The sequence below is a fragment of the Nicotiana attenuata genome, chromosome 3 (genome assembly GCF_001879085.1).
Source record: "Nicotiana attenuata strain UT chromosome 3, NIATTr2, whole genome shotgun sequence".
Lineage (NCBI taxonomy): Eukaryota > Viridiplantae > Streptophyta > Magnoliopsida > Solanales > Solanaceae > Nicotiana > Nicotiana attenuata.
In genome coordinates, this window is record NC_031991.1 from 34,501,649 (window position 1) to 34,569,594 (window position 67,946).

General features: G+C 36.5%; 2 protein-coding genes across 5 annotated transcripts; one reads left to right on the top strand and one right to left on the bottom strand.

The window, feature by feature from the left end:
* Positions 34,176 to 39,746, top strand: LOC109223516 (pentatricopeptide repeat-containing protein At5g61990, mitochondrial-like). Of its 2 annotated transcripts, XM_019387863.1 has the most exons (4): positions 34,176 to 37,263; positions 38,242 to 38,350; positions 39,101 to 39,155; positions 39,346 to 39,746. In XM_019387863.1, the coding sequence occupies exon 1, from the start codon at positions 34,385 to 34,387 to the stop codon at positions 37,148 to 37,150; it is 2,766 nt and encodes a 921-aa protein (XP_019243408.1). In that variant the 5' UTR covers positions 34,176 to 34,384; the 3' UTR covers positions 37,151 to 37,263; positions 38,242 to 38,350; positions 39,101 to 39,155; positions 39,346 to 39,746. The 2 variants fall into 2 exon arrangements, with proteins under 2 accessions (XP_019243408.1, XP_019243407.1); XM_019387862.1 differs by having other exon boundaries at positions 39,101 to 39,746.
* On the bottom strand, positions 40,273 to 57,392 carry LOC109223517 (ADP-ribosylation factor GTPase-activating protein AGD3-like). Of its 3 annotated transcripts, none has more exons than XM_019387866.1 (20): positions 57,012 to 57,391; positions 56,016 to 56,092; positions 54,957 to 55,057; positions 52,523 to 52,593; positions 51,851 to 51,913; positions 50,115 to 50,159; positions 49,120 to 49,185; positions 48,951 to 48,998; positions 48,767 to 48,862; positions 48,613 to 48,654; positions 47,588 to 47,794; positions 47,314 to 47,445; positions 47,004 to 47,231; positions 46,789 to 46,875; positions 46,395 to 46,709; positions 43,851 to 43,996; positions 43,682 to 43,772; positions 42,347 to 42,512; positions 42,044 to 42,281; positions 40,273 to 41,041 (listed from the first exon to the last, which is right to left on the bottom strand). In XM_019387866.1, exons 1-20 carry the CDS (start codon positions 57,069 to 57,071, stop codon positions 40,927 to 40,929), a joined length of 2,394 nt encoding a protein of 797 aa, XP_019243411.1. In that variant the 5' UTR covers positions 57,072 to 57,391; the 3' UTR covers positions 40,273 to 40,926. The 3 variants fall into 3 exon arrangements, with proteins under 3 accessions (XP_019243411.1, XP_019243410.1, XP_019243412.1); XM_019387865.1 differs by having other exon boundaries at positions 47,004 to 47,237; positions 57,012 to 57,390; XM_019387867.1 differs by lacking the exon at positions 40,273 to 41,041 and having other exon boundaries at positions 42,095 to 42,277; positions 47,004 to 47,237; positions 57,012 to 57,392.

Genomic DNA, 67,946 nt, shown 5'->3' on the forward strand with positions numbered 1-67,946 from the left:
TTCAACTTCGGACTTGTAAATCGGATTATATTTACAACGACCGCTTAGTCCTTTTTGTAAGGCATAGTTGGGCGTAATCATATTCTGGCGTCGTTGCCGGGGAACTAACGGTGTAGTTGTAGGTGTACATATTGCTAGGTTTCAAGTTTGAGCTTTTATTTTTATTTTTTGTATTTGATTTTTTTATTTTTGTTTTATTTGTTGATTTTAAAAACATGGCATCTTGGAATTATGAGAGTTTTGATGTTGGTAATTCTACTTTTAAACCTCCTCATGCATATTGTGAAGGAAACCACCCATTGCAAAATTGTAAACATATTTCCAAGAGCGAGTTGTGTGCACCAACTCAATCTTATGTGTGGAATAGTGTGATATGTGTGGCGATCAAGATGGTCACTTTCTTGGTTGTGCTTATAATTCTTATCTTCCCCCAACCCCTTACTGTGATGGTTCTATTTTTTCTTGTGAGGATAACAGGAACAAAGAACCTAGGGAAGCTAACCTAAATGAGATCAAAGATATATTAAAGTGCCACGTGGAACAATATGATGAGAAACCACGACAGATACAAAGTCAAGAGGGAACTATTCACAACTTGGAGGCTCAAGCGAATAAATTAATTGAACCTTGTAAATCACAAAAAGTTGACATTGTGGTTAGTAGCCAATATGAGCATGGATTGGCTACAGAAATTGCCATTATACTGGAGGATTCAAAAAAATACGGGGAGGAGCTAGAGAAGAAGGCCAGAGTAGAACACCAACAATCAATCGAACTAGATTTTGAGGATGCCGATGTCGTAGAAGATATACTAGAGACAACCAAGGATATTGAGGATACATATTTAGTTGACTCTAATGTCATTGATACTGAGGATGTTGAGAATCCCAATGTTCATGTGGTAGAGCGCATTGGTCCACACTCCAAGCATTTTTCCACATTGTTTTTGGATGATGATATGGAAATAGAGTGATCCGAGCCACTTGATTAGTCAAGGGATGAGGAACAAGGTGCTTATATTCTGGGATTCTTCTTGCGAGAATGTTGGGATTACACACCTCTTTTAAAGGCCAAGAAGTGCAGAATACTACATTATTCTATTGGGCCAGTCAGATTCGTTCCACCACCCCAGGAGCATGATCATAGAGCAGAATCAAAACTTGGGGTCCAATTCATATGCTCAAAGTGGAGGGAGAAAGTGATTCGCGTCGTGCCGCGACGTTAAATCAAGCGCTTGTTGGGAGGCAACCCATCTTTAATGTTTTTTTTAAATTATTTTTTAATTATATTATTTTTGTAGTATCGATTTTTTATTTTCTAGGAGCATGGAAAGGAAAGCTATTGGAAGGATGCAACAACAAACCAGATGGTTGGAACTAAGTGTGAGGTACCCGCACGAAGGACCAAGCCTGGGAGAAGTCTGAGTACCCCATGAGCTGCTTGCTTCGGCCTTTAGCCTACCAGGGAGTTTCTTTTACCCTCTTATTAGTATGGTGTGCATTGGGGACAATGCATAATTTTAAGTGTGGGGTGAGGAGATTTTCTGGGTGACTTTCTATGCTATTTTAGTTGTGTTAGTTAATTGAATATTTTTTTTTTATTTTTTAGAAAAACGAAAAAAAAGATTGGACTTTCCCGACGATGGATCTATTAGACAATTTTCTTGAGGGATTTAAGTCGAAAGAAAAAAGACAAAAAGATTTCTTTTGTAGGTAGTGTAGTAATTCCCCCTTGGTTTTTCTTTGTGCTGCTGTTCTATTCCAAGTGTTTTGTTTGAACCAGTTGTAGTTAGTTTCTTTTTTTTAGGAGTAGGAGCTAGTGTGAGATGAACTGAATTGCAGCAACATCTCTTGACTTTGTTATGCCTTGAGAATAGTGAGTACTTTGGTTGTGACGCTTAGGCTCAGTCTTTGACTCTTGTATAAGTACCTTAAATAGTGTGACCTTAACTTTGCTTAACTGCTTTGACTAGAGTGTCTTTATGAGTCCAATCCTGAGTGAGTTATATGCCATGTGTGTGTGTGTGTGAGATTTGTGTGTTATTCTGTGCACTGCATTTGATGCCTAGAACTTGCCCCGTGTGTTTGCAAAGCGAAATAGTAGTTTGTTCAATCTTGGAAGTGATATAGGCGTTTCTTTGTTGAGCCATATATATATTTTACCCGCTTGATATTATGTATCGTAGTTAACTCCTTTGAGCCTGTAATCTTGTTACTTCGGCAATCACATTACAAGCCTTACCCCTTTGTTTGAATTAACCATCTATTTGAACCTTTTAAAACCTCTCATGGGCATTTGAATTGTAATGAACTTTGTAAAAGTTAAAGTGGGGGGGGGGGGTGGTAGATTTGGCTTTTGAGTGGAGCTAATGAAATAAGGAGAAAGGTGCACTGTTTTGACAAAAAAAAAAAAATAAGAGCCACTTGAATTCGAAAAAAAAATAGTTGTATTGTTGTGAAAAAAAAATATTACTTGCTAAGTGGTGACTATTGATATAATTGTGCTTAAAGAAGTATGGAGTTAATATATATTGATGCAAAGGTGGAGTTATGGTTTGACATAAGTTTGGGCTTGAATGTTAAAGTATATATATTAAAGTGCTTAGGGAGGTGTAGTCACTCTTATATCTAAATGTATCCTACCCGTCCCGCAGCCTACATTACAACCAAATAAAGTCCTACTTGATCCTAGACTGAATAAGCTCGATTAGTAGAGTGGTACACCACGGGTAAGCCTATGGTGCATCTTTTGTGGCATATGAATGTTATTTCTGAGAGTGAGTGAATTCTTTCTATCTTGAGTTCCTAATTGTTCTTAACTTTTATTGTGTGTGGAACTACTCTCTTTTGTTATGTGAGGGCACTTGATTCATGAAGGAAATGTAATGTCAGTGACCTCTATGTTAGAGTAAGTGGGTGAATTGTGAATAATGCGTGGTACTTGTAAGTCAAATCTAGAGGTGAAGATGTTATGCTTTTGTGCTTAGTCTATTTTAAGTAATCTTGGTGTGATGAGTTAGGAGAATTGTTTAAAAAGGTCGTGTCTATACAAAGTGTAGTTTGATTGCTCAAGGACGAGCAATTGTTTAAGTGTGGGGTGTTGATGATCGGCTATAATTGCGTATTTTATTCGCTTATTACACTCAAATGTACTGCACTTTAATTGAGTTTGAGCTTTAATCACTAGTGTTTTGCACTAATTGTGTATTTTATGCCTTGTAGGAGTAATTTCGAGCTATGTAGATATTATGGAATGAATTCAAGTGATTTGTTGTTTTGAAGTCTGAGTAAAAGCCCAAGGAACCAAACCGGGATCGTGTTCGGGGATCAATGGATGATAGTTAAGAACAAAACGGAGTATCGAGCGGGCATACGACGCATTGTCTAGTAAAATGCACATAACTTTTTGCTCAGACCTCTGTTTGGGCTCCACAATATATCGTTGGAAAGTTATTTGAAAGGGACACAACTTTCATGTTTTGCATTTTTACGAATTTCCACTACCACGGATCATGGTGCGGCACATAGTGCGCCGCGCCTGGGAAACATTCCTGCAGCATCTCAGAATCAGCTCTCTGAACTTCCCCACAAGCACACCGCGTGGCGCGTAGCCCCATGCGGCACGCCTGTGAAAATTTTACCTATTTCGCGCAGGAAATGGTGTTTCATCTAGGCCCGACCCTATTTGGTATAAATACATGTAAAAATGTTTTTTTGGGGAGAAGAGGACATACTTTTGACATAATTTAGACCTAAGGAGCCGTCGTGGAGACCGGAGATTCGACCTAAGGAGGCAAGCACACACTAGGAGCAAGGCGGAGAATTCTTCTATGAGTTTTTCACTTCCTTCTTCCTATTTTCATTATTGGTTATGAATTCTAGTATTGTAGTTATGCATACTATTATGAATAGCTAATTTGTTATCTAGGGTATTGATGGAACCTTTTGGAGGATGATTTTCCTGTTACATTAATATAGATTTGTAATAGTATTTTCTCTATTTGTTCAACTACGTTATTATTGTGGTTGGTTGAAGAGCTCTCAATTAACTATGCCTATTTAGTGTGTATTACTCGGTAGAGAGTGCATATTTAGGTAGTTGTTGAGCAATATCACTCCTAACGTATATGAGGGATCAATACGGAGGGTTTAAATGTGGGATTAAGGATTACGAAACCTTGGTGCGATCCGAGTGAGCCGTACTTAATGCCATCTAGCGTAATTTGGGAGAATATGTCTAGTAAGTTGTGGTAATTACTCGGGAGAGAGTTACAACAATCAGAGTGCTCATGATCGGTAGAGAAGACTTAGGCAAATTTATAGAAAACGTAGCGGAAAGGATTCCGACAATAGGGGAAATCATAACTCTAGACCTCCTTAATCTTTTCTCCAACCCTTAGCATCCCTAGTTGTTAATCTACTAATTTAATTTTTTAGTTAATTAGATACAAGAATCTTAATATTTATAACATAGGAATTGTTCGAGCTTGTCTTCTTAGCAATATTGAACAGTTGTAGCTAAGCCTTAGTTATTTGTGGAGTTCGACTCCGCACTTGTAAACCAGATTATATTTGCAGCGACCGCTTAGTCCTTTTTATAAGGAATAGTTGGGCGCAATCAGTTTCCTTGAGCTAAGGGTCAATTCAAAACAACATCTCTACCTTCATAAGATAGAGATAAGGTTTGCGAACACACTACCCTCCCTAAACTAGCATTTGCGAGTTACTTGGATATGTTATTATCAACGATGTTGCAAGTGATGGAGGCAGTGGCGGAGCCACATTGAACCAAGGCGTATCAAGCGACACCCCTTCACCAGAAAATTATACTATATTGCTAGATAATTTTTTTTATGTTTATTTATTATACATTGACTCTCCTTAATTTTTTGATGTATCTTATTATTTATATTTTGACACCCCTCGATGAAAATTCTGGCTCCGCCACTGGATGGAGGTCGGAGATTTCAAGGGTACAAAGATTGATTAAATAGAGAGGAAAGCAAATCAGGGCACAAAAGTTGCAAGGTTTAATTAATATTGAGGTTGTATGATCCTGGTGGAATTCGGGAAGAGCGCGGGGCAGGCAGGTTTGGAGTGGCTCACTGGGTTGTTTAATGTTATTTTTAAGACAAAGGGGATGCCCGAAGAATGAAGGTGGAGTATGGTGGTTCCGCTTTACAAGAACAAGGGTGATATCCAAAATTACAATAATTATAGGCGTATCAAGTTGTTGAGTCACACTATGAAAGTTTGGAAGAGGGTGGCGGAGGACAGGGTGAGGAGGTGCGTGTCTATTTTCGAGAATCAGTTTGGATTCATGCCGGGACGTTCGACTACGGAAGCGATTCATCTGGTAAGGAGATTAGTGGAGTAGTACAGGGAGAGGAAGAAGGATTTGCATATGGTGTTTATTGACCTTGAGAAAGCATACGCTAAAGTTCCGAGGGAGGTCCCGTGGAGGTGTTTGGAGGTTAGAGGTGTTTCGGTTGCGTACATTACTGTGATTAAGGATATGTATTGAATTTTTAAGCGTCAACACCACACAAGAGGGGGGGGGGGTGATTTGTGTGGTACTCAATTTTCGCATAGAAGAACCTGGTTCTTCTAGGTGTTCTAACTACTGCTATTTGCAGAATAATAAATACATAAAATAAAGAACACAAAGATTTTACGTGGAAAACACCAGGCCCAAAAGGTGAAAAAACCACGACCTACTACTCAGTAGGATTTTCCCAAACTTCCACTAAAATCATCGAGCCAAAACAGCATTTACAAAACACTTTGTAAACCTAAGGATTAACTCTAATCTCATTGTGGCACACAACCTCAACTGTTGCGACAACTTCAAGTTAACTCTAACTTGAACAGTTTAGGTACCTAGTACAATTGCTTCTATGAAAGCTGAAAGGTACAATATAAAATCACCTACTATAATTGAACTAGAATAAAGGATAGACACTAGGAACTGGTTCTTCTATATCGTTCAAGTAGCTTCAGGATTGCACATTCGAATCACACATAAATTGCTTGCAAAATTCGCCTTGCTTTTTTGCTCTCAATTTAAGTTTAACTTCTGCTTGTGTGCATTACTTGTAAAAGAAAACAACACTAACATTTAATAGGTTAGTGATTAGAGTTTGACTGGGATTCAATTGCTGCTCTTCTATCGTAGAAGAGTTCATGATGATCTCAAACTCTAACACTATCTTTATCCTAGATTGTGTTCTCTATATGTAAGGAGTCTCTCTCTCCTTATCCAATATGCAATCTTTTCGATCAGATCAGGAGATATTGCTGCTCGATCAATTTGACTTATCTCCTTCACGTGCATCTCACATGTTCATATAGATCATGACTGTGCTTCACAAGATGGACCTGGTCCATGTCTGAGTTCTTTTGTCAATCTTCAAAACTTCACCTGTTCTTGGGCCAACAAATTCCCCCTTTTTGATAATGACAAACTCTGTGCTTTTTACTTATTTGGAACCTATAAGAACTCAGCTTAACCATCAATACCAAATTTAGAGAATTCACTTATCATCAAGAACCAGGTTAATTAGGTTATAAATATCACTTATTCAAAATGTGTAAAGTACAATATCTCTTCCCCTTTTTGGCATCATCAAGAAGTTGCATACAATGTGTGAGTCCCAGTTATTAATAAGTACTCATGGCCACTGGGGCAACTGCAAGTGCAATCATGGGTAAATCATCATTAATCCAGCTAACATATTTAACTATCAAGGCAAAATAAACATTGAACAAGAGCAAAAGGCAGTAGATGTCATTGATAGAGATATGTTGCCTCCACAATCCACAAAAAGAAAGAAAAACATTCAAACCATGAGAAAAAAATAGAAAAATCCCTAATCTGGGTCACTGAAAAGACTGGACAGGTTTAGAAGACAAAAGCTGGGATTCCTAAGGCTTGGAAGAGCTAGAGGGTTGACTTTGGGATTGGAGAAGTTGCAGCATATTATGAAGAATTCCATCATTCTTCTCCTTTTCTTTGGTAACCTCAGTTCTGAGAGCATCCCTCTCAGATTCCACCTCTACTACACGGGCCTTGAGCCTAGCTATCTCAGCATCCTTGGCTGCACATTCCTGAACTTGAGTCCTGACTTTGCTATTGATAGGAGTCTTCTGGGATGAACCAGGTTCATTTGGTATGGCATTGACCAAATAGTCACAAGCAATCAGAGTATTAATGCCAAAATGATCCTTGCTTGATGTCATTTCCCACTTCTTCAGAGGCACATTGAACCTATCCAGAACCATGGTCAGAATAAAGCCATAGGGGGTAGCATGTGCTTTGGAGCCCTTGATGACCCTGTCCAGCAGCTTGATGATTAAGGCAGGCCATTAATTTGCCTTCCACTATCCAGACACACCATAAGAGTGTCGATACCCTATTTTTCTCGTGAAATCGGGTTTATGACATTTGGGCGGACAACTCGTTTCCTTTTGGGAATTGGGTTTGGATTGAAGAGTCGCCACCTAATGATTAAGTGCATTAGGGCACTAAGAAGAACTTTTATTTAGAAAACCAGAGATTGGGTAAGGGCTTGAAATTATCCCGAGGGGAAGGTGTTAGGAACCCCTCGGGATCCACTAGTGTGGTTCCCGACCATACTATTGTCGTGACTTTAAGTGCAAACAACAAATAGACAAATAAGAGTTACAAATATGAGGGGGTTTCCACATAATTGTTGTGAATGATTACAGTTAAACGAAGTTGGAGAAGTTGAAATTCGAGGGAAGAAGCAGTTTTAGAGATTTTGAATAAACGAGTAAAAAAGGGGAAATTTTCACATAGTTGTTACAAATTAAAAGTAATTAAAAGCTGAAGTCTGAGAAAAGCGCTTGAAATTCTGAAATAAAGTAAACAAATAAGGGAGGGGTCATAGGTTTATACATAATATGGATCACCCCACACAACACCCGGTAACCATTTATACACGTGGTGTTATCGCGTGGTCATCATATCCATATCTACCCTTTCCCACCCCATTAAGGTATTAAACGCGGAATGGTCTCGTTTTACTTATTGCATGCTATTACCCGTCCCCAAATCCTATCAGCCCCGGAGGCATTTGGGACTACTAGTCCTAAAGGGAAGGGAGATTTGGCTTTTGTGGTTTAAAAGGATAAAATTCTAAGGCGACAATCAAAACACGTAGAGCAGATATGGGGAAACACATAACATTAAAAGGCTCAAACATGCCTCCTCAACTTAAAGACATATTGTTTAGCATGTCTTGCACATACTGGTTATGGTCTTAATTAAACTTAAAGGAAACATGAGGCAGACTGATTTATTACATATTTCAGATATGAAACCCGAATCAGACCTGCCTGCTGGTTGGAATTTGACGAAGTCTGATTCCATTAACTTATTCACCTTATGGCTTGCCTAGGTAAAACCTATAGGCATGATATTTAACAATGCAGGAGTGTACTAATTTTTAAAGAAGAAGACTTGTTGGTTACAAAAGCATAAGTTCTGTGGATATTAAGCAATGCTATTTACTGATTTTAGACTTATAGGCAAAATAGACGATTCAGACTTAGTTGATAGCTCCTATAGGCATGCTTTCTAGATACTAAATAATTTTAAAACGTTTACAGTCGAAATAAAAGTGCAGAAGTCCTATAGGCATGGTGTCTAGTAGGGGTGTTCATGGTTCGGTTTGGATCTGTTTTTCCCTAAAAAGAAACCAAACCAAATAAGTCGGTTTTTCAAATATTAGAACCAAACCAAACCAATTAAGTCGGTTTTTATCGATTCGGTTTATGTCGGTTTTTCGGTTTTTTTGGTTATTTGTCTGTTTTCTCTTTAATATAAGACATACACTTCCAAACACATATTCCGGAGACCACATTTTCAACGCAACACTATCAAATCAATTGCCCTTTGAGAAATCTATTATTTACCAAGATATATTGATGATAATTGAATCAAATAACAATACAACAACAACAATAACAAATAGTGATGAATAATTTAAGGACTCAATTAAAAATATATTATTTTTAACACGAAATGGATTCTTACACTTAACAAAAGAAAGCTACCAATCAAACTAGAATGTAAAGGTAAAGAACTATACTAAAAGTGCAAACTATTAACATTTATTATTAAATTTTTGATACTTTATATAAAAATATACATACATACATATATATATATATATATATATATGTGTGTGTGTGTGTGTGTGTGTGTGTGTGTGTGTAATAACAAATTTGAAATAGCTACTCCTATAGTCGGTTTGGTTCGGATTTTTTCTGATTAAAACCAAAACCAAACCAATTTTGATCGGTTTTAAAAATTCAAACCCAAAACCAAACCAAAAAGTATCGGTTTTTTTTGGTTGGTTTGGTTTGGTTTTCGGATTGGTTCGATTTTTCGGGTTTTTAAGAACACCCCTAGTGTCTAGAATGCTGTTTGTTATTCAAACCTATAAATATGTTTGCCTAGTGATAGATGCATATGCAGAATTCAGGAAGTCCTATAGCCATGTTATCTATGTGATATGCAGAAATGCGAAAACCTACAGACATGGTTTCTATATGAAAGGCAGAAAGCTATAGACATGGTTCTTATAAAATGCAGAAGTGTACAAACTTATAGGCATGGTTTCTATATGAAAATGCAGAACCTATAAACATGATTTCTATATGAAATGCAGAACTGAAAGCAGGACATGATTGTAGAAGTGTATTAAGTTCCTATGAACATGATATCTACCCCTTTTGCATGCATGATGTACCCTCCCCTTTTCACTAAAAGCCCCAATAGTTATTACAAGATTATTACAGCCCAGAATTGAATAGGAAAAAAAAAGTAAAAATTACATCAGAAAAACTAGAAAAATTCCAACCAAGGAGAGTCTGATTCAGTCTTCTATCTAAAACATGAAGTAAACCAACCCCAAAGATCAGATTTCCAAAGCCTTTCTCTTATTTGGAATGTATCAGAGTTCCCTAAGAGTCTCAAGTGGACTCCGAGCAGTGCTTACACCCAAATATATTGCAGAATTAAATTATAGTGCAGTGTGGAAGGGCCAGTCCTCAAATGTCCAAGTTCAGAGGGAACTCAAGGTCCCAAAGCAAGGCTCATAGGAGGGGGGCAGAACTTAGAAGCTAGGAGAGATTGTGAGTGCAATAGAGGGGATTCTGGGGAAAGCCAAGATAGGCTGGTGGTCATACCCAGCAATTGGAGGTGCTGGCATACCCCGACCAGCCTGTTTAGACACATTGTTTGGGAGTTAGGATCCCTTAAAAGATCTAGTTCAGACATGAGCAGCAATTTGGATATTGTCATGTTCTGAACTTTAACTCAAACATATAGAGGGGAATAGGGGTATAGGGATTCACAGCAGAAACAGATGCAAAGAGGACATCATACATATTTAACACTGAGCATAGATAGCAAAGTAGACAGGATGTAGAAGCTGTAAAATAAACACATTGGGATGAGGCTGAAAACTAAATTAGAACATACCAGTTTTAGGGAAACAAGAGAAAGAAAGCAGTAGTCTTGTAAAGCCAAATTGCAAGTAAATAGTCAGGATGCTATGATTAGAAAACTCTGCTACTTGAGTGGTGTAAAGTATTAAATTGAAAAGCTGTGTAATTTAAAGTGTCTGAAAAGTGTCGAATTCAAGGTGTGTGAAAGTATTGAATTGAGAGTTGTTTGATCGTGTTCTCACTCTATTTTATGTGTTAAAGAAGGCCATGTGTTTATAGTGTAGAAAGCAAGCAGAAATAGGTAAGAAAATAGTTTGGAAATCAATTTCACAAGGTTTTCCTTTAATTAAGGGATTCTGATTTCAAACGGGTAAAAATAATTAAGGAAAGTAATTGAATAAACACTTTGTGTATAGCATGCAATTGAGGGCAAATACATAAAGGTTATTTAAGGACAGGGTTTTGACAATACACGGTTTGTGCAAATAAGGCAAGGGAATCAATTAACAACCAGTAAATCACAAAGTCAGAAATTTGGTATGAATGAACCAAGTGAGAAAAGAGGAAGAAGGGTTTTACATGTATAGAGTCACATAGGAAATCAGTGAAAGATGGAAAGAAATCAATTAAGCTATATTCAGAAGAAAATTTACACTAATTGCAAATTTGAAAACCATTTAAAGGAAAATTCATCGTATATAAGGAGCATGTGAGCATGAAAGAAGGTTGTCGTGTAAATCAGTAGAAAAGTCCAGTAACAGAGTTTAGAGGAGTTTATCAAAAAGTCAGAATCATATGAAACTCCGAAATTGACCTAAAAGAGTTGGGGGGTTTTGAAATAAGAAATCTAATTCAGGCAAATCACAAAGAGAGAGCAAGCAATTGGATCAAAACATGCATAGAGGTTTCAGAAAAGAACTGAAGCTTCTACCATGCTTCCTCTAACAATAGAACTCATGAGAAACATGATGGCAAAGCAACATGCAATCACAGTAGAAGGATTCAAAGAACATAATGGCAAATACTGATAAGAACAGAAGAAGCATGCTTAAAAGGATCTTTCAGGAGATCTTTAACAGGGCTCAGTAGCAGGCAAACAAGGAAACTTAAAACTTAGTAGGAAAATGCAGTAAAAGAACACCGGAAAAGTATAGCAGACAAGCATATAGGAAAACACAGTAAGATAAACACATAAGAACATGATAAAAATACAGTAGAGAAGTCTACGATACCATAGTATAGGAAAACACGGTGTGACAAACACATAAAAGATGATACAAGAACACAGTAGAGGCAAACACACGAATAACAAAGAAAAAATCATTAAAACACTTAACGTTTCAGAAAACCCTTAAATCGAAAAGAAGCGGTTTTGAAAGTGATTTTTGAAAGCAAAGCTAGGGAAATCGTTTGAAAACTCAAGTAGAGCATAGATACACAACAGATCTAAAAAGAATCGGAGAAAACCTCGAAGGGTTAGGGTTTCAGAAGAACCCTAGAATGATAAAGGCTTTAAAAGGTCATTGACCTGAGTCGGAGAGGTCGGAATCAGACTCAAACAACTATAGCACGCCGGAGCAAGGCCGGAGATGACCGGAGAACCTTGAATCGACAAAGGTCTAAGTGAAGACCTTCGAGGTCTGGCCTCAAATCTTCAAGTATTGAGCACATAGGATCAATAGGAGGTGAGTACAAGGGCCTCACAACCTGGGAAGCCATTGATTCTTGTGAGTTTCAAGGTGGGAGATGATGAGAGTTCAGGGAAGGTTCGAGAGTGTTTGAGAGACGAAGGGATTCAAAGGCGGCGTCTCAGATGAAATGGCTTAGGGTTGGGGGGTTTGGGAAATTAAACAGGCAAGGGGAAATCGTGACCGTTTATCATTTTGATCAACGGCGTGGATCAAAGGGGAGCCGGGCGGGTAAAAATAAACGGGTCAGGGGGTCGGGTAATTTAGGATGGGCCGGTCCAATTGAGATTAAATTGGGGTTAAATGAGGGGTCCATTTGGGCTAAAATTAAAATGAAATAGGGCTAGATTTTAAATAGCCATTTTTTCCCTTTTTATTTTATAAAAATAGTAAAATGATTTCTGAATATAAATTAAAGGTGTTAAGTTAGTTAATAGTATATAAATACTAGATTAAAAATACTGGAATCAAATTTGTAATTGTAAACGCAATTAATTCTTAAAATAGGCTAATATTGCAATTAAGTGCAATTAGCTTTAAAAATACCAAATCAATTTATAAAAATGTGCAAAAATTACCTTAGCTATATTTTGGTGTAAATATGAGAATACAATAACTGAATCACCAAAAATGATAATTTTGGGAATAATTATTGGTTTTGTACTGTTAAAATATGGCAATAAATTGGTTTAAAAATCTTTTCAAATTTGGATATATATATATATACTGTTTTGAAAGTATTTTGCATATAAAAATATACAGGGAAAAATTGGGTATCAACAAAGAGCTAAATCCATGTAATTAGCAAAGTGCCTTCTCTCCTGTTTGGGCAATAAACACTTATTGACAAATTCAAACAAGACCTTGTGCTCAGGCCTCATTTCACTTTTCTGCACAGTCCTGGCTTCATTCACATCTTCAGAATCACAAAACCTCCTGGTTATTGCAAGAGCATTAGGGAGGGAGTCCAAGCAAGGCCACCTTTGCCTTGTATAATCATCAAACCCTTGAGAGGGTATATCAAGGATTTCACCCAGTTTTTCTGCATCAAAGGACACTTGAACTCCTTTGACCAGGTTGCTAACCTTACCATCCTGAACCTCTGCATTCGCCATAAACTCAATTATTTCGTTTCTGGCTAGCCTACCATCCATTTGAAGGACCATGTCCTTCCATCCCTAAGCATCTAAAGCATCCACCAATCTTATCTTTCCTGGTTCCACCAGCTCTTTCAGTAGTCTACCTTTCAGAATTTTTCTTTTGCCAAACATGGCAAACTTGTCTTGTTCACCAGACTCATCTTCTTCTTCTTCACTCCATTCCTCTTCTTCAGAAATTTTTGCTTGTTTGTTTTTCACCGCAAACCTTGTCCTCTTGGCTAGTGAAGGTTCAGCATCCTCAGACACAGTGGACGACTTCTTGGAAGAAGTCTTGAGCTTTTTGGGCTTGGGGTTCTGAACCTTCACTTGTTGAACTGCCTCCTGATGGACATGTTCCATCTCCTCAACCTCCAGAGATGTACCCCTTACTTGATGGACTAGTTCCATCTCCTCATCTTCAGCAGCCTCTGAGGACTCTACAACCTTCCCTTTTCCTTTATCCATTCTTTTCTTCTTACTTTCAGCTAAAGCCCTTTGTAGATCAGACTCACTCTGTTGCACCCTGCTTCTTGTGGCTCTTCCCTTTGGTAAGGAAGTGGTAGTAATTGTTGGAGAGGCAGCCTTTCTTTTCTTGGTATTCTTTGCAGTACTGGAAATCTTAGGGGTTGGGGTCCTTCTTTTCTTGGGGTCGTAACAAGCACCTACTTTTTTCAGAAGGTCTTCTAATGTTTCCTCAATAGATGAACCAGGTTCATCTACATGTGAACTTAAATTGACCAACTCTTCAGCAGCCTCCCCTGATCCACTCCCCCCTGTATTTTTGCTACTTTCTTTTACAACGTCATCTTCAGCCCCACAAATAGCTGGTCTAACCATCTCAAAGGTGGGTGAAGAATCAGCCACTTCTATCCCTTTTCCCCTCACATCACTGCTTACACCCCCACTCTCCTTTTCTTTTTCACTTTTATTTTTACCTCCTCTCCTTCTCGACTCAGGCATTTCCACATTCATAACAGACCCAACCAGAACAAACCTATTATCCAAATTTTCAACCAAAACGGAGTGTACCTCAGAAGGGGAATTTTGAACCTTCTCAGAATCAGAAGACCCAGTTTCTTCTCCCATACTTGCAAATTTGAAGGAGTCGTCTAATTTTTCAGAGTCTTGGCTTGGCTACCCTTTAATTGTGCATTCAGTTTCTTTGAAAGTGCACCAGAAGCCATTTTGCGAGCAAGCATCTTTACTCGCCTTTTCTTAGGTTGGGGGGTAGTGCTGGGTTGAGGAGGTGTGGATGACTTAGAAGGGGTAGGTTGTGGAGGAGTTCCAGGATTGTCTTGGGGGTTTGACATTATCACTAATTTCCGGGAGAGTAGATGAATTAGATTTTTAGAGAAGAAAAGGGTAAGTGAAAGAGGAATTTTTTATGGTTTAGAATTATGGAGTTGGCAGAGGGAGTGATGTGTATTTAAAGAGAAATACACATTTAATGGGTAACGATAGCTTTTAGCAGTGGTCAATTAGAGGTCTGATCAACCTGAAATTTCAGGTTTGAATGATCGTTTTATCTTCTCTAGATTTTAGGAAAGTTTTCCAGTTTAGAGTTCTAGGCAGACGGAACTGGTTCAAAGCTAATCGGATAGAATTTTCTAGGAATTGAACAATTGTAGGACTTCTGCTCATGATTTAAACATTTATATTTCTAATTGTACAGAGTATAGAAAACATACCTTAGCTTTCAGATGAACCCCTACTGATGAACCAGGTTCTTCATTTAGAATTGTCTTGAACATACCTCAAATTACCATAATAGAGAAGATTTTGTAAGAGATCAGTAAGTCATATTAACACATGTCACAGGAGTATACTAATTAAAGTATGAAGCTGAGTAAGAATTAATCTAGATATTTACACAAGTTCAGATTCCCTAGCCAATTGTTTTTTTCATATTTTTTTTTCATACTGCATTCTGAGCTGGACCTACTAGGTGATATTAATCATCCCTAATTCCAACATGTTCCTTTCAAAGTTTTCTCTACTCAGTGCTTTAGTGAAGATGCCAGCAATTTGTTTATCAGTAGCACAAAATTCTATGGAGATCAGTCCTTTCTCATAGTTATCTCTTAAGAAGTGGTGTCTAACATCTATGTGCTTAGTCCTCTTATGATGAACAGGGTTCTTTGTCATACTTATTGCACTAGTGTTATCACAGAATATAGGAATGCAACCAACTTCAATACCAAAATCTATCAGGTGCTGTTTGATCCACAACAATTGAGCACAACAAGAGGCAGCAGCAATATATTCAGCCTCAACAGTGGATAAGGCCACTGAATTTTGCTTTTTAGTAGCCCATGATACCAGACATGAACCAAGAAAATGAGTCATACCTGAGGTGCTCTTCCTATCCACAAGGAAACCTGCATAATCTACATCAGCATACCCTACTAGATTGAAATTACTACCTTTAGGGTACCAAAGACACAGATCATTAGTGCCTTTCAAATATCTCAGTATCCTCTTGACAGCATTCAAGTGAGACTCTTTTGGATTAGCCTGGAAGCGAGCACAAAGCCCTACACTGAAAACTATGTCAGGTCTGTTGGCAGTAAGATACAAAAGAGAACCAATCATACCCCTATACAACTTTTGATCAACAGATGAATTAGGTTCATCTATGTCTAATTTAGTGGCAGTTGCAATGGGGGTGTCTATTTCCTTTGATTCATCCATATTAAACTTTCTGATCAGCTCCTTTGGATATTTCTGTTGATGGATCATGGTGCCATTTGGGCTTTATTTGATTTGTAAGCCTAAGAAAAAGTTAAGCTCACCCATCATACTCATTTCAAACTCACTCCCCATTAATTTGGCAAAATCCTTACTTAGTTTGTCAGTGGTGGCCCCAAAGATTATGTCATCAACATATATTTGTACCACTAGAAGATCCTTACCTTTTTCCCTCAAGAATAAAGTACTGTCAATTTTACCTCTTTTGTATCCATGTTCAAGCAGGAACTTGAACAATCGTTCATACCATGCTCTGGGAGCCTGCTTGAGTCCATAGAGAGCCTTGTCTAATTTGTACACGTGCTCAGGATATTCCTTGCTTTCAAACCCTGGAGGTTGTTTCACAAACACTTCTTCTTTTAGGTAGCCATTCAGGAAGGCACTTTTGACATCCATCTGATGAAGAGTGAATTCCATGTGTGTTGCAAAGGCTATGAGGAGTCTTATTGCTTCTAGCCTTGCAACTGGAGAAAAAGTCTCATCATAATCTATACCCTCCTCTTGGATGTAACCTTGGACCACCAGTCTTGCCTTGTTTCTTGTAACTGTTCCATCTTCATCAAGTTTGTTTCTGAAGACCCATTTTGTGCCAATGACTGATCTGTCCTTGGGTCTTGGTACTAGATGCAAAACTTGACTTCTCTCGAACTGATTGAGTTCATCTTGCATTGCATTTACCCAATCTGCATCCTGCAAAGCCTCAACAACATTTTTAGGTTCAATAAGAGATAGGAAAGCATCAAAAGCACACAAATTCTTTAATTGTGATCTAGTTTTGACTCTCGAGGTTGGATCAGCAAGTATGTTCTCAATAGGATGAGAACTTTGATACTTGTGAGATTTCACAACCAACTGATTTTTGCTAGATGCTTCTCCCGTGTTCTGTTGCTGAGGAACAGGGTCATGAAAAGGTTCCTTTAAGAGATGGTTTCGGTTCCTATTTGATCATTTCCTCCTGTCAGGATGCCCTAGATGGAAGAACCTGTTTCATCACATGTTCCTTCTTTTGGTGCCACTTTAACTTGTGTTGAGACTTCAGTCAAATCTTTTACCAGCCCAATAGCCTCATCTTCATGTTCCTGTCTCTTAGAAAGAATGTTAGTTTCACCAAACACTACATGAACACTTTCTTCTACACACAAAGTTCTTTTATTAAACACTTTATATGCTTTGCTATGTGAAGAATATCCCAAGATACTCCCTCATCACTTCCGGGGTCAAACTTACCTAGGAATCCATTGTTGTACACAAACACTTGCATCCAGATGCCCTAAGATGGGATATATTTGGCTTTCTCCCTTTAAGTAATTCATCGGGAGTCTTCTCTACAAGAGGTCTAGTCATGCACCTATTAATGATGTAGCATGCAGTGTTTACAGCCTCTGCCCAAAAACTATGAGGCAGTTTACTAGAAAGAAGCATTGTCCTAGCCATATCTTCAAGAGTTCTGTTCTTTCTTTCAACTACTCCATTTTGTTGAGGAGTCCAAGGTGCGGAGAAGTTATGATCTATACCATGCTCATCACAAAATTCAGCAAACTTAGCATTTTCAAATTTAGTTCCATGATCAGACCTAATGGATGCAAGTTGATTACCTAGTTGTTTATGAGTCTTTCTAACAAAAGCAGTAAACATGTCAAATTTTTCATCTTTAGATGTTAAGAATAGTACCTAGGTAAACCTAGAGTAATCATCAACAAGTACCATCACATATTTCTTACCACCTCTGCTCAATGTTCTCATTGGACCACAAAGATCTATATGAACCAGTTCCAACGTCATGGTTGTGCTTACTATTTTCTTGCTTTTAAAAGATGATCTTACCTGCTTCCTCCTTGCACAGGACTCACAAACTTTGTCTTCCTTGAACTTGATGTTAGGTAGCCCTATCACCAAGTCCTTGGAGACTAATTTGTTGAGTTGATTCAGACTTGCATGACCAAGTCTTTTGTGCCACAGGAGGGGATCATTATCCAACACACTTAAGCAAGTGAGTTCATTTTCTGAAAGAGTAGACAAATCTACAATGTAAATATTGTTAACTCTTTTTCCCTGCAAAACAATCCTTTCAGTGGTAAGGTTAATCACAAAGCATTTGGTGGAGGTAAATGCTACAAGGTTACCTCTGTCACACAGTTGTGACACACTGATTAGGCTATTCTTCAAGCCATCTATCAAGTATACATTCTCAATGGAGTGAGAGTCTGTCTTACCTACCTTTCGAACCCCAATAATCTCACCTTTTTCCCATTTCCAAAGGAGACATTACCTCCTTTTAAGTCTTCAAGTGAAAGGAACTGGTTCTTGCTTCCAGTCATATGTTTTGAGCAGCCACTATCCATGTACCATATTTGGCTACTTCCCTTCACTTGGACCTGCAAAAGGAAATCAGGGGTTAGTCTTAGCAACCCAAACTAGTTTGGGTCCCTTTCTATAGGCAAAGGGGTAAATCAAATTCCTTTTAGCCCACCCGGGCAACATATTTTTCTTTTGAACAAAGGCTTTGTTCTTTTGACTGGCCTTTTCTTTTGCATTACATTCATTTTTGTAATGACCAGTCTTGCCACAGTGTGTACAAATTTTGTTTTCAGGAAGAGTAAGGTACTTGCTTTTAGGGTCCGACTTAGATGCTTGAGTCCCATAGCCAAGTCCTCTTTTGTAGCTACTGTAATGTTCTTGTAGCCAGGAAAGTGCATAAGAAGCCTTATTCCATTTGTAAGTTCTGTCCAGTTCATGCTTTACCTTCCCTAGGTCTTCCTTTAAGATTCTTATCTGCTCATCCTTTCTGTACAACTCATCCTTCATTTTTCCTAAGTTTTCTTCTAAGGTAAGATGTGTGTGATCAGCTTTCTTCTTACCTTTTCCTAATTCCAGTTTTAAATTCTCAGACCTAAGCTCTAGGACACTGGTTTCAAGTTCAAGAACCTGGTTCTTCAACTCAGCATTTTTACTGTCACTCTCATTTGGCCTAGATTCTAGATTTTTACACTTGGCTTTTAAGATCACACACTCCTTAGACAGGTCTTCTTTTTCATTGTTAATTATCTCAGACTCATCAATGAAATCTAACAATAGTTCAGACAACCTTTGTTTAGACAGAAATTTAATTTTGTTTTTGAGATGAAGGACATTTACCTCTTGTTTATCATCTGATTCTCTGATGGCCATAAGTGCTTGTTCATCTCCAGCTTCATCTTCTGACTCCTCATATGATGTTTCTCCCCAAGCAGTAACCATAGCCTTTGTTGATCCTTTGTTCCTTTTGGGTTGAACATGTTCCTTCGTTTAGCCCTTTCCTTCTTCTATTCAATTTCCCACTGAGGATAGTTCTTGATCATGTGATCAGTCTTGCCACATTTGTAATAACCCTCATTAGTTTGTTTCTCAGGAGCCCTTGGTTTTTTGAAGGTTTTACCTCTTGAAGAACCCTTTCCTCTCATTAGGTACTTTTTGAAATCCCGGGTAATCATGGCCATTTCATCATCTTCCAGATCTGCACCTTCAGCTATTCTGAGATCCATACTCCTCTACTTCTTTGGTGCATCCATTTTCATGGTTTGCCTTCTCAGTTCATAGGCAGTAAGGTTTCCAATAAGTTCCTCCAACTTGAGAGTAGCAATGTTCTTTGATTCCTGAATAGCAGTGATTTTGCTTTCCCAAGTTACTGGTAAGACCCTTGTCAATATCTTCTCAACCTTGTCTTCTTCAAGGATAATTCTCCCAGGAGATTTAAGTTCATTTGTTAGTGTTGTAAACCTTGTGTACATCTCCTGAATAGTTTCTCCTTCCTTCATAGTAAAGTTCTCATATTGATAATATAGCAGTGTGCCTCTTGATCTCTTTACTTGAGAAGTTCCCTCATGAGCCACTTGTAAAGTGTCCCATATCTCTTTGGCAGTGGTACAACTTTGAATCCTGATGTACTCGTCTGGACCCAGTCCACACACAAGCCATTTCTTGGCCTTGGCATTCTTCTCCCATTTCTTCAAGTCATTAGCAGTGCAGTCTTCTCCAATGATATGATCTCTCATCCTGGTTTTCCACCAAGAATAATACTGACTATTAAAGAGTGGATGCCTAGCAGTGGATTGCCCTTCCCAGTTTCCAGGTGGTGTACTCATCTTGATCTTTTCCAAAGGTGTTAACCTCTTCAAGGATAACCCGCTCTGATACCAATTGAAGTTTTAAGTGCCAACACCACACAAGAGGGGGGTGATTTGTGTGGTACTCAATTTTCGCAATAGAAGAACCTGGTTCTTCTAGGTGTTCCAACTACTGCTGTTTGCGGAATAATAAATACATAAAATAAAGAACACAGAGATTTTTACGTGGAAAACACCTGGCTCAAAAGGTGAAAAAACCACGACCTACTACTCAGTAGGATTTTCCCAAACTTCCACTAAAATCACTGAGCCAAAACAACATTTACAAAAACTCTTTGTAAACCTAAGGATTAGCTCTAATCCCGTTGTGGCACACAGCCTCAACTGTTGCGACAACTTCAAGTTAACTCTAACTTGAACACTTTAGGTACCTAATACAATTGCTTCTATGAAAGCTGAAAGGTACAATGTAAAATCACCTACTACAATTGAACTAGAATAAAGGATAGACACTAGGAACTGGTTCTTCTATCTCGTTCAAGTAGATTCAGGATTGCACATTCGAATCACACATAAATTGCTTGCAAAATCGCCTTGCTCTTTTGCTCTCAATTTAAGTTTAACTTCTGCTTGTGTGCATTACCTGTAAAAAGAAAACAACACTAACATTTAATAGGTTAGTGATCATAGTTTGACTGGGATTCAATTGTTGTTCTTCTATCGTAGAAGAGTTCATGATGATCTCAAACTCTAACACTATCTTTATCCTAGATTGTATTCTCTTTATGTAAGGAGTCTTTATCTCCTTATCCAATATGAAACCTTTTCGATAAGATCAGGAGATATTGCTGCTCGATCAATTTGAATTATCTCCTTTACGTGCATCTCACATGTTCATATAGATCATGACTATGCTTCACAAGATGGACCTGGTCCATGTCTGAGTTCTTTTGTCAATCTTCAAAACTTCACATGTTCTTGGGCCAACATGTATGATGATGCTAAGACTCGGGTGAGGACTGTGGGTGGTGACTCAGAGCATTTTCCTGTGGTGATGGGGTTGCACCAGGGATCGACTCTTAGCCTAATTTTATTTGCCTTGGCGATGGATGTAGTGTCGCGTCACATCCAAGGGGAGGTGCCTTGGTGCATGCTATTTGTCGATGATACAGTGTTGATTGATGAGACGCGTAGCGGAGATAACGCGAGGTTGGAGGTTTGGAGACAGACCTTGGAGTCTAAAGGTTTCAAATTGAGTAGAACCAAGACAGAATACTTGGAGTGCAAGTTCAGTGACGGGACCCATGATGCTGACGTAGAGGTTAAGCTTGATGCTCAAGTTATCCCCAAGAGAGCGAGTTTTAAGTATCTCGGATCTATTATCTAGGGTAACAGGGAGATTGACGAAGATGTCGCGCATCGCATTGGAGCAGGATGGATAAAGTGGAGGCTCGCTTTCGGTGTTTTGTGTGATAGGAATGTGTTGCTAAGACTTAAGGGTAAGTTTTATCGAGTGGTGGTTCGACCGGCTATGCTGTGTGGGGCTGAGTGTTGGCCAATCAAGAACTCCCACGTGCAGAAGATGAGAGTAGCAGAGATGAGGATGTTGAGATGGATTTGTGGGTGTACCAGGAGAGATATAAATAAGAATGAAACTATCCGGGATAGAGTGGGAGTAGCCTCCGTGGATGACAAGATGCGGGAGTCGAGGCTGAGATGGTTCGGACATGTTAAGAGAAGAAGCATTGATGCTCCTGTTAGGAGGTGTGAGAGGTTGGCCATGGAGAGTTTGAGAAGAGGTCGAGGTAGGCCTAAGAAGTATTGAGGAGAGGTGATTAGGCAGGACATGGCGCTGCTTCAGCTCACTGAGGACACGACCCTTGATAGGAGGGTGTGGAGGTCGAGGATTAAGGTAGAAGGTTAGTAGGTAGTTTATAGTTGTTCACCCATAGTCCTAGTAGCATGCATGTCCCTTCATATTCTTAGATTTTTATTACGTTATGTGGTTTTGTTCGCCTCAGGTATTGTATTCCCTGTTGCTATTATTTGGTACCACTTATCCTTTATCTCTCCCTTTTTCTTTTATCTTCCATCTTTCTTCCTTCCTTGCTTTCCTCTTCTTCTTCTTGCCCTTCCTGAGCCGAGGGTCTATTGGAAACAGCCTCTCTACCTGTATTAGGTAAAGGTAAGGTCTGTGTACAGACTACCTTCCCCAGACCCCACCTGCTGGGATCAAACTGGGTTTGTTGTTGTTGTTGTTGTTGTGATCTCACTTCAATTTAGGTTTAAATCAATATATCATCCTATGAATTTGTATGATGTTATCCTTATTATTTTGCACCCACTATATATTACTACCTCCGGTCCACAATAAATGACCATTTTACCTTTTTATTTGGTCCAAAATAAGTGTTCAAGAAGGAATTAATTTTATTTTTTTAAAATTTTGCCCTTATTTACATATTCCACCGTGTCAAGGTAATAATTAATTAATTAATTTAGTGAATGCATCTTTTTTCTCTACAAGTTCGTATTTCCTTAATGAGTGTGCCAAAGATAAAGTGGTTACTTATTGTGGACCGGAGGAAATACAAATCATCTTTTTTAATCAAGTTGTAACTTTCATATTAACTAAAAAACTCATTGGTAAAATTTTTACTCTATAGCACCAATTAAATAAAGTTGTTGCCATTATTGATATTTAGCAACACTATCATTATTGTTGGTAAAAACTTGTTACCAATTCTATATTTTTTTGCGGTGACTTATGCGACAAGAAACATAAGCTTGTGACGCTTTTGATCTTCTATTGTATCAAAGGAAAAAAAAATAGAATTATATATTCCAAATGGTCATTAAAACCAAAAATTAAAAATCGTATTAGAAGGCAAGAAGTGACATGTACAAACGAGTTACTTTCGCATGCAAGAAAAGCCGTCCAATGAAGCATAGACAAACTGAGAATAATAAATAGTAATTCCCAGTTAGTTTACGTGCAATTCTCCTTATTTATATGAACTAGTTAAAGTCATAGTCTTTGACTAAGAGCCAATTTTAAAGTAGTCGCACCTTCTACCATTGCCTAAATTGTTCAACTAAATGGAATACATTTTAATTAATATAAATCCAAAACAGCTAATAGTTCCCATTTCGCTGTGTCAATATGATATTAATTAAAGCACAAATGACAAATTCTTCCTCTGTTGTGGACACAGACATAACAATCTAATATTTTATTAAATTTTTTAATTCTTCATTTTCAAATTGCTTACACAACTAGCTAGTAGTATGATATCATTGGCACACTATTTGATTTCTTTATTTAGAAAAGACAGTCCACCACCAGAAGTCATGTTTAATTTAAAATGTTATCTCTAAATATTCATTAACAAGGGTTTGCAAATTGCATTAAATACTACTAACTAAAGAAAGCATGGATAAGCATCATCCTCATGTATGAAATGGAAAAAAAAGAAAAGATTAAGACAAGAAAGAATTATTCTGCAATTGGAGGGGCTATTACCACGTGTGCTTATCAATTTGAAGATCCCACTAGTTTTTGAATAGAAGCCCATTTTCTTATGGTGGTTGAATTTTTTCACCAGATAGTTTAAAATTCTTTGTTCATTGAGAAAATGGTCTTTTCCCACGTTGATTTCCTTGTAACACAATTCTCACGATTGGTTGTAAATATGGGCGGAGCTAGAGAGACCAAAGAGTGTTTATTCGAACATGTTAGCCAGAAAATTATAATATATATACAAAATTAATTCTTTTTTATTGTATGTAGTAGATGATGAACCCCTGATAAAAATTCCGCCACCGTCATCCATAATCATACTACTCCATACAAAACTTTGTCGAGGTGAACATTTTTATTCTAACATATATCCGAGTTTATCTTCTGTAGTCCTTATCTTCGAGTTTGAGCTTCACATACTTTTTTTCTTTTTCTTTTTTAAAACAAAATTATAAGATAATTTCATTATAAAGGTAAGAAAAATTCCAGTGTCATTGTAGGTAAATGACTTTGTACATACTTGTACTTGTAAAAACACAGCACTCAATCGAAAAATGGATTGGCAATCACATTAATTTGACGACTTAGCAGATTTCAAATGAGATAGTGGAAATTTTAGACGTATATAAAATTGATAGATGTCACTGATATAGTGATATTGCGATTTTGTCCAATTCTTTGAATGACTTTTTGATACCAATATAGCTTGACGGATTATTCATTTCTATTAGTTGGTCGATGACAATGAGACAATTTGGCCAATGGAACCTCTTCACTATTTTAGTCGAGACTCAACTATGATTTCAACCTTTACTACTATATAAATCGTAGTTGAGAGAGTCATCTTCAATATAAGAAGTCATATGATAAATGTATTGTCACTAGTGATCTCAATCTCTCAATAATGGATGCTCATAATTAAAGTAAAACCAGCCACAAGTAATGAGACATGATGAGTTCCATTTACATTGCTCCTTAATTATGCGATAAACAGCTATATATCCTTAAGTCAAATCGAGGATGGCCAACCCATCTTGATGAAATATATTTAACCATGTATAGGAAATGTTTTTTATAATGATTTCTCGTCTGACTAATTTGGGTTCGCACTTAAAAGTCTCAATGTGGATGTAAAGCGGTTTCAACCAAAAACGACATTATACCGGGGCTCAAACTCGAGACCTTTTGTTAAGAATGAAAAAATACTTAGCGTTCCATCACAACCTTTAGCGGTAACTGATATGTATAGAAAACCTTTACCAAGAGGGAATAATAATTTAAATCAGGGTAGATTGGGTGACTTTTTATTCAATTTTTTAAATATAATTGGCCTGTGTAGCCCTTGAATTGTTAGAAATTGAAGATGTCATAGTAAAATAAAATAATTTTTAAAATTATTATTAGTAATCTTAAAAATTCTATATGGCTGTTATGAAGGGATAATTTTACAAAGAGTATTCTGCTATAAATATATAGTTGTTAAGTTGTTATATATATATATATATATATATAAAGGGCAGGCCTGGAGGGAAAAATAAAACGATAGTTCTCAAAGAAAAGTATTTATTTTGCATTCGATATTTATATCAAACCAAATAATTTCATTATAAGAATCACAAATTAAAGTGAAAAAACACATCATGGTTAGGTAAAAAAAAAGGTTAATATGCAAAGTATTTATTTATATAGTGGTAACATAGCATGGCGAACCTGAAATTTCACTGGAAGTGTTCAAGTTTAATATTACGTAGAAAATTTAATATTTAACCTATACATGTAAAAAATTTCCCTCGTGAATGTACAATAAATTTAGGAGGGCAGTTGATAAATGTTACCAATAATCTCAAGACGTTTAACAGTATTAGTTGAGACTTTGTAATCTGAAAAAACGACCAAGACACCAAAGCCATTCAGCAAACATGGGCCAAACTCCACCATAATTTGGGGAAGATAAGCTTTAATATAAAATAAAATCTAAAATATTCCCTTGCACAGACTATTTGGAATGATTTTAATACGAGGGGACCATGTTTATGTGTCGCATTTTTAGTGATTAATCGGCTTCTCTATGGCCAACCATGACTTCGTCATATGGTCATGTTTCACCGACTATCACCAAATATTTATTAGGTAAATTTCGAGGTTAAGCATGGTTTACTAGTATTATTTAATCATATATTAATCTTATAATTTACTTTTGCTTAGTCTTTTGACCATTTAAAAAATAGATAGTATTAAGTCAGCAGATACAAAAAGATACTAGATGAGTTCTTTTTATCTGTCAAAATTTTAATGAAATTCGATAATTGCATGGTAAAAAGTAAAAGGAACTCGATTACTCGATAAATTATCAGAAGTACGTACAAACAAATATGATGTCAGTAAAAACAAAAAGGTACTAGGTGACTTCTTTTTATCTGCCCAAATTTTAATAAAGTTACTCGATAACTACAATGATAAAAAATATAACAGGTACTCAATAAATTACTCAAAGTACGTACAAACAGACATAAACATAATCGTTACTTATTTAATAAAACACAATAAGTACTATAGGTAAAAGGCTTAGATTAGCTACGTTGTTGGGGTCAACAAGGACATGTTATGAACAATGAAACAGGGGGAGGTTTTGTTTTGAATAAAGGGTTTTTATTATTTGAATAGAAAAATGTTAGCCCCACCGTCCTACCTTTATATCCTACATAATGAAGATTTTGGTAGGTATCTATACCATCAATTATCCTCTTAATCATAATTAGCAGTCTAGCTTTGCCCTTTAAATATGAACACTTCAAATATCAACTAGATTTATTCTAGTCAATTTTGCAATTAACCCCCTTAGATTCTCATTACAATTAACAATTGTCTAAAAGGAGATATATAATATAAACAAAAAGGGATTTGTAGAAAAATAGAAAAGTAAAATGTTCAACAAATAGGATAAATCTTATTTTAATACATGCTACATAACCAATAACTAGTGGGACAAATACAAAAGGAAAATTATCCCCATCTAGGTTTTTTTCCTTATTAATTCAAAAGCCATCATTAATTGGTGTTAAAAGTAAAATTATAAAGCTAAAATCCAACTAATTCAGACCTAACAAATAACACTATCAAATGAAATGTTGTTAATGGGGACAAAATGGTGAGTGGACCTCAGTACTATTGGGTCATGTTCCTAACATTTTTGCTTTTATCAAAACTTTTCTTATATTCACAGAATGGATAGTTACATTGCTGAGTATGGGTAGTCCAGGTTTGGCCTAAAATAAGCTAAAGAACAGTTGTGGAATCTTTCATAAGCTCCAAGCAGAAATTATTTGCTATTCATTCCTGTACCTTCATATAATAAAGCTAATCCCAATTTAAGAAATCACAACATGGCTTGTCCATGAGCATGAAATTATAAAAAGTTTAAATCTCCCATGTGTATAAAAAAAGAAAGGATCAATCCAGTGTTTATACCGAATCAATGTATATATAATATGTATTTGCACAGAGACGGACCTAGAATTTAAGGGCGGGTGGCACATGAGCGAATTGCTCAACCAATGACCCCATCAGATTTTTTATCTTAAGAGTTCCAGGTAAAATTTATAACCATTTTCAATATATATACACTTATATATTTAAAAAATTTATCGAAATTAACGAGGTCGATGACCTTTCTTCTCAAAGCATTGGTCCGCCCTGTGTTTGCAGTTGACTTCTTTCATTTAACTATGATTTATTAATATGCATTATGACTTTATTAAATTATTTAACCATAATTTGATGTGGTTTGATGTAAACATCATTATAATCACCACCAAAGGATGTGGTGGAGCGGATGGGGCTGCTCTTCCCTTAGCCAGAGGTTTCGGGTTCGAGCCCTGAGTATGGAAAAAATCCTTCGCAAGGAGAGCTTCCCCCGAATGGGACCTTACGCGGCGCGAATCCGAATATAGTCGGGCTCCAATGCGATACCGGACACTAAATGGAAAACCAAAAAAAAAAAAAAAATAGCTACCTCATCCTCTTAGAAAAAAGGAAAACATTTGGGCTGAAATTGAGAAAATGCAGAGTGCAGAGAGACAACTGGAGCAGTACTTTACTGTATCAAGGAAATTGTACCTTTCCTGCATAATAAAAACAATCAGGTTTCAGGAACCCTGGCCCAATTATTTCAGCTTTGAAATCTTGTACTAAGGTGGACTCATCACTCATTAATTTTTATCAAGGATTTTTGGTATTTACAGCCGAAACAAGATTTGATATTTAAATTTGATGAATTTTTAGGTTCTTAAAATTAAATTCGTTAAACTTTTAAAATTACATATTTATCAAATTTTTGGTAATCATACCCCCCTAGAAGATTCTTTCTTTTGGTTCCTACCTAGTGTTTAGTATGTACAGTGTCCCCATTGATCTGGATTTACGCCACGCCATGTAAAGCCCATTAATATGAAGATCGTATTCTATTAATAGAAGCTCTGTACCCCAATAATATGGTTGTTACATATTGTATTCTATTGTTATCAAAAATTGTGGTGGGACGGATATAATTTTTAGAGCTTCTAGATTCGAATCTTGAAAATAAACAATATCCTGGTAAGAAGCGTTTTTTTCATTTACAGCTTGTTTGGATGGTTGTATATTGGATTGTTACTTTGAATACGATATTTGTTTTGGTTGTTAATTAAATTTTATTGTATCGTATCGTTAATTCCGTCGTTATGTAACGACGAAATGTGACACTTTATGTAACGACAGATTTGGTGTGGTTGCGTCGTTATCTTGTCTTTTTCTCACATCTCCCCCTTTATTGTTATTAAATAATTTTATTTTATCATTTACCCTACCTTTTTATATAATAAATTTACCTCGTATCATAATTTTGCTTTATAATATTGCCAGTTCATTCTTCATATTGTCGGTGCGTGATATCATGAAACAACAGCAAACGATACAACCTATCCAAACATTGTATTTCAACAAACGACACAGTACAATACAATACGATATGACACGATACATTATGAAACGATACGTAACAACCATCCAAATAATAGGATTGAAAGAAAACTCATAATGATGCTCAAGACCATAACATGTGCAGTTTGCTCTGTACGCCACTCCACGATATAGGTTGAATGTTCCCCACAACACTTTGTTCACTGTTTTCTTCCCAAAGTATGCTTAGTTACAAAATAGTCCTTTAATTTGCCCCACACTGTTGCAGTATCAGGAATAAAATTGCCCCACATTTAACACATTTTGCAAATGACAAAGTTACTCTTGTTGATTCATAAGATTCTCTTCCCATATGCCCATACCCTCCCATTTTTTCCTCCCAAATAGCTATTGAAGAATTGATATAGTAGTTGGTATGAAAAAGAAATTGTTTAAAAATAGATGTTCTTGAGCCGAGTATCCATTAGAAACAGTTTTTCTACCCCATAAAGATAAGGGTAAAATCTGCGTACACTCTACCCTCCCTTGATCACGCTGGATATATTATTATTGTTATTGTTACAAATTACTAATGATAATGAATGCGAACTTATTGGTGATAACAAATGTGAACTTAGTATAAATATATATATATATATAGTAGAAAAATCTCAACTATGCATAAATAGTTTGAAGAATTGACATCCACCACTACAAAATTCGCTCTTACCAACCCCATTCACCTAACACACAAAAAAGAGATGAGGTAGAATTTAAATAGAAAAAGTAATTGTAATACCAATTCGCATTAGATATGCATTAGAGCATTAGCTTATCTCATAAATCCCAATTCTAAGTAGCCATGATTTCTACTTTTATATTTTGTTGGATATGTTTTACAAAACAGATATTCTCTTTCTTATAGGTCTGAAATGTTTGAATAGTAGCCCCTTTTCTAAGGCTTCTTACAATAAGAGCCCGTATTATTCTAAGGCCTTTTACAGTAAGAGCCCGTATTATTTTAAGGCTTTTCACAATAAGAGTCCATATTCACAATCTGACTTTAGTCCAAGCCTGTTATGATAGGCCAGCCTGCTTTGAGTTATAGGCCTCTTTGGGAACTTTTTTTTAGAGATTTTTACGTTGTAGAGCCATTAGTAAGAAAATATTTATATAAACAATATTACTTTTGTTTTATTTCATATATAGCAGTATAGCACATTCATTTACATATATAGCATATCTCAAAATTAATACGTTACCATCAGTCTTTATGTATTAAAACTGACCCATGATTCAAGGGATGATGTATTAGAGATTAAAAGTCTTCTATATTCCAGCAAATTTCCAAAATTATAGTGATTATTTCTCCACTAATCTCTCCACTATTACAAACCCAAAATCACACTCTTTTCGTTCTTTCTCTCATCAGGTAAGGCAAAATCTTACCAAAAACTCTTTCTTCTTCCCTTCTTATAGTAAACTGAAAATTTCGTGGTAAAGAATAAGGTTAAACTCATTAAGATTGTTGATTCCATCGCTACAACCTCTGAAATCGATAAGAAGTAGTAGAAGAAAATAATTCACTGAATATTAGGTGTATATAGCAGTTTTTGCTGTATACTAATATATTAATATACATGGTATAATTTTATTGAGTTATAATATTATATATGTCTCGTATAATATTTTCTTTAGACAAATACTATGTATTATAATGGTATTAAGAGATAATATTACATATAACTAGTATAATGATATTTCGAGATATACTAATGTAATAATATACCTTTGATTTTTTTAATACGGAAGTACTCCCCGGTATAATAGTGATATAAAATTACATTGTTTATAATGTATATATACCTCAAATATACATTATATTTTCATGAAACATATGTATTTTATTTTTTCAAAATATAAAGATGTATACTTTTGCTAGAGTTTATGTTGTATAAAAAGGTACTAGTACTCCTTTTGCTAGTAAAAAGATTCATATATGGGAAATATAAAATCTGTTATGGAAAATATTAGTTTCCAAAGAAAATAGGAAAAGNATCTTAAGAGTTCCAGGTAAAATTTATAACCATTTTCAATATATATACACTTATATATTTAAAAAATTTATCGAAATTAACGAGGTCGATGACCTTTCTTCTCAAAGCATTGGTCCGCCCTGTGTTTGCAGTTGACTTCTTTCATTTAACTATGATTTATTAATATGCATTATGACTTTATTAAATTATTTAACCATAATTTGATGTGGTTTGATGTAAACATCATTATAATCACCACCAAAGGATGTGGTGGAGCGGATGGGGCTGCTCTTCCCTTAGCCAGAGGTAGTCGTTGAAAAATAGTTAAGTTTCAAAAGTCATCGAAATTTAGCCACTTTAAATTTGAGCGAAAAACACTGTTCAAAATCCGGAAAAATACGCCCGCAAATTTTACGGGAGTTCCAGCATAAGTATGNCGTTCCATATCTTCTTCCATAAATGGTGCCTTATTCTCTTTAGTTTTCTTTATTAAAGGATCTTTCTCTTATCTCCTCTAATTGGTTGTAGCTATCTTCCTAAAAATTATCTTTTATTTCCTTTCAAAAGTATCTAAAACTTTCCAAAATTTCTTTATATCCTTTTTTTTTTTATTTAATGTCCACTATAGCAATGTATATAAGTTTAGAGCTAGTTCTAAGACATAAAAATAATAAATGTAATTGTGGGAGTAAATAAATTTTTGATATACAAAGATGGAAAATAATTTTTTGATACACACAAAGAAGGAAAATAAATTTTGTAACATATATATTGGTATAGAGATAAGAATAAATTTTGAATAACCATATTTATAAATTCATAGTTTGGATATACAAAGAAGGAAAATAAAATTTTAATATTCGTTTTGATATACGCAAAGAGAGAAGATAAAATTGTGATATACATTTCGCATATAATCACCAATACGTATTTTGGTTGTATATCAGTGTGTATATCACACAAGATTTCTATTGATATACATAGACATGTATATCACAGGCATGTCGGTGTATATCATACAATATTCATTGATATGTATATAAATATGCATGATATACATGGAATAAACAGATATACATGGTGATATATATTGATATATTAGTTGATATACACTGAGATGTGTATTCACCCAAATTCGAAAGTTCTAAAAACTTGGAATGTGTATAGTCACCCAAATTCATTCCCGATTCAAAATAGAATATTTCTTTTCTGGACAAAATTTTTGTGCAAATTTGTAGAAAGTTTGCTTGATTTCGTCCATTAATGTTAAGTGAGAATGAAAAAAAACTTGTGACAACTTCGAAAACGGGCAACGAAATTCAGTTTCATTATTGATTCATTCTTTTAGACATTTATTTATGCCAAATGCTCTAAAATTTTCTGGTGTGAATAAAGAGAATAAGGAGATATGGAGAAGAGAGAGAGAGAGTGTGTGTGTGTGTGTGACATACGGGGAGAAGGTCTAACCTAGTTTATTATACAAAATTAGTTTATTAAATTAAAACATAAATGTGGGCCATAAGATGCCAATAACAATAAGTTGGGCTTTTTTATGCCATTTATTAGATTAAGTTGTCATACAATGCTAAACCCCCTTTTTATTTTTAGGGAAAATGACACCGTATAACGACTCTCAAAATAATAGTTAATATATATATATATATATATATATATATATATATATATATATATATATATATTTTTTTTTTTTTGTATATATATAAATTATGTATGTTATACAAAAAGATTATACAAATTTTATACACTTTCCGGCTACCGAATATAAATAGTTTATGGCGCGGGTTAAAAGTGAAAAGCCAATTTTTTTAGGCAAGTTATACATTTGGCCAATCCCGCATATATAATTACATTCGCTAATTAAATATATAAAAAAATATGTATATTACACATTAATATACGAAAAATATATATTTACTGGCTACTAATTTTTAGAGTGGTTATACCATATAATTTTCTTTTTTTTTTGCGTTGAAAAAATGGATCGACCCTTATTTTCAAAAATGCAAACAGGTATCAAAAACTAGGTCTGCATTAATTCTAAGACATTTTTAAATCATTGGTTAAACTGTACGTATAGGAACCAAAAATACCGAACTATGAAGAAAACATTAACTTAAACTGAAATATTTCCTATTTAAGTTTAGTGGTCCGTAATGTTACCCCTTTTTCATTTCTCACAATTCAAAACTTGTATATTATTGTATGCATGTATAATAAAAGCTTGTTCACACGTCTCATATCTAAGAGAGAGTACATTACTCAAATAGTCATTCAACTATCCCAAATTATCTCTTAAAGTCACTTTTCTTTCGTTTGAAACAACAAAGTCACTTAACTACGCGTATTGCACTCAGAAGGTCACTCAACTAGATTTTCCAAATTTTGGATTTCCAAATAGCTATTTTACCCTCTAAATTATAAACATTTATCTTCTTTTTATTTTTCTTAAACTTTTTAAATTATGATTTTTTCCTTTTTAATTTACATTATGGACTTACCTATAGAATAAATAAATATTATTTATAAATTAAAAAAAATAAAAAGTATTTAAGCATATATAACGCTGGAATAACAAAATAATGAGCATAGTGAATAAATTAATTAGAATTTGTTAGTAATAATAATTTTAGTATTAACAACAAAAATTCAAAAATTTATTTACACAATTCAGAATGTAAGAAAATAAAGGTTGTAAAAAATATATTCCATGTACGTAATATAAAAATAATTATTTAAATAAAAGTATTTTTATAATATACATTATATATTCTTAAAAATTATACTCAATTATATTTATATATTCCATGCACGACTTAACATAGCATATTTTACCCTATACAGATAGTCCCCCTGCTTTGCGGTGACATCACTTTGTGTCATCGGAAAGTTGGTAGAAACATAATCATATAACTGAGCATAACTTTCAAGAATATATAATGTATATTATAAAAATACCTTTATTTAAATAATTATTTATATTACGTGCATGGAATATATTATTTACTACCTTTATTTTCTTTTCATTTCTGAAATTGTAGTAATAAACTTTTGAATTTTTTTTGTTAATATTAAAAAGTTGAAAAAAAAGAAGAAGAAGATAAATGTTTATAATTTAGAGGGTAAAATAGGTATTTAGCAATTCAAAATTTGAAAAATCTAGTTTAGTGACCTTCTGAGAGCAATAGACATAGTTCAGTGACTTTGTTGTTACAAACGAAAGAAAAGTGACTTTATTGGATAATTTGGGACGACCATTTGAGTAATTAACTCCTAAAAGAGACGAGGATATTGAGCAACTTATAAGCTCTACCTCCTTTCTCACATCAATTTTTCTATCAATTCCTTATTCGCTTTAACATCCTTTCCAAATCAACAAGAATAATTAAACAAAATAAGAATTTTCTTAAAAATATGGATGAAACCATATAATTAAATTTATATCAAAGAGAAACATTATTTTCTTAGAAATTGATTTAAATTGGTTTGTTCAAATTGTTAACTTATTAAAGGGTTGACGTTCATCTTTTCCACTTTTGCCAGTCCAAGATAGAACTAGAGCAGCCAAAAAAAGCACCCATTGCTCCTCCCACGAGTCTCCACTGCAAGCATCCTTTAACCTTTATTCCGCCCCTTTGAAAAATTAGATTGGAGCTTTAATTCAAATCCTCTAGCATTTTAGGTGCAACGCCGCCACAAGTTAATTATTCACATTTGAAATTATGAATCTACTACTCTCAAAGCAAGCCATTGTAATCAAGAAAGCAAGGCATGTTTCATTTTGTATTGAAGCAAGGCGCTTTGCAAACATTCCTGGAGAAAAGAAATCTACTGCTGAAGAAATCTCGGCGCTTCTGAAACACAAAAACTGGAATTTCCTCTTGGAGTCATCGGAAATCCCTCAAAAGCTCAGTCCAGATGTGGTCCACTCCGTGCTTGATCGAAACAAATTGGTTGTTAACCCAAAACGCCTGCTTGACTTCTTCGACTGGTCAAATCACAATCTGGGTGTGACTCAACACATTGATTCTTTCTCTATTCTTGCTCTGGCTTTGTGCAATTCAAACAATTTTACACCCGCCAACCGTGTGTTTGATGAAATGCTTCAGAGAGGATATGCAGTGACGGATATTCTCAGCTCGTTGGTTAAATGTTTTAAGGAATGTGATAGCTTTAGCTCGAAACCCGTGGCGTTTGAGTTGCTAATTGACGCTTATAGGAATAAGCGTATGCTAAATGAGGCTGTTTCTGCGTTTTTGGGTTTTAAAAATGAGGGCTTTTCTCCCAGCGTGTTGTGTTGTAATACATTGTTGAATGAACTATTGAAGGGCAATAAAATGGAATTGTTTTGGAAGGTATATGAGGGAATGCTGGAGGGCGAGATGAGTCTTGACGTTTACACCTACACCAATGTGATCAATGCTTATTGCAAGGTTGGCAATGTTAAGGACGCCAAAAGACTTCTTCGTGTTATGGAAGAGAAGGGGTGCAGTCCAAATTTGGTTACGTACAATGTGGTTATCAGAGGCTTGTGCGGGACTGGTACAGTTGACGAAGCGTTGGAGCTAAAGGAGTCAATGGAAGCAAAGGGATTGGTTCCTGATATCTATACCTACAGCACACTTATTGATGGATTCTGTAAGAAAAAGAGGCCCAGGGAGGCAAAAGTGATTTTGGTTGAGATGACTGACAGAAATTTGGTACCTTCCGCCTATACTTGTGGCGTGCTGATTAATGCTCTATGCAACTCTGGAGATCTCTGTCAAGCGATTCTTGTTTTGGAGAAGATGATTGCAGCTGGAGTGAGACCAAATGCTGTCATCTACACCCCCATCATAAAAGGGTATGTAGAGGATGGTAAGTTTGACGAAGCAAAAGAAATTGTGCAGGATATGTGGCAGAAAGGTATCTTGCCTGATATTTTATGTTATAATACAATTATTACTGGGCTCTGCAAGGTGGGAAAGATAGATGAAGCGAAAATGTGTCTTGTTGAAATGGAGAGGAGAAAATTGAGGCCGAATTCATATACTTTTGGGGCTTTTATTTCTTGGTGTAGAGAGGCAGGGAATATGCAAGTTGCAGAGCAGTACTTCTGGGAGATGCTAGATCGTGGTGTAGCGCCTAATTATGCCACTTTTACGTCTATTATTGATGGGTATTGCAAATATGGGAATATAGCGCAAGCATTTTCAGTACTGAATCGCATGCTTGAAATAGGACGACTGCCAAATGTTCAGCTTTATGGTATTCTTATCAATGCTCTCGCAAAGAACGGAAAATTGCCAGATGCCAGGAATGTTTTATCTGAGCTTTATAACAAGGGTCTAGTTCCTGATGTGTTCACTTACACATCACTCATTTCTGGTTTCTGCAAGCAGGGTAATTCGGAAGAGGCTTTTCTACTACTTGATGAAATGTGTCAGAAGGGTGTTAGGCCAAGCATCGTCACTTATAATGCCTTAATAGGCGGTCTTTGTAAGTCAGGTGACCTTTCGAGAGCTAGGGAAGTGTTTGATGGTATCTCTGGAAAGGGTTTGGCACCAAATGCTGTGACTTATTCCACAATCATTGATGGTTACTCCAAAGCTGGTGATCTAATTGAGGCATTTCGCTTATCGGATGAAATGCCTTCACAGGGTGTTCAACCGGATGCCTTTGTATACAATGCTCTTCTTCATGGATGCTGCAGGGCAGGAGAGACAGAGAAGGCATTGTCATTATTCCATGAAATGGTAGAAAAGAGAATTGCATCTACTCTTACTTTCAACACATTAATCGATGGGTTATGCAAGTTAGGAAGAATGAGTGAAGCACTGGAGTTGGTGAAGGGTATGTCTGATAGGCACCCACCTGATCATGTAACTTTTACCATTTTAATAGATTATTGTTGCAAGAATGGAATTATGAAAGAAGCAGAGGATCTGTTCCAACAGATGCAAGAGAGGAAACTGATACCAACCATTGTGACTTACACTTCACTCATACAAGGTTATCACAGATTAGGAGACAAATTGAAAGTGTTTTCACTATTTGAGGAGATGGTGGCTAGGGGTATTGAGCCTGATGAAGTAGTCTACAGCTCGATGGTTGATGCACTTTACAGAGAAGGGAATCTACATAAAGCTTTCAGTCTTTGGAATGAACTTTTGGATAAAGGTCTTCTGAAAGGACATGTAAGTGAAACATTAGTGCAGTCCTGGTGTGAGAAGGGAGAAATTTCTGCACTATTGGCATCACTTAATGAAATAGGAGAGCAAGGTTTTGTACCTGGTATTGCTATGTGCAGTACTTTAGCCCAAGGATTAGATAAAGCAGGATATTCTGAAAAATTACCAATGGCTCTGGAGACCATGGTAAAGTTTTCCTGGATCTCTAATTCCATGACTTCAACTGACTTAATCACGCGTTGTCAAATGGATGGGCATACTGAAAGTGTTAGCAACCCTCCAAAGCAATCAGCCTTTGAAGTTGCTCTTCAAGCCTAGCTCAACAAGAGTACTTTATGCTGGATTGTTCTGTTCTTTCTGCTGTTCCTGACTACGGATGCCGATGGCGAAGCACCTACATCAAAGTTGAAAGCATCCTGATCACAGTAGAGGTAATCTGACTTTGATTAACTAAATGAATCTACTTTCAGGAAAAGAACTTCCTTTATATATATCGTGAATCCTGTTCAGTTTTTGTACTTAATTCCCCCCCAATGAATGCATGAAGTTGAAATTGAATGTGCTGCAAAAATCATGCATGAAGTTGAAACTGGACGTGTGAAATCAGACCTTTGTTTTGTTAATGTGGTTTAGTGCTTTCTCTTTGGGTCTTCCTATAAGTTTTGCATGGAGGTCAGACACTGCATGAATGTATTTTTGTTCTGTTTGCAAGCAATAGCTCATTCTCCTGTTGCTGGAAAATAATTTATGTTATTTTGTGTTTGCATATATAGTCTGTCTTTTCTGTTTTTTGGATTATGACCTTTTTCCTCTGATCTCATATAAGTTATGGAATACATTGCTTGAAACTGAGAAGTTTTATTTTGTGTCTGATACAACTGACACTAGTTATATGAGGCTCCTTTTTGTCTCACAAATTTGTGGACCCCAATCTTACACTTCTGGGTCCACAGAAATCTGGGTCCACAAAACTGTGAGACAAAAAGGTTGCCTCATACAACTAGTGTCAGTTGTATGAGACACAAAATAAAATTTTCCCTTGAAACTAGCTTACTAAGAAGTGTTGATATTTCAGTGAGATGTGTCCTTAATACTAGGATACAACTAATTGGATTGAGATCCCTTCTTATTGAATCAAGATCTCAACAAATTAGAATGAAAAAGTAGAACATACACAAGAAAGGTTCCTTCACAATCACAAATTTCTAAGCTTAGTGAAGTGAATTTTCTTCTGCTTCCCTTCGGTATCTCCTGTTTAATTTTTAAGTGAGAAAAAAAATCAAGGCTTAGTCGTAATGCACCTAATTAAGATAAAAACCTGTCTTGTGAATTCAGTTTCATGTGTGTTTAATAAATCTTATTCTAATTGGGGAATTGATGTCATTTTGCTGATTAAGTATTATTTTCAGGTGATTTGGTCCGCTGCTGCTCCATTATTTTATGGTATATGTTGCCTGAGCTCCTTCTTCTAGACACTGACCTTCCAATGGTGGAGCAATTAGCCTACTCAGGACAATGGTCAGAGTTATTTACCAGTACTAGTTTTCTACTAGCAGATATTTTTTGCTTTTTCATTTTTGAAAATTTAGTCAATTTTGTCTGTCCTACTTCATCCACCTTCCAAGTTTATGTTAACAGGACCTATGTGATTGATATGTCGTTACAGTCCTTTTAGGTAAAACTGAAGAAATGAACATGACTTGAAATAATCTGAAAACCATAGATGCTCTTGGAATTGAACAGATACTATCATCTATGTTCCATTTGCTTCATGATATAGGATCACAATAATCTGCCGGTGGAACCGTCTTCATGCTCTTCGATATTAACTCTACGCAAGAAATGTTCCTTCGTATATTTGTCGCATTAGAATGAAGATAAATCATCTGCTATGTACACTCGCTTCTGCATTTTCTAAGTTCACTACCAGAATAGGACAGTGATTGTATTTATATGTACAAAATCTCTGTATGTAACCCAGTATTTCTTAATGCGGGTTTTGAATGTTGATAAAATTCTTGCTTATTTTTTGTTAAAAAAAAAAAAGAAGGTGGCTCGTCTGCTTTGACATGTGCCGTGTCTTTTGATGTCTCAGCATTTTCTCATCTGACTCTGCTTGCCAAACACATGAGTTATAAGAACATTGATATTCAAAGACTTGAGGTTATTTAAGGATAATACTAGCTCGATGAATGATTTCTCTTTGAAGTTGACGGCCTTATTCACGGCATCTTAATTTCTTTCTTTCTATTACCTTTTTGTTGGCAGAGTTAGCGGGTTCACATTGTTGTTCTTACTGGGCAACCAGATTGTGGTTAGAGAGGTGAGACTACTATTTCTTTTGAGGTGTCTAAAATCAGGTGTACTAACAAATGATGAAGTTTCAGCATAAGTTATTTGCCTGCAAACGGTGGAACTCAGAGAAGGTTCATCACTTGTTTGATCTGCCTTATGCTCATGTTAATCTGATATAGGCTGTTTCCAATTAAAGTAGCAAACGATTTGTACCACAGCAGGTTTATGTGTGACGATAAGTGAAGTTGCTATATCACAAGAGAGCAAAGGAACTTGCTTCATTATTCTTCTGTTCGATGGTCGCTCTGCTTATGTCGTCTCCTATCTGTGTGCTTTCTCCTGGTACTATTTAGGGAAAGCAAGCGTGGTATGCACATTGGAGTAACTGAAGTAATATGCTCACTGATTACCACAATAAAGGCTATTTATATAAAAAAGAATGCTTGCTAGCTCATAATTTCCTTTTCTGCCTTATATAGCTTATTGGAGAAGGATCCAGGGTAGTGTAAATTTGAACCTAGGATTAATCTCTTTCAGCTGCAGATCCTTCACTCCCTATCTGATTATTAAATGTTTTATAAGGCTTTAATAATTTTTTGGACACAATTATTTTGATGAACTTTTGCCCAGTTGAGCCTTTGCAAATCGCTGATGATTCATAACTAATTAGTTGATGTTCTTTGGCCATAGCTGCATCATTCGTTATACACGCCCTCTATTGTACTCTTTAACTGAACGTTCAAGATGCTAGTTACTCATAGCAAAAAGTTACCGATAATTTTGTTGCTGGGTGTACTATTCTTATTTGCTAATCACAGACCATTAAGATCAATATCAAGTTCTATAAGTAAGCTACTGAAGTCTGATTGATTTTTACCTTATAAAAAAAAGTCTGATTGTGACGCTGAATGTTAATTTTTTCCAGTCACTTTCGGTGCAAAAGCATAAGAAACTGTTGCTTCTCTATATCCTAAATTTTAGCATATCAAACAAGTAAATCAATAACCAAAATTTATAAACTGCGCTGAGTCACTGACTTCTTTTTCTAATTTTCTCCTTTAAACGAAGCCACTGAAATAATTGACCTCAACAAGAATGGGGAAAAAACACAAGGAATATAAAAGATAAAAAGGAATAAGAAAAAATAAATAAAAAATTTACACTATGTACGAGAACAAATATTAATAATTGATCAACATGTGAATGCCACCAGTAATATGCCAAGGCTAAACTTTGACACTTCTGCTCTTAAGAACCAGAAAGCAATTCACCTCTTTAGTTTCTTCAGCTCCTTAATGAAGCAGCTTCTACTAGTTCTAACAAAGTTCACGTAATTAGATGGCAATTGGTAAATACAGCATCTCAATCTAATTTAGTATAATGTACTATGTACAATGACTCTACTTCCTAATTTTGGAAGCTGTGTAAAGAATCAAGGAGAAGAAACTAAAGGAACAATGAACAACAGCAGCTTGAAGAATGAGCTCTGCAAATTCATATTTCATTCTGAAATTAAAGTCTTTGGAAGAAAGACATGCATGAAGCAGCAAACCAACTATTCGTTGTAACTTAGCCCACTGTGTTATATTATCTTTTGGCTCCACTTCGCCAACCCAAAGAGATAAATACCCTCTTTCATTCTCTGAGGTCTGCACAAAATAAAATCTCCTTTGGCAGAATAAAGACCTGGACTGAGCAAGCTGTTTTCCGGGATAACTTAAAAGCTTCGTTGCATTGAAGACAAAGCATCGGTATGTGGGGCGTGGAAACTCTATCTTTGAGAAACCTTTGTGCTGCTGCTATCTATTTGCAACTTTCAGGTGGGCAAGAATCTCAACGTCATTGATGGCTAATTCTGAGACAAGGTTAGACGGGGTCTTGCCTTCAAGATCAGCAACATGTGGTTTGGCCCCCCTGTTCAAAAGAAATCCTATTGCTCAAACAAGATTGATCTTGAAATATAAATGATACAGATGTAGTGGATTCCACAGGACAGGATGACTTGATCATTAGTCTGATGGTTCAAACATAATCAGAACTAAGTTCATTTGATCCAAAAACATGTAAATATCCTCTCATATTTGAGCCAAGTATCATTCACCAAAAAGTTGGACGTGCAAGTCTAATGTAGTACCAAAAAGAGGCGGAAGAAAGAGAAGGGGAAGAAATGAGAAAGGGGAGAATTAAAGTAGAGCGACAAAAAAAATAGAGGTAAAAAGAATAAGAAAGAGAAGAGAGAGCATATATATCACGAGTCTAAGAGTATCCTTGGTAGGAAAGATGAAGAATATAAATTTCGATCTTTCCCCAACTTGGAACTACCCAAAGATTGTGCTATTTAGTATGTTACCCAAATAAGTCGAGCCGACCTCATATAAGTTCTGCCTAAGCGTTTAATCATATCCATCAAGAAACTAAGACATGAATATTTGAATGTCATTTACCAAGTTACCCCATTTCAGAGTGATGTTTAAACCACTAAAAGCTAAAAGAAGCAAACACATATTGAATAAAAAAGCACAAAATTTGGCATTGAGATACTTCACATGATGTATCAAGTGGAAGGTTACGGTTCTCAGTTGAAACTAATTCTCACAGAGGCAGCTTCATGAACTAAACTTAAGTTGGGATCAGAAGTCCGACCATGGACCACCCATGAGATAGGTGGAGTTACCCAATAAAGCATTCCCTTGGCATATGCGAGATATAAATATTCTGAGTGACAGCATAATAGCTGTGGACTCCCAATGACTTCAACAGATACAAATTTATAGAATGTTCTGGCACATGATATCACCTCTACCTCCATAGAAACTTTTGTGAATGTCCAGACATTGGTTTGTATAGAGAAACAAGCATACTTCATGCAGGGAAGAGAAAAAAGGACAAGCAATGAGCTTAAAAACAAAGAATTACCTCGCAAGTAACAGTTTAGCAATTGCTGTTCTTCCTCTCATAACACTATGATGCAGTGGGGTCTGACCTCGTGAATCACAAGCATTTATGTTGGCACCATGCTGCAGAAGCAGCTCCACCATGCCAATATCAGCAGTTTGGCAAGCTAGGTGAAGTAAGGAACAGCCGTCAAGAAATTCGTCAATGCAATGCTCTTCACTTTCACTTTGTGGGTTAAATGAGCTTGAACAATCACTGCCTAAAAAAAGATGTTATAATTAGGGTTTGTTGAATCTGAGAAAGTCTCTAGATTTTGAGACGTACCAGGTGATGCTTCCCCATGGACTGCATTAACATCGGCTTGGTAGACAACAATGAGACGATATACAGCTTTCTTGTCATTTGCACGGACACCTTCCCACAACTGTTCTGCAACTGAAAGGAGGTGTGTAGTGTCCCTCACCTTGTGAATGAAACGTTTTTCTGCATACTGCAATCAGAATCAGACATAGGATGCATACATTAAACCGCATTTAACCAGACAAGCTATAGAGATGTGAATTATTTACAAAGAGTTATTTCAGTAACCACATGCAGACTAGTCGCACATACTGGAAGCACCAATACTAATATATATTCACACAAAAATGGCATAGAAGGCCTCTATAAACTGTGCTGAGAGCTTGAGATGGGCAAGGCATTAAAGTGTACGAGATCACTCACATATACATAATGTCTGTATTACAGACATGTATTCCAGTGTCGGGTACGAAACAGAGTCGTACAACAAAACATTTTGAAACATAGAGGGATACAACCTCATTCAAACAAACATTTCAACTTTATTTATAATTTTGTACACGGTATATTATATACCATTAAACGATGTTGATAGTTGTAGTTAACTTCATCAATTTCATAGTCATAACATGCATGATCACCAAATCTTTAAATAACTAAGATCCTTAGATGCTCCCAAAAAAATTAAATGACGAAAAATGCCAAGATTACAAAAGAAAGAAGAGTCTCAATTTAACCTGGAATAAAAGAGTTTTCAATATATATATATATATATATATATATATTGCCTAGGACGATTTTTCTTCTTCTTTAGTCTTCAGGATGATGTCATGTTCTAACATAAAGTGCAAGCGTAGTTTTAGTAACTTTAGTGGTATCACATAAGTTATGTTTTGTGCTTGAAATAATACCAAAACTATTGCATTTTGGAATAGTTGTATACGCATTTGGTTTCTTTTGGTGTCCAATTGAAGAGTGTCCAAAAGTTCTTGAAAAAAATGTAAGAAATTAGGAGAACATATCTGAGAGAATATATTTGACATCCATATTACATAGAAGAATGTGCAATGTCCTAGACCACCGATCTGGTGTGGCTGCCATATAGCAGAAGGCCTTCACGAGCTATTCTATGAGCTTTGAGCTGGGAGATAATACCAGAGAAAGGAAACTAGACTAGCTATAAGGTCACTCTTAGGCATAACTTACGATGTCCACCAACCTGGACACATAAGGGTTTAACCATTTGGAAGCTGGTGATGCTGTCAACTTTAATAGCGAATGAGAACTACAAGACGAGCCAGCCCCTTGAAGAGATTGAAGAGGTGGCAAAGAAAATAGCTTAACTATTTGGAGAAGTACCTTTGCATGAATGAATTTCTCCTTTACTGAAATATGATCCGCATAACTGGGTTTGCCAAAGAACTGTTTGTGTTTTTCAGACTCAAAAAACCTACAGCATAAAATAGTGGACTTCTCAATTATGAACTATGTCAAAAACCATTTAATTATGCTCAATTTCAAATCTTACCGCATTGGTATTTCATCAGCCTGAAACGTTTTTCTTGCATGCAACAGTTCTTCCCAAATAGAATTCACGAACACATTACCCAGTGCCTCAAACAGCGTTATGACTGAAGGCTCCCACACTTTAACATCAAGTTTCAAAGATCTTACCTACATTCAAAGTTGAGATCGAGCTCTAAGATAACTTCAGAAAAGAAAACTTCATCTTTTGCATGATCATCTGTCAAAGCTCTTTAAACTATTATCTTTTAAGCAAGTTAAGTGCTTAACGAAGGACTAAACTACTCCCAATCTAAACAAGAAAAGGCAAAATGGACAGAGGACTGCATTGTCATTCAGCAACATGCTTTCCTTGTCTCATTTTATGGCCTTTTCCTTCGGATATGCTGCAGAAAGTTAACATAAAATGCAGTTAAGGTCTTTTTTTCTCTCCCTTTCACTTACCCTGGTTTACTGATATCATATTTCTATACATAAGTTATGCCATTTAGATCATAAGTTAATCTGCACTAAATACAACTAAGACAAAGAAACTGAAGGAATGAAATGGTCCAAACTTTCTTCTTTTGACAAGTGTAACTTTGGAGAAAATGAATGAAGGGCAGCCCGGTGCATTAAGCTCCCGCTATGCGGGGGGTCCGGGGAAGGGCCGGACCACAAGGGTCTATTGCACGCAGCCTTACCCTGCATTTCTGCAAGAGGCTGTTTCCATGGCTCGAACCTGTGACCTCTTGGTCATATGACAGCAACTATACCAGTTACGCCAAGGCTCCCCTTCTTTGGAGAAAATGAATAAGATATAAAAAGGCAGAATAGCCTAAATGACACTTATATTTGTGTCACTTTGTCATCCCGGTCCCCAAACTTAGCATTTTGCCAATTGGACACTTATACTCGCTCAAACCATGTATAATAAACGCTTATGACAGGAGGCTGTCAGTGCGTGTAATACAATCTCCTACACGTAGGATGCCACGTCATTACTAGTGCCACATAGAAAAATAAACTTTTGACTTTATCTTCATTTTTTTCCCTACCCCACCATCTCTTCTCCTTACCGCCAACAACTCTAATACTGCCATCGCCGGAAAATTTCTCCAGCCACCGGAGAATATCATTAAAATCCGGAGATCACTAAAAGATAAATAAATAAAAAAGTGTTCTTACACAAAGAATTTCACCCCACCGAGGTCTTTCCCCTTCCCAATTTTTTTCTCTTTTTCACACCCCCCCCCCCTCTCCCCACAATCAACGTATCTCTTCTTCCGCCTCTCCAATTTTCTTTTCTGTCCATCCCTTTCTCCTCTCCCTTGTCTCTTCCGTTAGCCTCAAAAACAAGAATATATGTAGCAATAGAGGAATTTTTTTTGACAAAAATAAAGTTTCAGATTTGGGGTTTTAAAACATGATGGATTTTCTGGTGGCTTGATTTAGGAGATGGGATTTTGATTTTTTACTGATTTGAAGGTTCTTGTTTACTGATTTAAAGGTTATACAGAGGATTGGGTTTTTGACATGATTTTCGGAAAGGAAGAAAGAGAGTAAAATGGAGGAGGGGTCGCTATGGATTTTCCGGTCATTTTCCAGGGATCGTTCTCGCCAATAATTTTTTTTTCTTTTTCTTTTTTAGGGTCAAGATCTGAAGGTATCATACAGAGAATTTTAGAAATGGGAGATGTGTTTGGGGGAGGGCGTAGGTTGGTGGGGGGGGGGGAGAAAGAGAAAAAAAAATAGAAATGGAGGAGTTTTGGGGAAGACGGGAAGGGGGTTAGTTTACTTGTTTAAAATTTTACTTTTTCTTTTTCATTTTATTATTTTTTTCTTCTTAGTTCAATCATTTCTTAGGCCAATTTTTTATGTTAACGCTCGTTGTACGCGTGAATTACACGCTTGTTGTCCAACTCAGCCATAATGTTGCCACATATGATCGATCAACGGTTAGAGGGGTTTAAAATATAAGTTTTGACCGAGTATAAGTGTCCAATTGGCAAAATGCTAAGTTTGGGGACCGGGATGACAAAGTGGCACAAGTATAAGTGCCATTTAGGCTATTCTGCCATATAAAAAGGTATTAAATGAAAAAATGATTATAAAATGATAACTAGGTTGGATAATCAAGTACAAGAATTTTAAACACAATAATATCGAATTTATTTAGTATTTCAACTGTCACTAAAAGCTCACTCCTCACCTATCCTTTCATGTATCTAGGTAGTTCAAAATTTTCAGCAGCAAAAAAGAGTTCCCAATCTGGAATCAAGAAATTGGGCAATTAAAGATGAGGTATATTCTTTTTCTTGATCCTTCATATCTGCAAAAGCTCTAATTTTGTTTCTTCTTTTGGAATGGTTCTCTTTCAATTTTGCCACAGAAGGAGTATACACAGACTTGTAAAAACTCTAACAGACAATTACACATGATATGCCTGATTAACTTGACACCAGGCCTTTTTATTTCCGCATGGAATGAGATAGGTTTAAGAAGGTTAAGTTTCTTATTATGCATACAGAATGAAACTTAGATGAAATATGTAACTAATTTGACTTGCCTTGGATATATGTACACCAAAGTTCCGGTGAACACCAGAACATTCAATGCATATAAGAATTCCAAGATTTAAAGAAGCCCATTCTGGTCCAGGAGCACCGCAATCAGCACATTTATCATTCCCAGGTATCCTTTTTAGTGCTTCAACTGGTTTCTCTATTTTCGTGCTGAGAATATGCACTGAACTTTTGGATGGGCGTATGAAAGATCTACCAGTAAGATCCCTCCCAGATGTGTACTCTTCCGTTGCTCTTTGATCATGATCAATGGGACTTCCTATAGAACTACTTTCGCTAGTGGGACTAGCAGAGAAATGCTGACAACCAAAAATCATATCATCAGATAACAACAACAAAGAAGGAAAGGAAGACTTATATACTTATTTTGTAGTTTACCCTTTCAGGTGTCTGGGAACTTAGCAACGAACTAATAACTCCTGTTATTTTTTCTATCCAGTCCATTTGCTCCGCTGCACTCTCTGCCTGAAGAGCCAAAAGATAATATTTTACTAAAAGGTTATTGTTAATTCGACGTCTATGTTGAAAGCCCGTTCTCTCACTACAGCCCTTGCTACTGAAAAGAATTATCAGGATGATGCCCAGGCTTATACCTGCAAAGTATAATTCTTTGTTGGTGAAATTATTCTGAAGCAAAATCTCAGATCAGACTGATCTGCATCCGCTTTTATTGTTGATGTCAGTAGGTTCACTGTGTGACGTGCAACAGTTTTTTCCTCATGTACACCTCCATGATAATGAGAAGAAAGCCAACGACTCAGCAGTCCTGATCCTGGTTCTGGGGAAGAACATCTGTGTGAAAGGAGTGGACTGCCAGAACCCTGAAACTGCATCCTCCACATTTGAACAAGCAAATATAGTAGCTAGAAGAACTATCGACATATATTTAATTCGATGACTTACAGACGGTCTGCTCAATTGTTTTCGATAGTAGTACAGCATTCCTCTGCTATCTAGAACAAAGAATCTTCTCTTCCAGTCACCTCTTAAATTAGAAGAACGCTTTGACAGGTATCCTTGTTTTATAGTTTGCACCTAAACTATTGAAATCTTAGCTAAAGAAATGAAAGGTAAATATTTCTTTTAAAAAGGAATAACTGGGTCTGGACATGGTAAGCAGTAAGAGAATGTTATCGGCTAATAGTTGTAGCAAAATGTAGGATATCGTACTACACACCTTTCCTTCAGCTGCAGACTGCATGACTGCTTCTATGAGTTTGTGAGAACTCCTGGAAAAAGGTTGTGTGACATCACCATTTGGAGACCCATTGAACGAACATCTCCTTTCTTGATCTATTTTCCTTCTGTACTCTTGCATCCTCTCATTGAGAGCTGCCTGCTCATACATGGAACTTTCTCGAGCTTTTTGTGAATAAGCCAAGACCTGTAACAGAACCACAAACCTCAAAACCTCACAAAACATATTAAAAGATGCCTTAGCATCCAATGAAAATTAGTAGTATATCACTGAAGTAAGATTCCACGACATGCTACATAAGTATACTGTAAAAGGCTAATAGCAGATGCACGGATGAATGGATCCACTTTAATACTCAGTTAGAAAGTCGTGAAAGATCTAAACACAAACTACACATGCATGCGGATTTGCCATGTATCGTGTTAAATACCTACAAAATCAAACATATAAAGTTCTCTTATCATTTTAATTTTGTTGAGAGAAAATGAAAACATATCCAGTGCTAAATCTTATAAAGAATTATCTTAACCTTCAAATTGCTCTCAGACTAAGATTCCATACTAAGGTACAATGTACAAATAAAAAGGTATAGGCTAATAGTGAGGCTTCGATCAATAAAACATGCCTATTCTAATCCTTAAGTCATCAATGATGTGTCTTCAGCATAAGATTATAATATTTCTTCATAAAAAAACCCAATATGCATGTGGCAGAATATATAGAATTTGAAATAAATATATAAAAAAAAAAGGAGATATATATGATATAGAATCAAATTTGTAACTGTAATAAAAAGAATTAGAAATGCCAAAAAAGGAATTGGAAAAGAATATTTACCAAATTGAAATTGAAAATAAAAGATTTAGTTTGATAATATCAACCCAACAATTCAATTCATGAAGGTAGACTATTATCAACATTCCCGCAAGCAAGTAGGAAGGTCTCATGGAAAAAGATGATATATTCAGAAAAAGTTGATTCATAACTAGCATCAGAACAATAACCTGGTTGATATAAGGCTCCATTTGATGCAAAAGTTCATACCCCTGTGCATCACGTAACATCTCAAGTTCAGCAATAATGTACTCCTTAATATCAACAAGCGTAAGATTTCACCATTATAAACCTGTTTCCACTCAAAAAGAAAAGGAAAAAGACCTGTTTGAAATACCGAAGATGAGTGTCCATCATACTGCCAACAGCCTCCAACAATTCATACTTCTTTTTGGCCTCAACCGCAGAAACAGCACCGACCTGAACTTATGAAATATTCCAAAAATTAAATTATATTGCTATTTACTGCATCATTATTCGATACCAACTGTCAAAGAACAGTGCACACCAGATTAAAGCGGGCTTGCTCAAAAGTCAACCTTGCATTGTAAAGTTCCTGGAATGACTCTACCAAATTAGATTTTGACCGACAATGGTTACCTATAGAAACTACCTGATCAATCAATAACATAAAAAGATAGTGTTCATGGATTTTAAGAAGAACCATTGTTTGTTACCTCCTCAATGGCTGCAGCTATATCCATCCTAGTACTTTTCCTTAGTGACAAAAACTTCTCTCGAACCTGGATGATAAAAGAATCATTTTACAGTACATCAAATTAAAGAACCACATCATGTTTGAGTTAGAATTGTTTGAACTTCTTTTCAGAGGGTTACAACTCAACAAATGAAAGATTTAAAAGACATAGAAGCAAGACGTGGAAATGCCATACTGTATTAGCTCTGTTACCAAGGGTATAAGGATCTTGTACCCATTTGGCCTCAGTTACGAGAAGTAGATATCCAGAAACTCTTTTCTTCAAATTGTAACTCTAAAAGGAATGTAGAAATTGGTCCAAATGTAGCAAATGTATATTGATGATTCATATAGCCAACCAACTTAGTTTGGTATTTAGGGGTCATCACTGTTGAACCATTCTATAAAGATTGACGTCTTACTATCCAAATCTGTTGCTTAAAATTATTTGACAAAGTAGGAATATATGTCAAAGACAAACATGAAAATCTTTTCCAACAAAGAGCAAAAGCAAAGCTAACTCAAAATGATACATCAACACACACAAACTTTGATTAAACTTCAAGAAATCAAGGTTGTCACTAGAAATACAGATAGGATTTAGGATTACTAACCAATAAGATAACAGAAAGAAGCAGCCATTGGCAAACAAGACGATATCAATTATTAGCATATTAGGTACATAACTATCTTACTTTCAAGTATCTAATACTAGTAATTCCCGCTTTTTCACTTGGTATTTTATCAAACCCTGCCTTCCCTACCTTTTGAAAATGGTATTTTGAAGTTCTAGTTGAGTCTGGCAATTCAAAAGAGAAAGCACAAAAAAGATAGAGAATAATTAGGTGCAATATCAACAGGGAGTCACTCCATTACAAGTGTGTGTCTTTTTCAATTTGAATGGGTAATTATCCAAGAATCTGCAGCTCAACACACGACAGATAAAATATTTTACTAATGAAACATAGTATCCACCTGATCATAAGCAACATTAGCTTTGTCAAAACGCTTCCGAGCTTCCTGAAAGTAACGAAAATTCACATAATATCAAAGGCATGTATAAAGAGCTTTAAGATATACTACGAGTGGTAGAACTTCAAAAATAGTAACAAGAGAGATATGTACATATATTTGGATAATTCCAGGTGTAAGGTTGGATGGACCATTGGGTGGACCATATTGAGTTTTGAGAGGTCAGATATGGGTTAAGTATTGAACAGGTCAAAAACTAAACAACCTAAGTCATTAAGTATAAATAAGGTGTTTCATTAACCAAAAGTTATGTAATATCTCTAGTGAAATGGAAACTATCTATTTGTTGAGACCAGTTGGTTGATAATCTTTGTAAATCTGTTAAAGCAACCCCGAAAAGCTAAGAACATTCTAGAGTTCCAACTAGTTGTCTAGAAAGAATAATGGACATTAAACTCTAGAAACACAAACGCAAAATAAAGCACTGCCTTTTTCTAAATTTTTGATAACCAAAAAAATTAATTTTAGTTTTCTAATTTTAACTCATTAGTTCTTTTTCTATTGCTCCAATTTATTTCTTTCATTTTTCTTTTTCTAGGTATCAATTTGAAAAATTTTCAAAACAAAATCCGATGAGCATCAGGGGTAATCTTTTGAAAATAAAGATTTAAACATTTAGGGACTAAATTACAAATACTACAATCACACACACAATAAATTCATTTCTCAATCTATGAAAGAAAATATCCGCACCTTGTAAAGAATGAAGCTCTAGTAGCTACCGGATTGAAAGCAAAAGGGCTTTCTACTTTGATCAGGTAAGCTTTTCTATTCCTAAAGTGTTTGCTCTTACTATCAAGACTCAGAATGTGTAATACTAGTACCCAAAAAGCTAAAAGCGAATTTTATCTTTTCCAAATTTAGTTTATGGCTTGAAGCCTGATAGAAACTTTAGTCAGTGTTTAGACGATGTTACCTATTGGGTTTCTTGGCATGCGTACATTACTGCACCTTCCTTCGTCAACTTCTACAAAATCGAGCCAGCCCCTTTAGTTGCTTTTACACCCACATTTTCCACCCACTCCGATTTCTGCTTCTCTCGATTAACTCGAATAAACCAGCTTCTCCATCACTTAAATTTATTAACTCAAAAATTTGAACCCAGCTAAGAAGTAATAGCTGGAAGAGCTTGCCAATGGTTTGATTTGCATTTGGTTAAGCCTGGTGGAAGCTTTAGCCAATGTTTAGCCTATTGGATTTCTATGCACGAGTATCGTATGCCAGTGATCATTCATTGTGTCATTAGAAGCTCAGCCTATCATAACGACTCCAGTTTTGTTACTTACCCAACCAACCAACCAACCATTGGTCAGGTCACGACAACGGAGTTTAAAACACCATCCCCATATATGCCTATATTCAAAGCTTATTTTGAAGATAATCCTAACTCTATTCTTTTCCTTCTCTCATTTCCTTGTAACACAAGAAAAATAGAACATATAAAATTGTGATCAACCATACGCTTGATGCTTCCTTCTATCCGCATCCAGGAAGATGCAAAATATATTTTTATCTAATAAGGAAAGGTACTTACACAAACGGCCAATGTGCAATGAAAACATCCTAGTGCATGTGCTTCATAAGTAATAGGTCATTTGAAGTACCCAAAAGACTAGATTTCCTAGATCTGCACAAACTTGCTCTACATAAAGGATTACAAGTGAGAGTAGTGAGTGTACCTTTACATCTTGAAGATCAATGGTTGCCAAATGCAGTAATCGATCATTTAATACATGCTCTACCTACGAAAGACACAGAAAAGATGTCAGCCAAACGAAATCAACAACGCAGGGATATTTCAAGGGCCACACAATAAATTACAAGTTGAAATGGAAAAAAAAAAGTAAATTAGACCTAAAGTCTAGAAGAGGAATAGTACTACTAAAATCAAGTTGGCATGAGAAAGTTTTAACACATCAGATGTGCCAAGATATCATTAAATAAATAGAAGTATCTCCTCTCTAACAGCTTAAGCGGTAGTTAAACATGGTAACAGTTCAAGCAAAGGTCCTGAGTTCAAGCCTCACAACCATGCATTAACAAAAAAAAGTATCTCCAGATGCTTGACACAAGAAAAAGAATCAGAGCTCACATGTGAGAGGGTGTTAAAATAATCATTTAAATAAAAGTGTCCTCTCTCTAATAGCTCAAAACTTTTACATGAGGTGGTCACATTATCTACAATATGATTCTACAATTTTACCAAACAATTCATTGACCAATACTAGGTTATGGATTATATCCATGCAAATGTAACGACTCTCAACCACATAAATAATTTGATAAACAACATAATGGTTGAAGTGCAGATTTATGTTTGGTAGGGTCGGGGGTGGGGGGAGAGCTGCTACCTGTGATCGAAGAACTTCTTTGTACGTTCCAATTTCTCTCAGAGCGATAGCAAATTTGGCCATATCAGAGCCTGCGAATGCAACTTGCAATTATCAGTATAACTGGGGAAGTAAGACTTTGTCTTGATTCTTTGTCAAAAATAAGTGCTGCTTTATGTGGAAATGAAAAAAGAAGATAGTTGTAAATGAATGCATTTGAACTAAATAAGCGCAGCTGAATATGCCAATCTTAGCCATTGACCTTCTAACGTTTAGCAATTTTTTAGGATAAAGGGCCTAATTTTTTAAGGTAAAGTATTTTATTTGTGATAGTACTAAGGAGGTAGTTCAAAAGTACAAACGATGCGGCCAAGTTCACTGCAGATTACAGCATTTTGGATAAAGGTCCTTTTGGTTATCACTTCTAAGTTTTTTTTTTTTTTTTGATGAAGTTGGTTATCACTTCTAAGTTTAAAAGGTTCATAACTGAATTTAAAGATTTGAGGCTCTTTTAGACCTCAAATCTAGAAATATCATGTACTTATTTGTAGGCTTTGCTTCTCTTTGTAATATACATTCTTTTGTGCAAAGGAGTCTCCTAGCATACCGTAGCTCTAACGCTTGTGCAATCACCATTTAGGAGATGTTACTTTTCTAAAGCATCTACGATGTGAAGAGTTGAGCATGTTCGATAAACTTAGGATATGAGGTGATAAGCATAAGGTACCCCTCCTTCGGGTTTTTTTCTGGATATTAATGTATGTAACAGTTATGGGTAACTGCCTAATCCTCACCCACCCCCCACCCCCAACCCGTCACCACAAGGCACATTCTATTATAGAGAAAGATTTAAAAGTACAAAACTTAGAGCATAAATTGCAAGGAACACATAAGAAGTGCTAGTTAAAGCTACTACTGTTAACCCTCCTCTGTTGTATAATAGAAGCATGGTAAAATGATATCAAATTTTTGTATCAAAGGTAACAACCTACAAATTTTTTAAAGGTAATCAAATTGGACTGTTCCTGAGAACAGAAGCCCTGAATTAACTAAAACCACTTAATTTTCAAGTGAAAAAAATCATTGTAAGCCTATCTTATCAGCTTACACTTACAGTAATAACTTTGCAACCAAAACACGTTATCCATCATGATGAGATCAGATGGATAATACAGTGCTCAATTTTGAAAACATTTTACAGTTGTCTACGTAGAAAGTAGAAACTAGTCACACGTAAGCCTATAAGCTACAAGCCCAGAACTTAACAAAGATAAATGGACACAAGAAAAGGGAAAAGGACTTAAGAATCTTAAATCAGATTCATACTATACAGAAATCATTGTACCCCTCACCGTTGCAACCAACAATGACAACATTTTATGACATAAACTGCTTTGTAGGACTTACGACTCCATTTATCCACCAAGAAAACAAGGAAGCAAGAGGCCCTCAGGGGTTTGGTCCAGTGGTAAGAGCGCAACGCGTGATGTGTGGTATAGGCCCACGTCACAGGTTCGACTCCCGCTGCAGACCAAAGCCAGGTATTTAAGTGGAGAAAGGTAGATGGTGGGCCCATTATCCACCAAGTTTTACCATGCACCGCTATTCCTCGGAGATTTCGCGGTTATCAGACAACAATAAAGCAAGAGTTGTTGGTCATGTTAATCTGTGAAATCATTTCGTTATCTAAACAGGAAATCCCTTCACCTGAATTATCTAAGTAGGCAGCCCATGATTCACCAATCCCCTATCAAATAACAAATTGGGATTGATCATACTGGAAATAACAGTCTTCTGGAACACTCTTGATCAAAAACAGTCTTCTGGAACCCTAACTTTAGCATCCAAAATATTACCCTTATTTTTCAAGGTAGTGGCATTTTTGCTTCTAAACTAAACTTTACTTAGTAAACATGTAATTTCAATAATCTTTTAACTGTTAGAATGTTTATGTTAAACCTTTCAAAATAACAGTAACTTAAGAATTGTCATCTTTTTTATTAATGTTGCTTAAAATTGTTGCCATTTTCTTGGCATGTTGTAATGACAATGATCTAACAAAGTCTATTTTCAGCAAATTACATCTTCGGTTAGGTAGTTAACTGTAAACTGATTGACATTCCACAAACAGAAGTGATGTGTGTATTATGTGCCTTTGATTATGTTACCAGAAAATGTTCCACTATTGCATTATTCTCAGGAATGTGTAACAAGACTACATCATAGAAGTTTCACATTTATTTCAAACAGTTTCAATTCCTAGACTTCTTATGTATTTTAGCCTCTTTGGTACTACGAGAAGTCACACAGCACCAGATATTTGATGATCATGATATGGATCATATGCTAGTATGTGGCTCTAAGATGAGGCCTTAACATCAGTTGGAGAAGAGGAAAAAAGAACAGAACGCTTAAATAGCAGACAATCTGAAAAGGTAAAGAGAGAATGGGAAACCTCCAAATGCAACAGAAATGGGATCATGACGCCCTCCTCCAAAGGTTTCAAGTGAACTGGCAAAAGCAATGTCTCTATCGTATGCCTCTCCAAGCCCTTCTCTGTAAATAGTAAACAAGAAAGAATGAACTCATAGCAACTGATACTAGTGCATATTAGGTTTACCATGGAAATAAAATCTATACAAAACTACTTGAGATACTGACTTTATTTTTGTTCTTCAGTAACATCCTTGAAATGAAGCTTGTACAAATATTAGACTGCTTGCATAAGCACAAGCATATAAATGGTGCAACTTACCTTTATGGTTAATAGGTAGAAGATACTGATATTTTTTACTACATTATAACAGACAGTTCAAAGGTAAATGTAGAAAGATAAAGTCAGAACTCAGAAAGAGAACTCCAAAAATACTACGAGCATAACTTAAATGAACCATAGGGGCAAAGCAGAACCTCCAGATGTATAGTAGATTACCCTTTGCTGTCATTTCAGACCCAATGCTGAAAGAGAAAGCAGGAAAGAAATACACAAACTAGAATATGACCATGATATCCCTTGCAGAAAAAATTGAATGTAAATAGGTGGAAAATATTTGAATGTGAATCAATTTCACAAACAAGCCATCATTGTGAAACACTGTCAAATAAATTCATTTATGCAACTAATACAAAAGCTGATGTAGCCTAGAAGATAGAAAATCCGCTACATGAATTTAAATGAGTGGTTCCAGAAATAAAGAATCAGCTGAAGGAACTAATTAAGGTTTTAAGAAGGAAGTATATTGTGAGAGGATGCTTTAGTTAGAGCTTAGATTACGGCTTGCAAGTACAGAGTTCAAACGGGCAACTGCAATATTGTCAGTGGAGCTGAATTCCCTGTGTATTACAAGGTAACAGCCCAGTTTGTTGCTGTGCTTTGTTATTCAGTTCCTTATTACCAGTGAACAGCTATACAGCCTTCTCACCTCCAATTTTACATGAGAATACTTGCTAACAGACTGCCCTGTGCAATATTACATACGACAATAAGTTGATAGAGCAAGATGAAGAAACTTACGTGTACTTTCGACTTCCTTTATAAAACTTTAGACATTTATCCCTCAAAGTCTCAGCACTTTCCTCCATTGATTGGATCTGTTCCACCAGAAACAAAATTTAGCTACCCCCACTCATGGTAAAAGAACATCAACAAAAAGATGACCAAATTTTACTGAGCATGTGGACATCTAGTGTTGCATGAATACCACTCACATTGTATATATCATAACGAATACCTACGTGATCCTAAGACACAGTAGCCAGATTATATGTCAGTTGACTGTTGGCAATTTTCTTTTTGATCTTATGATAAGGTTAACTGTTGGCATATCATTATCAAATAGATCTATAGAATCATCCAAAAAAAAATCAATCAATAAGTAACTGTCGTTCTCAACATACTATGTTTCGCTTTTAAGACCGTAAAACTTAGAAAAGTGAAAGTGTCTACATATAATATAAGCGTCAATATATTAAGTAATATTGTACAGAAACCTCAAATAGTCAAAATTGATTACAATCCTTCATATGCATCATACAATATCTAAACCAATAATAGGCTCTCCTGTTTTTTAAGCTGATAACATTCAAATAGATTCCGGTGAGCAAAGATTTCAAGCTTATGGGTTCGGGATTTTAATTGTTTTAAGTTACTGAGTTCTAAAATAATAATTTATACATATCCAATGAATTTCTTAACACAAATACATGGTTCGCACGCCGAACCCGCACTCGACTCTCTACCTCCGCCCCTGCTGGCAGTGAGTAATTGGATCAGTGGGTGCAACAATACAGGAGTTGTACACTTGTATGATTTTTCATCAACTGATCAACGTGGGCCTACAGTCTAAGTATACACCACCAAAGATTGCAACTGAATATCAAATGCATTACCAAGTGATCATTCAAAATCCATAACTAAAGAAAGAAAGGGGAAAAAAAATAAAAACATATATGAGAAAATTCCAGTTACAGGACTGAAATAAACAAGAATACCAAAATTTAAACCTTTTACCTGTTGACGAAACATGGGCGAATCGTCAAGCCTGGCGAATAACATCTTCCCTTCTTGCATATTTATTTATTCAAAACCAGCATTAATTTCTAGAACCACATTCAAATCACCCAAAAGAAAAACTCTAATAATCGAAAATAGTAGATGATTCTTGAAAAGAGAATGTGTGATTAAGATAAAAAGAAAAAGAAAATAGAGAAGATGAAAATAGTAAGTGGGTTTAATGCTTAGAAGGAGAAAAAATGAGAGCGAAAATGGAGGAAACAAATATTGCTGGACAAATGGGGACCATCCTGCGATATTTAATGCCTGTCACTAAATTTGTCTACTCAATTTAACTGTTATATTGGGCGCCATGCTTTACACCTTCCATTCTTGGTTGCCGACCACTATTCTCTTTTTATATTAAACGTAACAAACTAAAGTACCTGTTAATGTTTTTCTATTTTGGAGTAAACTACCTGGATTTAATGGAATATCAATTTCGTGCCACTTCCTTGTGTTTGCCAATTTTCTCTTCTTCTTTTCTATGGGGCCAGATTATATTACTTTTTGTTAAAATATGACTATATAGTGGAAATAAGCATTGTTTTATTTAGGGGACATTTAAACAGCTGGAAACGGCTGGAGTTTGTAAAGAAATAATTTGAGAAGTATTATAATTTAAGAGCTACTCATTCTAAAACAAATCCCTTTTTTACTGAAAATTTATGAATCACTTTTAATTTTTTTTTTTACCAGGCTAGACATAATTAAAAATGAAGTTATCCGGGACAAGGTAGGCGTGACCTCTATGAAGGACAAGATGCGGGAGGCAAGACTAAGATGGTTCGGACATGTGAAGAGGAGATGCACAGATGTACCGGCGAGGATGTGTGAGAGGTTGGTCTTGGAGGTCCAATGGAGAGGTAAAGTCAGACCGAAGAAGTATCGGAGATATGTCATTAGGAAAGATATAGCGCTGCTCCAGCTTACTAAGGACATGACCATGGATATGAAGATGTGGAGGTTGAGAATTAGGGTAGAGGGTTAGGAAGTCGAGCTTTGTCTTTGTTTTGTTACAATAGATTTAGTACACCACTTAGGCCTCATTTGTTTTTTTTTAAGATTAAGACGTCTGAATCTGAATATCAAGATGTATATTAAGATTAAGACATGTGAATATGAATATACATCTGAATATTAAGATCTGTATTAAGATCTGAATACTAAATGATTAAGACTGTTTGATTTTTAACATCTGAATGAATAAAACTTATCTTTATTTGAAAATTAATGAACCTAAAATTCAAATAAAATACTAATTAGTCTAATATTCTATGATAGCTCCTGATGGTGATGGCTAACAGTAGTGCTTGTGAAAGCCGACTAGAGGCGGCGGTTGGTGGTAGTTTTGGTTGATGGTGGTGGTTCACGATAGTAACTAGTGGTAATTGGTAGTGGTGGCTATTATGGTCGAGGTTGGTGGTGGTGGTGGGTGGTGATAGTTAGTATTGGCGGGTGGTAGTGATAGTCAGTAATGGCGGGTGGTGGTGTTAGTTGTGATTGAGCAAGATGGTGGTGGGTGGTGGTAGTTTATAATGATGGACAGTGCCGTCTATGATTGTTGATGGTGATGGGGTGATTAGTTGTGGTAGTTGAGATGGATGAATGTTGGTTGTGGTTGAAAATGATGGTGGTGGGAGTGGTGAGGATGGTGGGTGTTTGTAGTCGGTAATGGCGGCTATGATTGAGGATGGTGGTGGTGGTGATGGTTGAGTATGGTGGTGACATGATAGTAGGTGATAATGGTAGGCGGTGGCGGAAGTCAATAATGAATGTGGATGATAACATCTTAATGGAATTAAGTTTCTGTTATAGATCTCAATCATACAGACCTATTCAGACCCATTAAGTGGTTGTGAAGTAAAAAAAAATACACCTAATGATTAAGATCTGAATAATTAAGATTCAGATTCTAAAAACAAACGCACTTAATGTCGGAGATCTGAATGATTAAGATTCAGACCTCCATTAAGTGCAAACAAATGAGGCCTTAGTGTCTTTATGTATTTTTCCTTTCTGGACTTCTGTTATTACTTGTAGTTGCCTTCGCTTCGGTTTTAGTTTTACTAACTAGTGATAGTTGTGTGCTTTTGCTTGATTTTTCGATTGGTTTGCATGTCATTGGCCCTTCCCTTTATATTCCCCGAGCCGAGGATCTACCGGAAACAACCTCTCTGCCTTTTAAAAGTAGGAGTTAGGTTTGCGTATACACTATCCTCCCCAGAACTCACTTGTGGGAATACACTGGGTTTATTTTTGTTGTACTTTTTAAATATTTTAGTTGTCTAAAAAATATTTTTTGTATAATAAATTGTGACTTGTTATAAATTTAGTATAGTTTCTAAATACAGTCAAACCTCTCTATAACAGCATGGTTTGTTCCGAATATTTTTGGATGTTATAGCAAAGTGCGTTGTTATAGAGAACATATATTATAACATAACATAAGAATTGGTTCCGGAAAAGCTTGGCTTTCATAGTTAAGTGTTGTAATATAGGTTGTTGTTATATAGAAGTCTGACTGTATATAAACTATATTTTGGAAAAAATAGAAAATGATATTCCATTCACATAAATTAATGGCGAAATGGCTTCCTGGCCACTTAAACTTGCATGGCTTTTGAAAGCCGATACACCAACTTACAAGTTTCCTATTTGAACACTCCAACTTGATGCAACAAAAACTAATAAACACATTTGACCGTTGACTATGCCTATGTGGAAGCGGCCCAGCTGACATGGCTAAATTGTATGCATATCACGCTACAAAGGCGCGTGGACAGTTATTATTTTTATTAAAAAAGAAAAAAAAAAAGAAAAAAGAGACCTTTCTCCTTCCCTTCTATTTTCCCCTCATGCTGTCTGACGAAGCATGTGTTATTTGATTAGGGTATTAAGTACTATCATAGGAGAATTGAGGAACTCCATCTTTCAATATTGATGTTTTCTTATTACTGAAACAAAGAAAGGATTAGAAATGTTGGACTTGATACCTCATGCTGTTCCCGTGTTCCGAGCATTGAACAACTAGAGGCTTTGACCTTTGGAACTGATGTCAGGACACTTTTTCGATCATCAGGTGCTTCCGTGCTTGAAAAAGCAACTAGCTTTGGAGAACTTAGTTTGCTTAATCCTATTTTGGTTCATTGTAGAAACTCGGGTAAGCCTTTCTATGCGATTTTACACCGCATTGATGTTGGGTTAGTAATAGATTTGGAGGCTGTGGGTTAGTAATTGATGTTGGGTTAGTAATTGATGTCCCTGTAACTACAGCTGGAGCATTAAAATCTTATAAGCTAGCTGCTACCAATTAGATTGGGTGGAAAAAGGGCTGATTATTGCTGCATTTTTCAGTGATTTTGGGGACAATTTTAGAGTTATTTTTGACTAATTTTGGGTGATGTTTTTGGGAGATGAAGTGTTGCCTTTTGAAGCATTTTGGAAAATAAATGGGTTCTTGATTCCCATTGAAATTGACAACATTTTCACTTAATTATTCTTGTTCAACTCTACAGCCAAAAGAGGTTTTTGATTTTCACTAAAGTTGGCATTTTTATTGATGAATGAGCTCTAAAATGCACAACTGCAGAGTTAAAAATGGATTCTTGATTTGGTTTTTTTATGAATGAGCACTACAAAGCTCAACTGCAGAGTAAAAATGGAGTCTTGATTTTGGATTTCCACTGATAGAGAGAGAAAGGTAAACAACAATGGTAAAAGGGTTGGGTGTCTGACGTGTAATGTTTTAACTGGCTCAGTGTTGACTGGGCGGACACGTTAGCAGAAGTGTGATACACGCGCGGATGGTCAAGGGTCCAACGTGTTTATTAGTCAAGGGTATCACTAGTTTGAGTGTTCAAATGGAAAACTTATAAGTTGGTGTATCGGCTTTCAAAAGCCATGCAAGTTTAAGTGGCCAGGAGGCCATTTCGCCTAAATTAATTGATGCCTAGATAATGGTTTATGCCTTAAGTTGTGTCTAAGGTGGGACCGCCAAGGTTGGTGTAGATCTAGTGGTAATTTCAAGACATTCTCCCTTGTTTGAGGTTATATTTAGGGGTCAGTTTGAGAAGAGGTAAAAATAATACAAGCATTAACTTTATACATTACTAATTCCTTATTTGGTATATTTTTACAATTTATGTACAACTAATACATAGCAAACCATGATATTAGTAGTGTTAAGGTTTTTAATACTTACATAAACATGGTTAAAGACATAATTGCCCCTCAAACCTATTCCAAATACTTTTCGCCATATTTTGTATATTTTTATATTGTGATATTTTAATTAATTTTTCCCTTAGCATTCTACTATAATCAAAATAATATCATATTTAATACCAAGTTTGATTTTAAATTCGTTCAGCATATAAACTGAAGTTTTCTTTATTTGTGAAAAATTTACCTTTTTTTAATAATTGATATTTTGTATTATATGTCATTAAAAATAAAAAAAAATTCTCTTTAACTTTAATATCTTAATTAGTTTTCTCTTTTAATTTGTCTCCCCCGTAACAAAATAGGCTTTAGAGAGGGCAAAGAATGTGAAGGGTAATAAACCCGTTGCAATAAAAATAGGGTACAAAGTTAAAGATTGTGGACAGTATTTTTGTAAATAACTATTTTTTTATAAATTATACAATGCTTTAATACACCAAATCAAACGGTGGATGATAGAAACTTAAGAGTCCACTAAACTGTATAGAGAACCTAGTTTTCTGTCAGTTCCCACAGTAAACAGCAGTAATAAAGAACACAACAATACTTACGTGGAAAACTCTCAGCTCACAGGATTAAAAATCGCGATCTACCCTAGTAGGATTTCAACTTCACTAACTGAGCAAACTTTAGATTACAACCTATTGCAATCTAGAAATTGAACTCTTAATCCCTCAACCCTTGCAATAACTCTATTGTAAGCCTCTTTATAATAACTCAATGACAAAGCTACACACTTGACTAACTCTAGTCAAAGCAACCAAATAATTATTTAAAAGATGTCCTACTAAATTTTTTTGACAAGCTGTGTAGGAATTACAAGTTAATAACATAAGATAAAGACACAACAATACTAAAGGACTTAAAATGTAATCAATGCCCATCTGGTCCTTTGTTCTGTAGCTGCTTTGTTCTTCAGTGCTCTTCAGAAAACAAGGGCGGCTACTCACTTAAGAGAAAATGAATATTTAGGTTTGCAAGTGTTAAACCAAAAACCTTGCATCATGTTGATAATATATGTGTGAGGTCATGAGAGATGATACAAGGAAGTGTCCGGTCTCTAGCACGCTTCAACAATGCTGCTGTACTGTGCAACAACTTTAATATCTATAGAGTTGACTTGTACGATGACCAGAGGAACTGATTCCATCTGTCCCCTCTACCATTCCCTTATCTGATTTTACTTGAGAATTAAACCATATATCCGATTAGTTACACTGAACGCAAAAGAACTAATTGTCTCAAGTTTCTTATCTAGTTCTCTCACGAAGTTTGTCAAATCATTAAAACAAGAATCGCACAACTTACCAGCGGATAAGAAATAATCTCAACATAACTAATGTCATCATAACTAATCTCAGAATTACTAATACTAGCATTACTAATACACCTTATTCAACACTCTTCTTATACCTCCTACCAAGCGCCCCTCAGTATTCAAAGTTTGCATTGAAATTGTAAATATTCCAATACATTTAAATTATTCTGCCTATTAATTTTGCATATAAAAAGGTTAGCTTCTATCACAAAACGATAAAAACATTTTTGACACCATTTAAAAAGAGACTTGAGGTACATGGCTGTATAGAATATAATTTCTTTTTTAAGAAAGAATGTATTACCTCATGAATGACTTCATAAGAGCAAATTTAGAACAGAAAATATAGGTAAGCCACATGAGCAACAAGATTTAATAGTTATAGGAATATATACAAGTCAACTTAATCAAACCAAGATTACATGTTTCATATATCTTGCCAGGTTACGTTCGCTTTTCACTAGACTCAGAGCTTATAAGAATACCAATAGTCTATGTGCTAGATTCCTCATCCACAAATATTACAATATGTCTAGACCAGTAAATGCATTGAGACACCCTAAGAACCCAAAATTCCCAATCTGGAAAAGCATCCTAAAGGGCTGGGAGATTTGCAGCAAAGTAAGCAGATGGGTAGTCAACCGAGGGAACAGGATCAGTTTCTTGAATGACACTTGGATCCCTAATCAGCCAACAATCAGGCAAATGATAGAAGGCCCTTTAACTCAAAATGACCCTCAAGCCAACGTTGATTCAACCACAACCTGGGCAACTAGGATACCTCAACCCTGTCCATCATCCTTCCCCCAAGTATTCTGAACCTACTGAACTCTGTATTCATTCCCAGTGACACAACTAAGGATGACAATCTTATATGGGATTTGACTCTGTAACGACCCGACCGATCGTTTGCCTTTTTAGAACCCCGTTCCCCCAAATAAAGCTCTTCGTGCTCGCTTTAACTAATTTACGACCTGCGGGGATGGTTGGTTCGGGATTTAGAAGAGTTTGGATTGAAATATGCACATTTGACCCTTTAGGATTTCCTTAAAAGGCTAAGTTTGACTTTGGTCTACATTTTGGGCAAACGGGTCCGGATTTGCGTTTTGACGGTTCCGGAGGGTCCGCGGGAAAATATGAGACCTGGGCGTATGCCGGAATCGAACTCCGAGGTCCCTAGCCCGAGTAATGAATTTTTATTAGAAATTGTTAATCTGAAATATTAAGGATTTAAAGAAACTAGCTAATGATTGATTTCATGGGTATCGGGTTCGTATGTTGGTTCCGAAGCCCGGTACAAGTCCGAAATATCATTTAAGACCTACCCGCAAAATTTAGTGTCAATCCAAGTAGTTTAAGGGCGTTTTGGCCCGTTGGAGTAAAATTTAGAACTTGAAGTTCTTAAGTTTGATTCATTTGGTTTTAGGGGGTGATTCCTAGATTTAGCGTTGTTTCGGGTATTCCGAAGGTTCGAGTAGGTCCGTCTCGTGATTTCAGACTTGTCGGTATGTTCGGACGGGGCCCGGGAGCCCTGAGCGTCAATCGGACGAGGCTCGAGTGAAGTGAAATTTTTTGAGAAGAGCTGAAGTTTGCTGCTTCTTCATAACCGCACCTGCGGTTGGTGGACCGCAGGTGCGAGACCACAGAAGCGGTCCCTTCATTGCAGAAGCGGCCCAGGGCAGCCAGGCCAGGAACCACGGAAGCGGCTCCCAAGCCGCAGAAGCGGCTCCGAAGATGCGGCCTCGAGATCGCAGAAGCAGTCCCAGCTCCTTCGCCCCATTCCGCAGAAGCGGCTCCGCAAATGTGGCCTCGTGAACGCAGAAGCGGTCCCAGCTCCTTCGCCCCATTTCGCAGATGCGGTTTATTTCTCGCAGATGCGGTTTATTTCTCGCAGATGCGGTCCCTAACCGCAGATGCGGAAGTCGCTGAAGCAGTGAGGTTCATTTAATACGGGTTCCAAACCAATTTTTGACACTTTTCACTCCTCCATTGGCGATTTTAGAGCTCTTGAGAGAAATCCTTCACCAAGCATCTTGCGGTAAGTTAGTCCTACCCATTTCTAGTTTATTACTTATGTCTTAGGTAGATTAAACACTAGTATTAAGGTGAAATCATGGGGTTAGAGCAAAAACCTAGGGTTTTAATAAAAAGTTAGATTTAACCACGAAATTTGTTATGGAATAAATTAGAAATCACATATTGTTGATCCTTAGGATGTAGAGAACAACTTCCTTTGAAAAATCTCGGAATCTGGGCACGTGGGCCCGGGGTCGGATTTTAGGAGACTTGTGTTAAGGGTTGGAAAATTTCTTAATTAGCCAGAATTTGATCTTGTAAGTCTATATTGACTAGTTCTTACTTCATTTAACTAGTTTGGGATCGTTCGGCTCCGATGCTTTCTTGTTAATGCAATCACTTAGGAGATGCTAGACAACTTGGAAAGGAATAAAAATGATCATAAATACTTGGTAAGCCCTTGCATGAGTCTGTTGAATATAAATGCGCCTTCGTGTATGATCTTGATATTTGTGGATTGGGCCGATCGCCTCGGTATGAATAGATGCATCTATGGTTCGCGCCATTCGACCCTCTGGCAGTGCACAATTTATTTTTCTGTTGGATCGGGTCGTCGACCTCGGCATAATGTGCACATGATATTATGTGAAGTCTTATTCGTGATTTATCCTGTTCATTACTTGAAATGTCACTGGTTAACTGCTAAAATGTTTAGAACATGAATTATTACCTCTTACTACAAGCTGTTGATAAATTTTGACTTCCGTGCTTAGCATAAATACCTTGTTATATTATTTGACCCTAGTAAGTGTCAAGTCGACCTCTCGTCTCTACTTCTTCGAGACTAGACGGGATACTTACTGGATACATATTGTTTATGTACTCATACTACACTTCTGTACTTAATTGTACAAGATCTAAGGCAGCTGTATCTGGCTATCAGTCTGGTGCGTATCCCTGAGCGGACCCGAGGCTTCTACGGTGAGCTGCTTTTCCTTCCATGCCGTTCAGCAGCCTGAAGAAGTCTTCCCTATGTATTTTGCTGTCTATTCTGTTTCGGACAGTAGGATAGTATGATCCTTTTGTATATTCTACTAGTTGCCCACAACTTGTGACACTAGGTCTTTGCACACACATTAGTAGACGGTATCATTTTTGGGGTTGTATGATTATTATGACTTTATTAATCATTTCTGATTTTATTTCGACTTAAAGAATTATTCCAACTATTTCGGGGTAAAGGTAAATGAAAGTTTAATTAGTATCTTCCGCGTTGGCTTGCCCGGCAATGGTGTTGGGCGCCATCACGACCTATTCTCAGAAATGGGTCGTGACAGACTACCAAAGGCCAGGTTCACGTAGGTCTCACAAGTCATGGGCAAACCTAATAGAGTCTTGTAGATCGGTACGGAGACGTTTTCGAGAGGCTATAGCGTATTAGGAAGAACTACTCTTTATTCATTCCTATCGTGCAGTGGTTGGTATACTAAATTTCCCTCTCTATTCTCTCACAGATGGTGAGGACACGCACGACTGATGTTCTAGACCCGGGTGGAGCTGCTCCCCCCATTGCTCGAGGCTGAGGCAGAGGCCGGGGAAGGGCACCGGCCCATGGTAGGGGACGAGGGCGTCCCAGAGTTATTCCAGCAGTACCACCAGCAGATCCTGCGGGAGATCCTATTCTCGAGGAGCAGGGGGAGGTGCCCGCAGCTGAGCCCACTCCGACAGACTTTATGACAGCACCGGGATTTCAGGAGGTTATGGTCCGTATGCTTCGGTTCATGGATTCTATGACTCAGGCTGGTTTATTTCCAGCAGATCCAGCTACCTCACAAGCAGGAGGGGGAGCACAGACCCCTACTGCTCAGGCTCCTGGACATGCAGCTGTAGTGTATCAGACTCCGGGTGCACTACCCGTAGATGGGGGCCAGCCAGTTACTGCAGTGGCGCCCCAGCCCAGGCCAGCTGCGGATGGCGATCCACAGAAGTTATTGGATATATGGACTAGGCTTCACCCTCCGGTTTTCGGGGGCGAGCATCATGAGGATGCCCAGGACTTCATCGACAGGTGCAGGGATAGGCTGCACAACATGAGGATATTGGAGTCGCATGGAGTTGACTTTACTACTTTTCAGCTTGAGGGCAGGGCCTGCAGATGGTGGCAGTCTTATGTTCTGGGCAGGCCAGCAGGTTCTCCTCCTATCACTTGGAGTGAGTTCACACAGTTGTTTCTGGACAGGTATATTCCACTCTCTGGGAGGGAAGAGCTGCGGTATCAGTTTGAGCAGCTAGAGCACGGCTAGATATCTGTGACCGATTACGAGGCGAGGTTTTCTGAGCTATCCCGCCATGCATTGATGATACTTCCTACTAACGCAGAGAGGGTGCGGAGGTTTGTTGCAGGGTTGCATGATAACTAGGGATTTTGACGTGTTTCATGCTCCTTCTTGCTTACGCTTTGATTATAAATTCTTACAAAATAGTCCCAAAAGGCTCATAAGTTGTGATTGATTGCAGATTTGATCAACAAAGTGATGAGATGTCAAAGATCGGCTCAAAAAGGAGTGAAACCTGCACAAGTACCAAAGACAAGACAACTCAGGACAAACAGGCCTAGTGCGGCCGCACTACACTTTGTGCGGTCCGCACTAGGGTGATTCAGAGACCTGGATTTTAAGGCATCAAAGCAGTGCGGCCGCAGTAGATATTGTAGGCCCGCACTGAAGACACTGCGGCCGCACTACCATTTTATGCGGTCCACGGAAGCAAACTTTAGAGAGATCTCAAGTGCCAAGGTTCAAGCCTGTGCGGTCCGCGGTCGTGTTTGCGCGGACCGCGCTAGATGCCTCCGCGGCCGCAGTCCATTTTGTACGGTCCGCGGAGCCTGGGTTCAGAGAGTTGATTTTTCAGAGTCAAGAGCCTAGTGCGGCCGCACACCATTTTGTGCGGTCCGCACTGACCCCGCAGGGGCAATTTTATCTAGTTTTTCCAGCTTAGTATAAATAGAACATTTTTCCATTCTTAGGGTATCAGATATTACAATACTGTAGCTGCGCTCGTGAGACGATATTTCTCAGCCATTTTTGGCATCTTTACGTGGTTTTAACCATTGAAACCTTGTATTTACTTTAGTAATTAATTAATATGTCTCTCTTCATCTATTTCTCTGATTTTCTCTTCAAGCATGAGTAGCTAGGCCCATTAGCTAGGGTTGTGGCTCAACTCTAGTGTGGGTAATTGATGGGTGTTGTGATTTAAGGTTAGATTGACTATGGGTGTTTGTTATTTGGGTCAATTTTATGGTTTAATTTATGAATTAGTGGTTGCAAACACTA

Coding starts and splice junctions, on each gene's coding strand:
- LOC109223516 (XM_019387862.1), top strand. CDS start 34,385: ATGAATCTACTACTCTCAAAGCAAGCCATTGTAATCAAGAAAGCAAGG.
- LOC109223517 (XM_019387865.1), bottom strand. CDS start 57,071: ATGCAAGAAGGGAAGATGTTATTCGCCAGGCTTGACGATTCGCCCATG. Junction 48,863..48,950: donor AGCAAGCCCGCTTTAATCTG/GTGTGCACTGTT, acceptor TCATAAGTTCAG/GTCGGTGCTGTTTCTGCGGT. Junction 46,876..47,003: donor CAAAGAATTATACTTTGCAG/GTATAAGCCTGG, acceptor TTGGCTCTTCAG/GCAGAGAGTGCAGCGGAGCA.